The sequence below is a fragment of the Anopheles coustani genome (assembly GCF_943734705.1).
Source record: "Anopheles coustani chromosome X unlocalized genomic scaffold, idAnoCousDA_361_x.2 X_unloc_3, whole genome shotgun sequence".
Taxonomy (NCBI): Eukaryota; Metazoa; Arthropoda; class Insecta; order Diptera; family Culicidae; genus Anopheles; species Anopheles coustani.
Window position 1 is genome coordinate 821375 of NW_026525137.1, and position 72089 is coordinate 893463.

Consider the following 72089-nt stretch of genomic DNA (forward strand, 5'->3'; position numbering starts at 1 on the left):
CTATTGCTGGGATGGTGTGTGGGAATCCGGGGGTGGGTATATGTATATGTGTATATGTATGAACCGGATGCGGGGCTTCTTGGCAGTTTCAGAGCTGTTACAGAAATCTAAATTTCAAAAACGCAAAATCCGCGCCAAGCCATTGTAAATCCGCGCCAAATATTCAAGTCCGCGCCAATACGAAAGCAACTCATACAATTATTGATCCAAGGTATTTATTACCAAGTAGCTTATTTCGGTGGTGTAAAAATGTTTAAGAAAAAATATTAAGTGAAAAAATCTCTACCTAATCTAATAGCAACCAGTAGGTGATATCAGTGTGGGAATTAAAAAAAGGATCATCACTTATTTTTCTTCAGTTCATCTAATTTTTTCTGAGCATCTGCCTCTTTACTCAGAAGTTTTTCGCGTTGATCCAACATGATTTTTAAGCATGCTACTTGCGGGTTATCGTTTTTCAGTATCTTCAACTGAGCAGTGAAAATATTCGTCAATTCGTCAGTTGCTTCTCGTTTCTTTTTAACAATATTACTCGGTTCTTCAAGTTCGGGTTTCTTGCTGCTTGATCGTAAATCTTCTTCCTTCTTTTCTTTTTAAATTTTTTCGTTGTGTGTCTGCCTTGTTAACTTTGCTTTTAACAATAATTCCTTGGGTGCAATAAAGTTTTCTAAATCATTTTTATAAAATTGCATTCCATTGATGATATTTTTTCGATGAATGTTGTTTCGATGATTGAACAGTTTCTTCAGCTCATTGAAGTCGTGCTGCCGAAAAAGAACAGTATAAAATTCCAAGTCATCATTATAAAGAGGGATTGTATGCTTCAAATTGTTTACTGCCACAATTTCTTCGAAAAAGCGAACTTTGTCGAGATTAAAATCTACCTTTTACCATGTATGAAACGAGGTGGTAGAACTCGTTGGGAATGTTATTTTGAAGCAAGTATGTTTTTAATTTTACCACATAGTTTTTCATAACTTCTTTAAAGGAGGTTATGACCATTTGCTTCACCTGACCAGAACCTGTGCTGCATTGCCTAACATCATCCAACGAGTTTCAACAAATTTTACAAACTTTTTTGGTTTTTCTTTACAACTTTTTGCAAATTCTTCCCACTTGGATGGGACATCAAAATAGTAGTAAACTACCTTTGCTAGCTCAGACACCTCAAACCCAAACTCTTTCAATGCATATAATTATGTTTTCAAAAAACGTTACAAATTTATTATACTCTCATTAAACCTAACCTAAACTAAACTTAATCTAACTTTGAATAATAAATGCTAAGCTGGACCTGCTCGCTCGGAGGTTCGAATCAAAAAGGGGCGATCGTAGTCTCTCGATCTCCCAGCTAGCTTCGCCGCGCGTGGCCGTGTTGCCAGTAACGACAATTAGTTTACTTAGGGTAATTATACCAGTTTATAATTCCTCCCGGGGGGGAAAAACGGACGTCCCCGGCCGAATAGTTAATGGTGAAGCCTAAATTGTACTTTTAATTCTCTTAATCTTACTCTTATGCCTTTTTGTTTGCCGTAAATTCTCAAATGTTCTCGGTTTAACATTAACCGCTGCTGTTTTAATCGCTCTTGGGTCTAATTTTTTCCTAACATTTGGAATTACATAAACTTCCTGACCTTCGTTTATCACGGGTGGTTGTTCTTTCCTATTGTTATTGTTTGTTTGTTTTTGTCGAGAGAGCTCTAGGCTGGTTCTAACTGATGAGAATATTTTCTCAGCCTGCTCATGTATTTTTTTGGGATCTTTAACGTTTAACTGGTTGAAAATAATTTCGTTCGGACTGTAGCCCGTTGATGAGTGAACTGTAGCATTGTATAATGAAACTGATATTGGTATAAGTTCTGAAGTGTTTGAATTTTGGAATTTGTGTTTGTTCGTATTTAGAATTTCTATTATAGTGGAGTGAGTTTTTTCGACCTGTCCATTACTTTCTGATGATGACGCGTATTTTAGTGAAGTTCCTAAGTTGCTTAAAAATGTTTTTAACTGTACCGACGTAAATGTCGTTTCGTGATCGGTAATGATTTCAAGAGGGATTCCAAAATTAGTAAAATACTTTACTAGTGCTGCTTTAACATCTACTAAATTCTTGGATTCTATTGGGATCATTTGTGTAAATTTAGAAAACGAGTCGACCATTGACAGAAAACTTCGTGAACCAATGCTGAAGATATCCATGTGTAGACGCTCCATGGGTTTCCCAGTAGCCGGTCTTGGTGATATATTGATGTTATACGGCCTCCGTTCGTATTTGTGTGAATTACACACAGTGCATGTATTCACCACAGCTTTTATCTGGCAGCGCATCTTCGGAAAGAAATACGCTCTCTTCAGCTGGTTTTCGATTTCGTTAACTCCTCTGTGAGCTCTTTCGTGTTCCTTCGTGACCAATCTGTTTTGTTCCTCGACAGATGCCACGTCTTCGACTTGGAAGTGCACTATTACAAAGTAACCCGAGCTGCTAAAATGATTCTTAAAAGAAATTTGAATTAGATTCAGTAAATTTTCTGGAGCTAATATTGCTGTTTGTTTTCCATTATGATACTTTTTCAGGGTCTCTACTATTGCGGTTTCGTCAAAATTAGGTCGTTTTATAATTATTCTATTGTAAGTTGGAAAAGGTGTCTCTGAGACATCATCGGTTTGTTCCGAAATTTGATAGATTAGTTGGTTATGATAATAGTTTACAGGTCGTTCACTAGACTTTATAAATTAATCATCTGATGTGTCAGCAGAGTGGACAGTTTCGTCAGACTCTTGGACGTTTACTTCGACGCCTTCAGCTTTCCTGCTAAGCGCGTCTGCTACGACATTAGCTTTACCTTACTTATACTCTACTTTATACTGGTAGTTTTCTAACTCTAATCTCCAATGTAGAATTCTATTATTTTTCAATGAACTTTTTATAAAGGTTAGTGGTTTGTGATCCGTATACAATATAAATTCATTGCCTAGTAAGTACGGTTTATATTTTCGAATAGCCCATATGATGGCTAGTGCTTCTTTTTCAATGGTCGAATAGTTCACTTCGGCCTTGTTCAAAGTTCGACTTGCGAATGCAATAGGTCGCTCGATTTTGTATTGAATCTGGGAAAGAACAGCCCCTATAGCAAAATCGGATGCGCCGGTAGTCAAAATAAATGGAAGCTTGAAATCAGGATAAGCGAGTATTTGATCGGATGCTATTGTTTCTTTTAGTTTGTTAAATGCTCGACTGTACTCCGGATTGTTAGTGTTGATGGTGTTTGCCTTTTTCAAATAATTTGTAAGAGGTTTCGTGATTTTTGAATAATCTTTTATGAAACGGTGATAATATCCGGATAGACCAAGGAATTGTCGTATCTGTTTCTCGTTGGTTGGTAAAGGCCATTCTAGAATTTTCTTGACCTTATCAGGGTTTGGTTTCACACCATCAGGAGAAGTTATATGTCCAAGATATTCCGTTTGTTTCTTTAGAAATTCACATTTATCTATTTGTACTTTAAGATTAAATTTCGAAAGTCGTTCTAATACTTTGCTAACATTTTCCAGGTGGATTTCAAGACTGCTTCCAACGATAATAATATCATCTAAATACACAAAACAGATCGATCCCATAAAGTCCGATAAAATATTATTCATTGCACGCTGGAACGTAGCAGGTGCATTCTTTAACCCGAAGGGCATTCTAGTAAACTCAAAATGTCCGTAACTTGTGGAAAATGCAGTTTTCTCTTGGTGATCAGGATGCATTTCAATTTGGTGAAAACCAGATTTAAGATCCAAGGTTGTGAAGTATTCGGATTTGCCTAAATTATCCAAGATATCTTCTATCTCGGGCATAGGAAATTTATCACTTATTGTTTTGTCGTTGAGTTTCCGATAATCAATGACAACGCGAACTTGTTTTTTACCATCTGGGTTTTGTTTCTTGGGTACTACCCAAATTGGTGAGGAGTATGGACTATTTGAAGGTTTAATGATGCCACTTTCAAGCATCTCTTTAATTTGCAATTCTACATCAAATTTGTAAGCGTGCGGGTAGCGGTAAGTTTTGGTGTAAACGGGCGATTCATCAATTGTATTGATCTTATGTTTGATTAAAGTTGTACTTGTTAGCTTTTCGTTAGTTTTCAGGAGAATATTTTCGTTTTTAATGATAATATCAATCAATCTTTTTTTTTCCATATTTGACAAATGGTCTGTTCGAATAAGGCTTTCAATGAATTCTCGTTTAGGTGAAATATCACGAGAAAATGGAATGGGTGAAATGGTTTCAAAATTATTTACAGTTAGTTTTAACCAGAAGTTGTTAGGGATGATTTTACTTTTAGACATAATATTAATAGTTGATTTTTTGTTAACCGATGAGTACAATCCCGGTTGAACTACTACATCGTTTATCAATTGTTGGAATGTGGGAACATACCAGTCACCATCGCGATCAGTATCTACAGTAATAGTATTGTAGAAATATTTTTTTGTACAATACTTCCTAAAATAGAGTTCCACGCCGTTTATGCAAATTTTCTCTTTTTCATAATCGATAGTAGTTTTCGTCTGAGCCATGAACTCTGAACCTATGAGCCCATCGAAATACTCATGAAACTCGAGCACAAAGTAAGTTTGTTCAGGTATGTCTGGCCCTAAAAGTTTCATTTTACCTTTTTTCGATACGGTTTGTGTTCCAAACTTTTTCCTTGAAACTTGAATTTACATAAAAATGTGTATGCATCCTCGATATCTTTAGGACGCGCAGCTTGCACATATCCAAAATAAGGGTCTCTAAGACCAGCAATAAAAGCAGCTAAACCATCTTCATCGATGAATTTATTGATAACTGACCAGTTATCGATATACTCTTTTGTCTGCTTAGCGGTCATTTTTATTTTTTGTACTATTTCCTGAGCTGTCTGATAATATTTATGGATATTCATTCCGTCTTGCATTCGGTGTTTCCATAGTTGACACTTGTACGTTGCAACCTCTTGGCGATCGCCCATTGTTCATCAAAATTTCTTTGATTTGTTGAAAGTCAGATGGATTGCCCGACATACAAAGAATGTCCTTTGCTCTGCCCTCTATCTTATTATTCACTGCCATGACATACATTTCATACACGCGGTCGTCAACCCTGCCTTTGAATAGGTTCAACGTTTTCTCGACCGTATCAAGCCATGCGGTTAGCTGTTTGCGATTACCTTCGTACGATGGTAATGCTTTGATGGGATCGGGAATTTTGCAAAAATGTTCGATGTTAATTGCTTCAATAGGCTGATCTTGTTGTGGCTCGGATATAGAAATGGGTGCTGTGCATTGATTTGATGCCAGTTGCTGGATCATTTGCATGAGCAATTCATGTCCATTTTGCAAACGAGCCATATTATCAGTTAGCTTTTGTAATTGATCTGCTTCCATTTTTTCTGAACTTATGGAGAGATTTTCTATTTTGGGGAGATCGATTTCTTTTAATGTAGTGGAATAATCTCCAGATGAGTCTCCACTCAAACTATCGGTTTCCGATAAGTCTTTTAGAAAAAAAACGCTTGGTACGGAGTTTCGGTGTTCTCTCTCGTTTTTTTCCACATAAAACAAAAGCAATATCGGTCGAGCTAATGCTTCGTGATCGTTTCGATCGACCTCGTGCTTATCAAGCCTTCCGTATATGCCGATAATAGAAAAAAAGAACAAAAGAATTATCTGGCAAGTCTATCTGGTAGTGCTTGCACAGAATCACGTGTGGACACAAACACTTTCGTTTATTTCGGTCTATCTAGTAGTGCACACTTTCACTTTCACTAATGAAAAAAACAAATGTACTCACGTGCTTGTCCGATGGTCCAATGTGTTAGGGAGGGTCCTCAAATCGAGCAGCGAATATAATTCCTCAGCTGCCGACGCCAAAGCGGGTACCACTTGAAGTGTGTAATTTTTGATTACTTTTGCACTTTTTTCACCTAACTATAGTCTACAGCGCCAATTATGTTTTCAAAAAACGTTACAAATTTATTTTACTCTCATTAAACCTAACCTAAACTAAACTTAATCTAACTTTGAATAATAAATGCTAAGCTGGACCTGTTCGCTCGGAGGTTCGAATCAAAAAGGGGCGATCGTAGTCTCTCGATCTCCCAGCTAGCTTCGCCGCGCGTGGCCGTGTTGCCAGTAACTACAATTAGTTTACTTAGGGTAATTATCCTATATAATAATTTTCCTTCCGAGGGTCGACCATGGCCCAATAAACACGCGCGCGAAAAGTAACCCTTATTCGATCGAAGTCTGATTCGATGTCGCTACTAATTCAAAATCAGAAAACAGGGCCTGCTAAACAAAACCGACCCTTCTGTGCGCAATTGTTGGAATTTTGAGTTGTAAGTGTGTGTAAGAGTGAGAGAAAGAAATAGGGAAAGGTGGAACGAGAAAGTGAGAGAGAAAGAGAGAGACATAGAGTAAAGATAGAGGCAGTCATAGTGGGAAAAAGAGAGACAAAAATGGAAAGTATGACAAGGTGAGGCATAGGGATAGGGATAGATATAGCCAGAGAGCGAAAGAGAGAGAGAGAGAGATGAATAAAAAGGGAGAGAGATTATGAGAGAGAGAGACAGTGTGAATGCGATGGGAGATAGGAGATGGGAGATGGGTGATTTGTGGCAGGAGGTTTGTGGTTTGTGATGGGAGATGGGAGGTATGTTGGTGGGAGGTGAAAGATGAGAGTTGGGTGGTGGGTGGTGGAAGGTGGGTGCTGGGTGGTGGGTGTTGGGAGGTGGGAGGTGGGATGTGGTAGATGTTAGATGTGAAATGGGAAATGTAAGATGGAGAGGGGAGAGAGAGAGAGAGAAAAAGAGAGAGAGAAAGAGAGAGAGAGAGATAGAGGGAGAGGGAGAGAGAGAAATACAGAGAAAGACAGACAGAGGGAAAGACAGAGAAAAAGAGAGAAAAGAGAGATAGAGAGAAATCCAACGGCATTGGACGGTATGTCCGAGTTCAATTCGCGATTATGTGAGAGGAAGTGAGAACAATCACGCTCGCATACAGGATTAGCTTATAACGCAGCCAATCGATTCGTATTCTAATCTCAATGCTTGTGTTTGTGGATCTACGAATACAAGAAAACAAAAGAAGAATGCGAGAAGTGGGGACCGCTATCCACGGCAGAGTAGACGGACGACCGATCCGAGAGTACTGTTGTTCGGACAGGTAGCTTTACCTTCCGCGAAACGAACAAGGCAAGAGATGGGGGTCGTTCCTTCCGCGAAACACAGGAAATGCGGGATAGAAAGCGGCAGAGTGTGCCGAACGTCGAGTCGTTACTGCGCCTTTCGCGAATCGTCACGCACATGGAAGGAATTCTTCATTACAAACGCAAGAAAGGAGAAACTGATACGTGGGGAATAGTGAGCCCCAGAATTTGCAGCGAATGCGGCACGGATGGCATGGAGAGAGAAGGAGGTGCAATGCAATTGACATCTCTGAATTGTTTTAATACTGTTTGAGAGGATTCTTACAATTGGCCGAAACAATGCGCAATTCACATCGCAAATCGCATTTACGGATTATCATGCGTAGTAGGAGTGTTATGCTTAGTTTATACGAGACGCAAAAAACATTTTTTTGTAAACCTTTTTTTCACACGCTGGCCGAAAAACAAATGTGCGCAGATTTTGACCGTTGACTGACTCACTAACAACATTTTACCGTTTGCAAAGGATGCTTTGCGGTTCATGTAAGCTAAGCATAAAAAGTGGTGCAACCACAGGGCATGCGCTGTGGAGCACAGAAACTGGTAAAATCCCAAATGAAGCCCCCCCAGCCGAAATCGCTGTTGTAGCTACACCATTTGTGAGCGGATGTACCTTAAAGGTATGCAATTGGTGAAACAAATGCCGTTGTGTGAACCGTTTGAATTGAATTTTCGTTAAATTAAAGATGATGATTATACTGGAAAGGATTTACAACATAAACTCCCTCATGCATTACTTACATGAGTGTATCAAAATTCGGCTACGCCATCAACCTAGGAGTGCGGTATGAGGGGGGCCCACGGGCCCCCCTTATTTTACAAATTTATAACAAACTCCCTTTTTCGGTAGACCTAGCGCAGTCCGCTCGCTGCGCTCGCTGCGGGCGCGCCGCCGTTTCAAACTCATTTCTTCAGTCCAACTCATTGGTTTATGATCTCCATCTTGCTCAGTTTAACCGATTAGTTCAAGTCATTACAGTTCAGATTAGTTCAGTCATTCAACTGTTCAAATATTCAAACTGAATTGATGTGCCACATATTGCATACTTTCAGGCGCACATGTGGAAAAAATGACGACGATGCGGCGACGGGGGGGCCTCATTTGGGATTATACCCAGAAACTGTTACAATATGCTGTAACTCGGTACAAGTATCTGTCTTTGAAAAATTTCCTATTAACCGAGCTGTGTGATAGACGCGTTTAGTTTTTTGGTAACATTTTGCGATATTACAGTGTGTCAAAACGACAGGGCTGCATGCGTGATAGCGTGAGAATTGAGGAGTGAGAACGGGAACGCTCACTCGGGACTAATATTAGCTTAGAACTACAGTCGACTCTCGATAATTCAAACGTTCGATAATTCGAAACTCTCGATAATTCGAAGTATATCAGTAGTCCCTTGGAAAACTCTCACTATTTCGAATAAAAACAATACTATTTGATACACTCGATAAAGCGAAGTAAAATTCGAAGCTAGGTTGCTCTCTTCACGCGGTAATTCGAAGCTGTATCCACTCAACTCGCAACAATTCGAAGTTCTGAGCAAGTTGAAACGCAATAGAACGCGTCACATTGCGGGTGCCCTATAACACTCTGTTGAACAGGGACGAAGATTTTCGTCCGAATTAGACTACATGGTGTAGACGGGCAGACGGACATATTTGGGGCACACATGCTTTGTAGGAAGGTGCACAAAGAAAAGTGAAGAAAAAACAGTTAGCGAAAACGGTGGGTAAAGGCATAGCGTAAATCAATACACGCATACTTATTTCCAGTTCATAACTCAGCAACCGTAGCTGCTTATTTCCTACCACTCTTGATAATTCGAACTCTCGATAAATCGAACTTTTTCCTGGGTCCCTCCAACTTCGAATTATCGAGAGTCGACTGTATATAGTTCAAATGTTTGAACCGGAGCCCGGGACGGAATATAAAAGGGAAACCCGAAAGGGACTGGGGGTTAGGATCAGGAAAACGGATGAATTAACTTAATTTTGACGAGTCAGTTGACTAAGTCTAAAATAATGATTCGCTTCGAACTTCTTCGAAATCCGAAAGTTAGTAGTTACAACACAGTGCTTTTACATTTATGTCGATGGGGGCTTCAGTTAAAGGGATAACCCTACCAGCAATAGCTTCGGGTGGAGATAGGGAATTCAATGGGCAAGAGCGAGCTGGTGATATTCTTGTCTCTTTTACACCAACGCAGAAATTCCCCCGTCCCGCCACTGCCAGAAATCTCTCCTTACCGCGCCCATCTGTTGCCGCGGCAGCCGATCCGAACTGAAAAATCGAGGTTTGTGCATCAAAGTGCGCATGCGCAATGCAATACGATACGAAGTTTAAATGCCCTGCGCGATCGGGTCTTCGAAGACCCAGCGCGAGCGATCGAAAACCCAGCGCGAGCAATCGTAGACCAGTCGAATACCCAGCGCGGTCGAATACGGACGTATGGGTACCCGTGCGGGTATACCCAGCGCGAGCGGTCATTCATTCATACGTACGCAGCGCAAGCGATCGCTAAATGAAGAGCAAAAACCGAAACGCGGTGGCCATATGAATTCGCTCCGCGAGAGGTTTAAATGGCTAGAGCGGGTTGAGCGTATACCGATGCATTCCCATACAGCCCATACAAACGGCTACGCAGTAGATATATATTGGGCCTTTAGCACACCGTTCTCAACAAAGAGCGACGGTCTTGCGGTAGGTGCGCAGAGACCGGAGTGGAAACAACGCGGTTCAAGTCCGCGTAAACAGCTCGAGACATGAGAATGTGTAGAAGGAATAGAAGAGAAAAAGAGCGCCGGGCCCCGAAAGGGGCCTCCATTTTTCGTTTTTGCCGCGGCAACTTCGGTTTTGCTTCGGTTTAGGTGTCGCGATAAATCTGAAAACGAAGTAAAAGTCACCATGCGTACGAAGCCCGTTTTACAAAGCGCGGTGGCGCTCGGGAAATTCTGTGCGCCAAGACCAGGCACTGGTCGAACAGGGAGAGGGTCAGATTATTTCGTTAGTTTTGATCCCACAATTCATATTTGTATTTGAACCTGCTAACTGCTCGGCAATTGTCAACACAATATACCTTCTGCAGAAAGACCTAGAAACTGTAACGGGGACGACATGGAACCTTTAACGGACCGGTAGATGAGCCAGGAACTGCTGACGGGCCAGGTACCTGGCCTAAAAAACCTAGTCCTATATAATAATTTTCCTTCCGAGGGTCGACCATGGCCCAATAAACACGCGCGCGAAAAGTAACCCTTATTCGATCGAAGTCTGATTCGATGTCGCTACTAATTCAAAATCAGAAAACAGGGCCTGCTAAACAAAACCGACCCTTCTGTGCGCAATTGTTGGAATTTTGAGTTGTAAGTGTGTGTAAGAGTGAGAGAAAGAAATAGGGAAAGGTGGAACGAGAAAGTGAGAGAGAAAGAGAGAGACATACAGTAAAGATAGAGGCAGTCATAGTGGGAAAAAGAGAGACAAAAATGGAAAGTATGACAAGGTGAGGCATAGGGATAGGGATAGATATAGCCAGAGAGCGAAAGAGAGAGAGAGAGAGATGAATAAAAAGGGAGAGAGATTATGAGAGAGAGAGACAGTGTGAATGCGATGGGAGATAGGAGATGGGAGATGGGTGATTTGTGGCAGGAGGTTTGTGGTTTGTGATGGGAGATGGGAGGTATGTTGGTGGGAGGTGAAAGATGAGAGTTGGGTGGTGGGTGGTGGGAGGTGGGTGCTGGGTGGTGGGTGTTGGGAGGTGGGAGGTGGGATGTGGTAGATGTTAGATGTGAAATGGGAAATGTAAGATGGAGAGGGGAGAGAGAGAGAAAAAGAGAGAGAGAAAGAGAGAGAGAGATAGAGGGAGAGGGAGAGAGAGAAATACAGAGAAAGACAGACAGAGGGAAAGACAGAGAAAAAGAGAGAAAAGAGAGATAGAGAGAAATCCAACGGCATTGGACGGTATGTCCGAGTTCACTTCGCGATTATGTGAGAGGAAGTGAGAACAATCACGCTCGCATACAGGATTAGCTTATAACGCAGCCAATCGATTCGTATTCTAATCTCAATGCTTGTGTTTGTGGATCTACGAATACAAGAAAACAAAAGAAGAATGCGAGAAGTGGGGACCGCTATCCACGGCAGAGTAGACGGACGACCGATCCGAGAGTACTGTTGTTCGGACAGGTAGCTTTACCTTCCGCGAAACGAACAAGGCAAGAGATGGGGGTCGTTCCTTCCGCGAAACACAGGAAATGCGGGATAGAAAGCGGCAGAGTGTGCCGAACGTCGAGTCGTTACTGCGCCTTTCGCGAATCGTCACGCACATGGAAGGAATTCTTCATTACAAACGCAAGAAAGGAGAAACTGATACGTGGGGAATAGTGAGCCCCAGAATTTGCAGCGAATGCGGCACGGATGGCATGGAGAGAGAAGGAGGTGCAATGCAATTGACATCTCTGAATTGTTTTAATACTGTTTGAGAGGATTCTTACAATTGGCCGAAACAATGCGCAATTCACATCGCAAATCGCATTTACGGATTATCATGCGTAGTAGGAGTGTTATGCTTAGTTTATACGAGACGCAAAAAACATTTTTTTGTAAACCTTTTTTTCACACGCTGGCCGAAAAACAAATGTGCGCAGATTTTGACCGTTGACTGACTCACTAACAACATTTTACCGTTTGCAAAGGATGCTTTGCGGTTCATGTAAGCTAAGCATAAAAAGTGGTGCAACCACAGGGCATGCGCTGTGGAGCACAGAAACTGTTACAATATGCTGTAACTCGGTACAAGTATCTGTCTTTGAAAAATTTCCTATTAACCGAGCTGTGTGATAGACGCGTTTAGTTTTTTGGTAACATTTTGCGATATTACAGTGTGTCAAAACGACAGGGCTGCATGCGTGATAGCGTGAGAATTGAGGAGTGAGAACGGGAACGCTCACTCGGGACTAATATTAGCTTAGAACTACAGTCGACTCTCGATAATTCAAACGTTCGATAATTCGAAACTCTCGATAATTCGAAGTATATCAGTAGTCCCTTGGAAAACTCTCACTATTTCGAATAAAAACAATACTATTTGATACACTCGATAAAACGAAGTAAAATTCGAAGCTAGGTTGCTCTCTTCACGCGGTAATTCGAAGCTGTATCCACTCAACTCGCAACAATTCGAAGTTCTGAGCAAGTTGAAACGCAATAGAACGCGTCACATTGCGGGTGCCCTATAACACTCTGTTGAACAGGGACGAAGATTTTCGTCCGAATTAGACTACATGGTGTAGACGGGCAGACGGACATATTTGGGGCACACATGCTTTGTAGGAAGGTGCACAAAGAAAAGTGAAGAAAAAACAGTTAGCGAAAACGGTGGGTAAAGGCATAGCGTAAATCAATACACGCATACTTATTTCCAGTTCATAACTCAGCAACCGTAGCTGCTTATTTCCTACCACTCTTGATAATTCGAACTCTCGATAAATCGAACTTTTTCCTGGGTCCCTCCAACTTCGAATTATCGAGAGTCGACTGTATATAGTTCAAATGTTTGAACCGGAGCCCGGGACGGAATATAAAAGGGAAACCCGAAAGGGACTGGGGGTTAGGATCAGGAAAACGGATGAATTAACTTAATTTTGACGAGTCAGTTGACTAAGTCTAAAATAATGATTCGCTTCGAACTTCTTCGAAATCCGAAAGTTGTAGTTACAACACAGTGCTTTTACATTTATGTCGATGGGGGCTTCAGTTAAAGGGATAAATTCTGTGCGCCAAGACCAGGCACTGGTCGAACAGGGAGAGGGTCAGATTATTTCGTTAGTTTTGATCCCACAATTCATATTTGTATTTGAACCTGCTAACTGCTCGGCAATTGTCAACACAATATACCTTCTGCAGAAAGACCTAGAAACTGTAACGGGGACGACATGGAACCTTTAACGGACCGGTAGATGAGCCAGGAACTGCTGACGGGCCAGGTACCTGGCCTAAAAAACCTAGTCCTATATAATAATTTTCCTTCCGAGGGTCGACCATGGCCCAATAAACACGCGCGCGAAAAGTAACCCTTATTCGATCGAAGTCTGATTCGATGTCGCTACTAATTCAAAATCAGAAAACAGGGCCTGCTAAACAAAACCGACCCTTCTGTGCGCAATTGTTGGAATTTTGAGTTGTAAGTGTGTGTAAGAGTGAGAGAAAGAAATAGGGAAAGGTGGAACGAGAAAGTGAGAGAGAAAGAGAGAGACATACAGTAAAGATAGAGGCAGTCATAGTGGGAAAAAGAGAGACAAAAATGGAAAGTATGACAAGGTGAGGCATAGGGATAGGGATAGATATAGCCAGAGAGCGAAAGAGAGAGAGAGAGAGATGAATAAAAAGGGAGAGAGATTATGAGAGAGAGAGACAGTGTGAATGCGATGGGAGATAGGAGATGGGAGATGGGTGATTTGTGGCAGGAGGTTTGTGGTTTGTGATGGGAGATGGGAGGTATGTTGGTGGGAGGTGAAAGATGAGAGTTGGGTGGTGGGTGGTGGAAGGTGGGTGCTGGGTGGTGGGTGTTGGGAGGTGGGAGGTGGGATGTGGTAGATGTTAGATGTGAAATGGGAAATGTAAGATGGAGAGGGGAGAGAGAGAGAGAGAAAAAGAGAGAGAGAAAGAGAGAGAGAGATAGAGGGAGAGGGAGAGAGAGAAATACAGAGAAAGACAGACAGAGGGAAAGACAGAGAAAAAGAGAGAAAAGAGAGATAGAGAGAAATCCAACGGCATTGGACGGTATGTCCGAGTTCACTTCGCGATTATGTGAGAGGAAGTGAGAACAATCACGCTCGCATACAGGATTAGCTTATAACGCAGCCAATCGATTCGTATTCTAATCTCAATGCTTGTGTTTGTGGATCTACGAATACAAGAAAACAAAAGAAGAATGCGAGAAGTGGGGACCGCTATCCACGGCAGAGTAGACGGACGACCGATCCGAGAGTACTGTTGTTCGGACAGGTAGCTTTACCTTCCGCGAAACGAACAAGGCAAGAGATGGGGGTCGTTCCTTCTGCGAAACACAGGAAATGCGGGATAGAAAGCGGCAGAGTGTGCCGAACGTCGAGTCGTTACTGCGCCTTTCGCGAATCGTCACGCACATGGAAGGAATTCTTCATTACAAACGCAAGAAAGGAGAAACTGATACGTGGGGAATAGTGAGCCCCAGAATTTGCAGCGAATGCGGCACGGATGGCATGGAGAGAGAAGGAGGTGCAATGCAATTGACATCTCTGAATTGTTTTAATACTGTTTGAGAGGATTCTTACAATTGGCCGAAACAATGCGCAATTCACATCGCAAATCGCATTTACGGATTATCATGCGTAGTAGGAGTGTTATGCTTAGTTTATACGAGACGCAAAAAACATTTTTTTGTAAACCTTTTTTTCACACGCTGGCCGAAAAACAAATGTGCGCAGATTTTGACCGTTGACTGACTCACTAACAACATTTTACCGTTTGCAAAGGATGCTTTGCGGTTCATGTAAGCTAAGCATAAAAAGTGGTGCAACCACAGGGCATGCGCTGTGGAGCACAGAAACTGTTACAATATGCTGTAACTCGGTACAAGTATCTGTCTTTGAAAAATTTCCTATTAACCGAGCTGTGTGATAGACGCGTTTAGTTTTTTGGTAACATTTTGCGATATTACAGTGTGTCAAAACGACAGGGCTGCATGCGTGATAGCGTGAGAATTGAGGAGTGAGAACGGGAACGCTCACTCGGGACTAATATTAGCTTAGAACTACAGTCGACTCTCGATAATTCAAACGTTCGATAATTCGAAACTCTCGATAATTCGAAGTATATCAGTAGTCCCTTGGAAAACTCTCACTATTTCGAATAAAAACAATACTATTTGATACACTCGATAAAGCGAAGTAAAATTCGAAGCTAGGTTGCTCTCTTCACGCGGTAATTCGAAGCTGTATCCACTCAACTCGCAACAATTCGAAGTTCTGAGCAAGTTGAAACACAATAGAACGCGTCACATTGCGGGTGCCCTATAACACTCTGTTGAACAGGGACGAAGATTTTCGTCCGAATTAGACTACATGGTGTAGACGGGCAGACGGACATATTTGGGGCACACATGCTTTGTAGGAAGGTGCACAAAGAAAAGTGAAGAAAAAACAGTTAGCGAAAACGGTGGGTAAAGGCATAGCGTAAATCAATACACGCATACTTATTTCCAGTTCATAACTCAGCAACCGTAGCTGCTTATTTCCTACCACTCTTGATAATTCGAACTCTCGATAAATCGAACTTTTTCCTGGGTCCCTCCAACTTCGAATTATCGAGAGTCGACTGTATATAGTTCAAATGTTTGAACCGGAGCCCGGGACGGAATATAAAAGGGAAACCCGAAAGGGACTGGGGGTTAGGATCAGGAAAACGGATGAATTAACTTAATTTTGACGAGTCAGTTGACTAAGTCTAAAATAATGATTCGCTTCGAACTTCTTCGAAATCCGAAAGTTGTAGTTACAACACAGTGCTTTTACATTTATGTCGATGGGGGCTTCAGTTAAAGGGATAACCCTACCAGCAATAGCTTCGGGTGGAGATAGGGAATTCAATGGGCAAGAGCGAGCTGGTGATATTCTTGTCTCTTTTACACCAACGCAGAAATTCCCCCGTCCCGCCACTGCCAGAAATCTCTCCTTACCGCGCCCATCTGTTGCCGCGGCAGCCGATCCGAACTGAAAAATCGAGATTTGTGCATCAAAGTGCGCATGCGCAATGCAATACGATACGAAGTTTAAATGCCCTGCGCGATCGGGTCTTCGAAGACCCAGCGCGAGCGATCGAAAACCCAGCGCGAGCAATCGTAGACCAGTCGAATACCCAGCGCGGTCGAATACGGACGTATGGGTACCCGTGCGGGTATACCCAGCGCGAGCGGTCATTCATTCATACGTACGCAGCGCAAGCGATCGCTAAATGAAGAGCAAAAACCGAAACGCGGTGGCCATATGAATTCGCTCCGCGAGAGGTTTAAATGGCTAGAGCGGGTTGAGCGTATACCGATGCATTCCCATACAGCCCATACAAACGGCTACGCAGTAGATATATATTGGGCCTTTAGCACACCGTTCTCAACAAAGAGCGACGGTCTTGCGGTAGGTGCGCAGAGACCGGAGTGGAAACAACGCGGTTCAAGTCCGCGTAAACAGCTCGAGACATGAGAATGTGTAGAAGGAATAGAAGAGAAAAAGAGCGCCGGGCCCCGAAAGGGGCCTCCATTTTTCGTTTTTGCCGCGGCAACTTCGGTTTTGCTTCGGTTTAGGTGTCGCGATAAATCTGAAAACGAAGTAAAAGTCACCATGCGTACGAAGCCCGTTTTACAAAGCGCGGTGGCGCTCGGGAAATTCTGTGCGCCAAGACCAGGCACTGGTCGAACAGGGAGAGGGTCAGATTATTTCGTTAGTTTTGATCCCACAATTCATATTTGTATTTGAACCTGCTAACTGCTCGGCAATTGTCAACACAATATACCTTCTGCAGAAAGACCTAGAAACTGTAACGGGGACGACATGGAACCTTTAACGGACCGGTAGATGAGCCAGGAACTGCTGACGGGCCAGGTACCTGGCCTAAAAAACCTAGTCCTATATAATAATTTTCCTTCCGAGGGTCGACCATGGCCCAATAAACACGCGCGCGAAAAGTAACCCTTATTCGATCGAAGTCTGATTCGATGTCGCTACTAATTCAAAATCAGAAAACAGGGCCTGCTAAACAAAACCGACCCTTCTGTGCGCAATTGTTGGAATTTTGAGTTGTAAGTGTGTGTAAGAGTGAGAGAAAGAAATAGGGAAAGGTGGAACGAGAAAGTGAGAGAGAAAGAGAGAGACATACAGTAAAGATAGAGGCAGTCATAGTGGGAAAAAGAGAGACAAAAATGGAAAGTATGACAAGGTGAGGCATAGGGATAGGGATAGATATAGCCAGAGAGCGAAAGAGAGAGAGAGAGAGATGAATAAAAAGGGAGAGAGATTATGAGAGAGAGAGACAGTGTGAATGCGATGGGAGATAGGAGATGGGAGATGGGTGATTTGTGGCAGGAGGTTTGTGGTTTGTGATGGGAGATGGGAGGTATGTTGGTGGGAGGTGAAAGATGAGAGTTGGGTGGTGGGTGGTGGGAGGTGGGTGCTGGGTGGTGGGTGTTGGGAGGTGGGAGGTGGGATGTGGTAGATGTTAGATGTGAAATGGGAAATGTAAGATGGAGAGGGGAGAGAGAGAGAAAAAGAGAGAGAGAGAGAGAGAGATAGAGGGAGAGGGAGAGAGAGAAATACAGAGAAAGACAGACAGAGGGAAAGACAGAGAAAAAGAGAGAAAAGAGAGATAGAGAGAAATCCAACGGCATTGGACGGTATGTCCGAGTTCAATTCGCGATTATGTGAGAGGAAGTGAGAACAATCACGCTCGCATACAGGATTAGCTTATAACGCAGCCAATCGATTCGTATTCTAATCTCAATGCTTGTGTTTGTGGATCTACGAATACAAGAAAACAAAAGAAGAATGCGAGAAGTGGGGACCGCTATCCACGGCAGAGTAGACGGACGACCGATCCGAGAGTACTGTTGTTCGGACAGGTAGCTTTACCTTCCGCGAAACGAACAAGGCAAGAGATGGGGGTCGTTCCTTCCGCGAAACACAGGAAATGCGGGATAGAAAGCGGCAGAGTGTGCCGAACGTCGAGTCGTTACTGCGCCTTTCGCGAATCGTCACGCACATGGAAGGAATTCTTCATTACAAACGCAAGAAAGGAGAAACTGATACGTGGGGAATAGTGAGCCCCAGAATTTGCAGCGAATGCGGCACGGATGGCATGGAGAGAGAAGGAGGTGCAATGCAATTGACATCTCTGAATTGTTTTAATACTGTTTGAGAGGATTCTTACAATTGGCCGAAACAATGCGCAATTCACATCGCAAATCGCATTTACGGATTATCATGCGTAGTAGGAGTGTTATGCTTAGTTTATACGAGACGCAAAAAACATTTTTTTGTAAACCTTTTTTTCACACGCTGGCCGAAAAACAAATGTGCGCAGATTTTGACCGTTGACTGACTCACTAACAACATTTTACCGTTTGCAAAGGATGCTTTGCGGTTCATGTAAGCTAAGCATAAAAAGTGGTGCAACCACAGGGCATGCGCTGTGGAGCACAGAAACTGTTACAATATGCTGTAACTCGGTACAAGTATCTGTCTTTGAAAAATTTCCTATTAACCGAGCTGTGTGATAGACGCGTTTAGTTTTTTGGTAACATTTTGCGATATTACAGTGTGTCAAAACGACAGGGCTGCATGCGTGATAGCGTGAGAATTGAGGAGTGAGAACGGGAACGCTCACTCGGGACTAATATTAGCTTAGAACTACAGTCGACTCTCGATAATTCAAACGTTCGATAATTCGAAACTCTCGATAATTCGAAGTATATCAGTAGTCCCTTGGAAAACTCTCACTATTTCGAATAAAAACAATACTATTTGATACACTCGATAAAGCGAAGTAAAATTCGAAGCTAGGTTGCTCTCTTCACGCGGTAATTCGAAGCTGTATCCACTCAACTCGCAACAATTCGAAGTTCTGAGCAAGTTGAAACGCAATAGAACGCGTCACATTGCGGGTGCCCTATAACACTCTGTTGAACAGGGACGAAGATTTTCGTCCGAATTAGACTACATGGTGTAGACGGGCAGACGGACATATTTGGGGCACACATGCTTTGTAGGAAGGTGCACAAAGAAAAGTGAAGAAAAAACAGTTAGCGAAAACGGTGGGTAAAGGCATAGCGTAAATCAATACACGCATACTTATTTCCAGTTCATAACTCAGCAACCGTAGCTGCTTATTTCCTACCACTCTTGATAATTCGAACTCTCGATAAATCGAACTTTTTCCTGGGTCCCTCCAACTTCGAATTATCGAGAGTCGACTGTATATAGTTCAAATGTTTGAACCGGAGCCCGGGACGGAATATAAAAGGGAAACCCGAAAGGGACTGGGGGTTAGGATCAGGAAAACGGATGAATTAACTTAATTTTGACGAGTCAGTTGACTAAGTCTAAAATAATGATTCGCTTCGAACTTCTTCGAAATCCGAAAGTTGTAGTTACAACACAGTGCTTTTACATTTATGTCGATGGGGGCTTCAGTTAAAGGGATAAATTCTGTGCGCCAAGACCAGGCACTGGTCGAACAGGGAGAGGGTCAGATTATTTCGTTAGTTTTGATCCCACAATTCATATTTGTATTTGAACCTGCTAACTGCTCGGCAATTGTCAACACAATATACCTTCTGCAGAAAGACCTAGAAACTGTAACGGGGACGACATGGAACCTTTAACGGACCGGTAGATGAGCCAGGAACTGCTGACGGGCCAGGTACCTGGCCTAAAAAACCTAGTCCTATATAATAATTTTCCTTCCGAGGGTCGACCATGGCCCAATAAACACGCGCGCGAAAAGTAACCCTTATTCGATCGAAGTCTGATTCGATGTCGCTACTAATTCAAAATCAGAAAACAGGGCCTGCTAAACAAAACCGACCCTTCTGTGCGCAATTGTTGGAATTTTGAGTTGTAAGTGTGTGTAAGAGTGAGAGAAAGAAATAGGGAAAGGTGGAACGAGAAAGTGAGAGAGAAAGAGAGAGACATACAGTAAAGATAGAGGCAGTCATAGTGGGAAAAAGAGAGACAAAAATGGAAAGTATGACAAGGTGAGGCATAGGGATAGGGATAGATATAGCCAGAGAGCGAAAGAGAGAGAGAGAGATGAATAAAAAGGGAGAGAGATTATGAGAGAGAGACAGTGTGAATGCGATGGGAGATAGGAGATGGGAGATGGGAGATGGGAGATGGGTGATTTGTGGCAGGAGGTTTGTGGTTTGTGATTGGAGATGGGAGGTATGTTGGTGGGAGGTGAAAGATGAGAGTTGGGAGGTGGGTGGTGGGAGGTGGGTGGTGGGAGGTGGGTGCTGGGTGGTGGGTGTTGGGTGGTGGGAGGTGGGAAGTGGGAGGTGGTAGATAAAGATAAAGTTAGATGTGAAATGGGAAATGTAAGATGGAGAGGGGGAGAGAGAGAGAGAGAAAAAGAGAGAGAGAGAGAGAGAGAGAGAGAGAGAGAGAGAGAGATAGAGGGAGAGAGAGAAATACAGAAAAAGACAGACAGAGGGAAAGACAGAGAAAAAGAGAGAAAAGAGAGAGAGAGAGAAATCCAACGGCATTGGACGGTATGTCCGAGTTCACTTCGCGATTATGTGAGAGGAAGTGAGAACAATCACGCTCGCATACAGGATTAGCTTATAACGCAGCCAATCGATTCGTATTCTAATCTCACTGCTTGTGTTTGTGGATCTACGAATACAAGAAAACAAAAGAAGAATGCGAGAAGTGGGGACCGCTATCCACGGCAGAGTAGACGGACGACCGATCCGAGAGTACTGTTGTTCGGACAGGTAGCTTTACCTTCCGCGAAACGAACAAGGCAAGAGATGGGGGTCGTTCCTTCCGCGAAACACAGGAAATGCGGGATAGAAAGCGGCAGAGTGTGCCGAACGTCGAGTCGTTACTGCGCCTTTCGCGAATCGTCACACACATGGAAGGAATTCTTCATTACAAACGCAAGAAAGGAGAAACTGATACGTGGGGAATAGTGAGCCCCAGAATTTGCAGCGAATACGGCACGGATGGCATGGAGAGAGAAGGAGGTGCAATGCAATTGACATCTCTGAATTGTTTTAATACTGTTTGAGAGGATTCTTACAATTGGCCGAAACAATGCGCAATTCACATCGCAAATCGCATTTACGGATTATCATGCGTAGTAGGAGTGTTATGCTTAGTTTACACGAGACGCAAAAAACATTTTTTTGTAAACCTTTTTTTCACACGCTGGCCGAAAAACAAATGTGCGCAGATTTTGACCGTTGACTGACTCACTAACAACATTTTACCGTTTGCAAAGGATGCTTTGCGGTTCATGTAAGCTAAGCATAAAAAGTGGTGCAACCACAGGGCATGCGCTGTGGAGCACAGAAACTGTTACAATATGCTGTAACTCGGTACAAGTATCTGTCTTTGAAAAATTTCCTATTAACCGAGCTGTGTGATAGACGCGTTTAGTTTTTTGGTAACATTTTGCGATATTACAGTGTGTCAAAACGACAGGGCTGCATGCGTGATAGCGTGAGAATTGAGGAGTGAGAACGGGAACGCTCACTCGGGACTAATATTAGCTTAGAACTACAGTCGACTCTCGATAATTCAAACGTTCGATAATTCGAAACTCTCGATAATTCGAAGTATATCAGTAGTCCCTTGGAAAACTCTCACTATTTCGAATAAAAACAATACTATTTGATACACTCGATAAAGCGAAGTAAAATTCGAAGCTAGGTTGCTCTCTTCACGCGGTAATTCGAAGCTGTATCCACTCAACTCGCAACAATTCGAAGTTCTGAGCAAGTTGAAACGCAATAGAACGCGTCACATTGCGGGTGCCCTATAACACTCTGTTGAACAGGGACGAAGATTTTCGTCCGAATTAGACTACATGGTGTAGACGGGCAGACGGACATATTTGGGGCACACATGCTTTGTAGGAAGGTGCACAAAGAAAAGTGAAGAAAAAACAGTTAGCGAAAACGGTGGGTAAAGGCATAGCGTAAATCAATACACGCATACTTATTTCCAGTTCATAACTCAGCAACCGTAGCTGCTTATTTCCTACCACTCTTGATAATTCGAACTCTCGATAAATCGAACTTTTTCCTGGGTCCCTCCAACTTCGAATTATCGAGAGTCGACTGTATATAGTTCAAATGTTTGAACCGGAGCCCGGGACGGAATATAAAAGGGAAACCCGAAAGGGACTGGGGGTTAGGATCAGGAAAACGGATGAATTAACTTAATTTTGACGAGTCAGTTGACTAAGTCTAAAATAATGATTCGCTTCGAACTTCTTCGAAATCCGAAAGTTGTAGTTACAACACAGTGCTTTTACATTTATGTCGATGGGGGCTTCAGTTAAAGGGATAAATTCTGTGCGCCAAGACCAGGCACTGGTCGAACAGGGAGAGGGTCAGATTATTTCGTTAGTTTTGATCCCACAATTCATATTTGTATTTGAACCTGCTAACTGCTCGGCAATTGTCAACACAATATACCTTCTGCAGAAAGACCTAGAAACTGTAACGGGGACGACATGGAACCTTTAACGGACCGGTAGATGAGCCAGGAACTGCTGACGGGCCAGGTACCTGGCCTAAAAAACCTAGTCCTATATAATAATTTTCCTTCCGAGGGTCGACCATGGCCCAATAAACACGCGCGCGAAAAGTAACCCTTATTCGATCGAAGTCTGATTCGATGTCGCTACTAATTCAAAATCAGAAAACAGGGCCTGCTAAACAAAACCGACCCTTCTGTGCGCAATTGTTGGAATTTTGAGTTGTAAGTGTGTGTAAGAGTGAGAGAAAGAAATAGGGAAAGGTGGAACGAGAAAGTGAGAGAGAAAGAGAGAGACATACAGTAAAGATAGAGGCAGTCATAGTGGGAAAAAGAGAGACAAAAATGGAAAGTATGACAAGGTGAGGCATAGGGATAGGGATAGATATAGCCAGAGAGCGAAAGAGAGAGAGAGAGAGATGAATAAAAAGGGAGAGAGATTATGAGAGAGAGAGACAGTGTGAATGCGATGGGAGATAGGAGATGGGAGATGGGTGATTTGTGGCAGGAGGTTTGTGGTTTGTGATGGGAGATGGGAGGTATGTTGGTGGGAGGTGAAAGATGAGAGTTGGGTGGTGGGTGGTGGAAGGTGGGTGCTGGGTGGTGGGTGTTGGGAGGTGGGAGGTGGGATGTGGTAGATGTTAGATGTGAAATGGGAAATGTAAGATGGAGAGGGGAGAGAGAGAGAGAGAAAAAGAGAGAGAGAAAGAGAGAGAGAGATAGAGGGAGAGGGAGAGAGAGAAATACAGAGAAAGACAGACAGAGGGAAAGACAGAGAAAAAGAGAGAAAAGAGAGATAGAGAGAAATCCAACGGCATTGGACGGTATGTCCGAGTTCACTTCGCGATTATGTGAGAGGAAGTGAGAACAATCACGCTCGCATACAGGATTAGCTTATAACGCAGCCAATCGATTCGTATTCTAATCTCAATGCTTGTGTTTGTGGATCTACGAATACAAGAAAACAAAAGAAGAATGCGAGAAGTGGGGACCGCTATCCACGGCAGAGTAGACGGACGACCGATCCGAGAGTACTGTTGTTCGGACAGGTAGCTTTACCTTCCGCGAAACGAACAAGGCAAGAGATGGGGGTCGTTCCTTCCGCGAAACACAGGAAATGCGGGATAGAAAGCGGCAGAGTGTGCCGAACGTCGAGTCGTTACTGCGCCTTTCGCGAATCGTCACGCACATGGAAGGAATTCTTCATTACAAACGCAAGAAAGGAGAAACTGATACGTGGGGAATAGTGAGCCCCAGAATTTGCAGCGAATGCGGCACGGATGGCATGGAGAGAGAAGGAGGTGCAATGCAATTGACATCTCTGAATTGTTTTAATACTGTTTGAGAGGATTCTTACAATTGGCCGAAACAATGCGCAATTCACATCGCAAATCGCATTTACGGATTATCATGCGTAGTAGGAGTGTTATGCTTAGTTTATACGAGACGCAAAAAACATTTTTTTTGTAAACCTTTTTTTCACACGCTGGCCGAAAAACAAATGTGCGCAGATTTTGACCGTTGACTGACTCACTAACAACATTTTACCGTTTGCAAAGGATGCTTTGCGGTTCATGTAAGCTAAACATAAAAAGTGGTGCAACCACAGGGCATGCGCTGTGGAGCACAGAAACTGTTACAATATGCTGTAACTCGGTACAAGTATCTGTCTTTGAAAAATTTCCTATTAACCGAGCTGTGTGATAGACGCGTTTAGTTTTTTGGTAACATTTTGCGATATTACAGTGTGTCAAAACGACAGGGCTGCATGCGTGATAGCGTGAGAATTGAGGAGTGAGAACGGGAACGCTCACTCGGGACTAATATTAGCTTAGAACTACAGTCGACTCTCGATAATTCAAACGTTCGATAATTCGAAACTCTCGATAATTCGAAGTATATCAGTAGTCCCTTGGAAAACTCTCACTATTTCGAATAAAAACAATACTATTTGATACACTCGATAAAGCGAAGTAAAATTCGAAGCTAGGTTGCTCTCTTCACGCGGTAATTCGAAGCTGTATCCACTCAACTCGCAACAATTCGAAGTTCTGAGCAAGTTGAAACGCAATAGAACGCGTCACATTGCGGGTGCCCTATAACACTCTGTTGAACAGGGACGAAGATTTTCGTCCGAATTAGACTACATGGTGTAGACGGGCAGACGGACATATTTGGGGCACACATGCTTTGTAGGAAGGTGCACAAAGAAAAGTGAAGAAAAAACAGTTAGCGAAAACGGTGGGTAAAGGCATAGCGTAAATCAATACACGCATACTTATTTCCAGTTCATAACTCAGCAACCGTAGCTGCTTATTTCCTACCACTCTTGATAATTCGAACTCTCGATAAATCGAACTTTTTCCTGGGTCCCTCCAACTTCGAATTATCGAGAGTCGACTGTATATAGTTCAAATGTTTGAACCGGAGCCCGGGACGGAATATAAAAGGGAAACCCGAAAGGGACTGGGGGTTAGGATCAGGAAAACGGATGAATTAACTTAATTTTGACGAGTCAGTTGACTAAGTCTAAAATAATGATTCGCTTCGAACTTCTTCGAAATCCGAAAGTTGTAGTTACAACACAGTGCTTTTACATTTATGTCGATGGGGGCTTCAGTTAAAGGGATAAATTCTGTGCGCCAAGACCAGGCACTGGTCGAACAGGGAGAGGGTCAGATTATTTCGTTAGTTTTGATCCCACAATTCATATTTGTATTTGAACCTGCTAACTGCTCGGCAATTGTCAACACAATATACCTTCTGCAGAAAGACCTAGAAACTGTAACGGGGACGACATGGAACCTTTAACGGACCGGTAGATGAGCCAGGAACTGCTGACGGGCCAGGTACCTGGCCTAAAAAACCTAGTCCTATATAATAATTTTCCTTCCGAGGGTCGACCATGGCCCAATAAACACGCGCGCGAAAAGTAACCCTTATTCGATCGAAGTCTGATTCGATGTCGCTACTAATTCAAAATCAGAAAACAGGGCCTGCTAAACAAAACCGACCCTTCTGTGCGCAATTGTTGGAATTTTGAGTTGTAAGTGTGTGTAAGAGTGAGAGAAAGAAATAGGGAAAGGTGGAACGAGAAAGTGAGAGAGAAAGAGAGAGACATACAGTAAAGATAGAGGCAGTCATAGTGGGAAAAAGAGAGACAAAAATGGAAAGTATGACAAGGTGAGGCATAGGGATAGGGATAGATATAGCCAGAGAGCGAAAGAGAGAGAGAGAGATGAATAAAAAGGGAGAGAGATTATGAGAGAGAGACAGTGTGAATGCGATGGGAGATAGGAGATGGGAGATGGGAGATGGGAGATGGGTGATTTGTGGCAGGAGGTTTGTGGTTTGTGATTGGAGATGGGAGGTATGTTGGTGGGAGGTGAAAGATGAGAGTTGGGAGGTGGGTGGTGGGAGGTGGGTGGTGGGAGGTGGGTGCTGGGTGGTGGGTGTTGGGTGGTGGGAGGTGGGAAGTGGGAGGTGGTAGATAAAGATAAAGTTAGATGTGAAATGGGAAATGTAAGATGGAGAGGGGGAGAGAGAGAGAGAGAAAAAGAGAGAGAGAGAGAGAGAGAGAGAGAGAGAGATAGAGGGAGAGAGAGAAAGACAGAAAAAGACAGACAGAGGGAAAGACAGAGAAAAAGAGAGAAAAGAGAGAGAGAGAGAAATCCAACGGCATTGGACGGTATGTCCGAGTTCACTTCGCGATTATGTGAGAGGAAGTGAGAACAATCACGCTCGCATACAGGATTAGCTTATAACGCAGCCAATCGATTCGTATTCTAATCTCACTGCTTGTGTTTGTGGATCTACGAATACAAGAAAACAAAAGAAGAATGCGAGAAGTGGGGACCGCTATCTACGGCAGAGTAGACGGACGACCGATCCGAGAGTACTGTTGTTCGGACAGGTAGCTTTACCTTCCGCGAAACGAACAAGGCAAGAGATGGGGGTCGTTCCTTCCGCGAAACACAGGAAATGCGGGATAGAAAGCGGCAGAGTGTGCCGAACGTCGAGTCGTTACTGCGCCTTTCGCGAATCGTCACGCACATGGAAGGAATTCTTCATTACAAACGCAAGAAAGGAGAAACTGATACGTGGGGAATAGTGAGCCCCAGAATTTGCAGCGAATGCGGCACGGATGGCATGGAGAGAGAAGGAGGTGCAATGCAATTGACATCTCTGAATTGTTTTAATACTGTTTGAGAGGATTCTTACAATTGGCCGAAACAATGCGCAATTCACATCGCAAATCGCATTTACGGATTATCATGCGTAGTAGGAGTGTTATGCTTAGTTTATACGAGACGCAAAAAACATTTTTTTTGTAAACCTTTTTTTCACACGCTGGCCGAAAAACAAATGTGCGCAGATTTTGACCGTTGACTGACTCACTAACAACATTTTACCGTTTGCAAAGGATGCTTTGCGGTTCATGTAAGCTAAACATAAAAAGTGGTGCAACCACAGGGCATGCGCTGTGGAGCACAGAAACTGTTACAATATGCTGTAACTCGGTACAAGTATCTGTCTTTGAAAAATTTCCTATTAACCGAGCTGTGTGATAGACGCGTTTAGTTTTTTGGTAACATTTTGCGATATTACAGTGTGTCAAAACGGCAGGGCTGCATGCGTGATAGCGTGAGAATTGAGGAGTGAGAACGGGAACGCTCACTCGGGACTAATATTAGCTTAGAACTACAGTCGACTCTCGATAATTCAAACGTTCGATAATTCGAAACTCTCGATAATTCGAAGTATATCAGTAGTCCCTTGGAAAACTCTCACTATTTCGAATAAAAACAATACTATTTGATACACTCGATAAAGCGAAGTAAAATTCGAAGCTAGGTTGCTCTCTTCACGCGGTAATTCGAAGCTGTATCCACTCAACTCGCAACAATTCGAAGTTCTGAGCAAGTTGAAACGCAATAGAACGCGTCACATTGCGGGTGCCCTATAACACTCTGTTGAACAGGGACGAAGATTTTCGTCCGAATTAGACTACATGGTGTAGACGGGCAGACGGACATATTTGGGGCACACATGCTTTGTAGGAAGGTGCACAAAGAAAAGTGAAGAAAAAACAGTTAGCGAAAACGGTGGGTAAAGGCATAGCGTAAATCAATACACGCATACTTATTTCCAGTTCATAACTCAGCAACCGTAGCTGCTTATTTCCTACCACTCTTGATAATTCGAACTCTCGATAAATCGAACTTTTTCCTGGGTCCCTCCAACTTCGAATTATCGAGAGTCGACTGTATATAGTTCAAATGTTTGAACCGGAGCCCGGGACGGAATATAAAAGGGAAACCCGAAAGGGACTGGGGGTTAGGATCAGGAAAACGGATGAATTAACTTAATTTTGACGAGTCAGTTGACTAAGTCTAAAATAATGATTCGCTTCGAACTTCTTCGAAATCCGAAAGTTGTAGTTACAACACAGTGCTTTTACATTTATGTCGATGGGGGCTTCAGTTAAAGGGATAAATTCTGTGCGCCAAGACCAGGCACTGGTCGAACAGGGAGAGGGTCAGATTATTTCGTTAGTTTTGATCCCACAATTCATATTTGTATTTGAACCTGCTAACTGCTCGGCAATTGTCAACACAATATACCTTCTGCAGAAAGACCTAGAAACTGTAACGGGGACGACATGGAACCTTTAACGGACCGGTAGATGAGCCAGGAACTGCTGACGGGCCAGGTACCTGGCCTAAAAAACCTAGTCCTATATAATAATTTTCCTTCCGAGGGTCGACCATGGCCCAATAAACACGCGCGCGAAAAGTAACCCTTATTCGATCGAAGTCTGATTCGATGTCGCTACTAATTCAAAATCAGAAAACAGGGCCTGCTAAACAAAACCGACCCTTCTGTGCGCAATTGTTGGAATTTTGAGTTGTAAGTGTGTGTAAGAGTGAGAGAAAGAAATAGGGAAAGGTGGAACGAGAAAGTGAGAGAGAAAGAGAGAGACATACAGTAAAGATAGAGGCAGTCATAGTGGGAAAAAGAGAGACAAAAATGGAAAGTATGACAAGGTGAGGCATAGGGATAGGGATAGATATAGCCAGAGAGCGAAAGAGAGAGAGAGAGATGAATAAAAAGGGAGAGAGATTATGAGAGAGAGACAGTGTGAATGCGATGGGAGATAGGAGATGGGAGATGGGAGATGGGAGATGGGTGATTTGTGGCAGGAGGTTTGTGGTTTGTGATTGGAGATGGGAGGTATGTTGGTGGGAGGTGAAAGATGAGAGTTGGGAGGTGGGTGGTGGGAGGTGGGTGGTGGGAGGTGGGTGCTGGGTGGTGGGTGTTGGGTGGTGGGAGGTGGGAAGTGGGAGGTGGTAGATAAAGATAAAGTTAGATGTGAAATGGGAAATGTAAGATGGAGAGGGGGAGAGAGAGAGAGAGAAAAAGAGAGAGAGAGAGAGAGAGAGAGAGAGAGAGAGAGAGAGATAGAGGGAGAGAGAGAAATACAGAAAAAGACAGACAGAGGGAAAGACAGAGAAAAAGAGAGAAAAGAGAGAGAGAGAGAAATCCAACGGCATTGGACGGTATGTCCGAGTTCACTTCGCGATTATGTGAGAGGAAGTGAGAACAATCACGCTCGCATACAGGATTAGCTTATAACGCAGCCAATCGATTCGTATTCTAATCTCACTGCTTGTGTTTGTGGATCTACGAATACAAGAAAACAAAAGAAGAATGCGAGAAGTGGGGACCGCTATCTACGGCAGAGTAGACGGACGACCGATCCGAGAGTACTGTTGTTCGGACAGGTAGCTTTACCTTCCGCGAAACGAACAAGGCAAGAGATGGGGGTCGTTCCTTCCGCGAAACACAGGAAATGCGGGATAGAAAGCGGCAGAGTGTGCCGAACGTCGAGTCGTTACTGCGCCTTTCGCGAATCGTCACACACATGGAAGGAATTCTTCATTACAAACGCAAGAAAGGAGAAACTGATACGTGGGGAATAGTGAGCCCCAGAATTTGCAGCGAATACGGCACGGATGGCATGGAGAGAGAAGGAGGTGCAATGCAATTGACATCTCTGAATTGTTTTAATACTGTTTGAGAGGATTCTTACAATTGGCCGAAACAATGCGCAATTCACATCGCAAATCGCATTTACGGATTATCATGCGTAGTAGGAGTGTTATGCTTAGTTTACACGAGACGCAAAAAACATTTTTTTGTAAACCTTTTTTTCACACGCTGGCCGAAAAACAAATGTGCGCAGATTTTGACCGTTGACTGACTCACTAACAACATTTTACCGTTTGCAAAGGTGCTGTGGAGCACAGAAACTGGTACAATATGCTGTAACTCGGTACAAGTATCTGTCTTTGAAAAATTTCCTATTAAACGGGCTAACATTTTGCGATATAACAGTGTGTCAAAACGACAGGGCTGCATGCGTGACAGCGTGAGAATTGAGGAGTGAGAACGGGAACGCTCACTCGGGACTAATATTAGTTTAGAACTATATAGTTCAAATGTTTGAACCGGAGCCCGGGACGGAATATAAAAGGGAAACCCGAAAGGGACTGGGGATTAGGATCAGGAAAACGGATGAATTAACTTAATTTTGACGAGTCAGTTGACTAAGTCTAAAATAATTATTCGCTTCGAACTTCTTCGAAATCCGAAAGTTGTAGTTACAACACAGTGCTTTTACATTTATGTCGATGGGGGCTTCAGTTAAAGGGATAAATTCTGTGCGCCAAGACCAGGCACTGGTCGAACAGGGAGAGGGTCAGATTATTTCGTTAGTTTTGATCCCACAATTCATATTTGTATTTGAACCTGCTAACTGCTCGGCAATTGTCAACACAATATACCTTCTGCAGAAAGACCTAGAAACTGTAACGGGGACGACATGGAACCTTTAATGGACCGGTAGATGAGCCAGGAACTGCTGACGGGCCAGGTACCTGGCCTAAAAAACCTAGTCCTATATAATAATTTTCCTTCCGAGGGTCGACCATGGCCCAACAAACACGCGCGCGAAAAGTAATCCATATTCGATCGATGACTGATTCGATGCCGCTACTAATGCAAAATCAGAAAACTGGGCCAGCTAAACAAAACCGACCCTTCTGTGCGCAATTGTTGGAATTTTGAGTTGTAAGTGTGTGTAAGAGTGAGAAAAAGAAATAGGGAAAGGTGGAACGAGAAAGTGAGAGAGAAAGAGAGAGACATACAGTAAAGATAGAGGCAGTCATAGTGGGAAAAAGAGAGACAAAAATGGAAAGTGTGACAAGGTGAGGCATAGGGATAGGGATAGATATAGCCAGAGAGCGAAAGAGAGAGAGAGAGATGAATAAAAAGGGAGAGAGATTATGAGAGAGAGACAGTGTGAATGCGATGGGAGATAGGAGATGGGAGATGGGAGATGGGAGATGGGTGATTTGTGGCAGGAGGTTTGTGGTTTGTGATTGGAGATGGGAGGTATGTTGGTGGGAGGTGAAAGATGAGAGTTGGGAGGTGGGTGGTGGGAGGTGGGTGGTGGGAGGTGGGTGCTGGGTGGTGGGTGTTGGGTGGTGGGAGGTGGGAAGTGGGAGGTGGTAGATAAAGATAAAGTTAGATGTGAAATGGGAAATGTAAGATGGAGAGGGGGAGAGAGAGAGAGAGAAAAAGAGAGAGAGAGAGAGAGAGAGAGAGAGAGAGAGAGAGATAGAGGGAGAGAGAGAAAGACAGAAAAAGACAGACAGAGGGAAAGACAGAGAAAAAGAGAGAAAAGAGAGAGAGAGAGAAATCCAACGGCATTGGACGGTATGTCCGAGTTCACTTCGCGATTATGTGAGAGGAAGTGAGAACAATCACGCTCGCATACAGGATTAGCTTATAACGCAGCCAATCGATTCGTATTCTAATCTCACTGCTTGTGTTTGTGGATCTACGAATACAAGAAAACAAAAGAAGAATGCGAGAAGTGGGGACCGCTATCCACGGCAGAGTAGACGGACGACCGATCCGAGAGTACTGTTGTTCGGACAGGTAGCTTTACCTTCCGCGAAACGAACAAGGCAAGAGATGGGGGTCGTTCCTTCCGCGAAACACAGGAAATGCGGGATAGAAAGCGGCAGAGTGTGCCGAACGTCGAGTCGTTACTGCGCCTTTCGCGAATCGTCACACACATGGAAGAAATTCTTCATTACAAACGCAAGAAAGGAGAAACTGATACGTGGGGAATAGTGAGCCCCAGAATTTGCAGCGAATACGGCACGGATGGCATGGAGAGAGAAGGAGGTGCAATGCAATTGACATCTCTGAATTGTTTTAATACTGTTTGAGAGGATTCTTACAATTGGCCGAAACAATGCGCAATTCACATCGCAAATCGCATTTACGGATTATCATGCGTAGTAGGAGTGTTATGCTTAGTTTACACGAGACGCAAAAAACATTTTTTTGTAAACCTTTTTTTCACACGCTGGCCGAAAAACAAATGTGCGCAGATTTTGACCGTTGACTGACTCACTAACAACATTTTACCGTTTGCAAAGGATGCTTTGCGGTTCATGTAAGCTAAGCATAAAAAGTGGTGCAACCACAGGGCATGCGCTGTGGAGCACAGAAACTGTTACAATATGCTGTAACTCGGTACAAGTATCTGTCTTTGAAAAATTTCCTATTAACCGAGCTGTGTGATAGACGCGTTTAGTTTTTTGGTAACATTTTGCGATATTACAGTGTGTCAAAACGACAGGGCTGCATGCGTGATAGCGTGAGAATTGAGGAGTGAGAACGGGAACGCTCACTCGGGACTAATATTAGCTTAGAACTACAGTCGACTCTCGATAATTCAAACGTTCGATAATTCGAAACTCTCGATAATTCGAAGTATATCAGTAGTTCCTTCTAAAACTCTCACTATTTCGAATAAAAACAATACTATTTGATACACTCGATAAAGCGAAGTAAAATTCGAAGCTAGGTTGCTCTCTTCACGCGGTAATTCGAAGCTGTATCCACTCAACTCGCAACAATTCGAAGTTCTGAGCAAGTTGAAACGCAATAGAACGCGTCACATTGCGGGTGCCCTATAACACTCTGTTGAACAGGGACGAAGATTTTCGTCCGAATTAGACTACATGGTGTAGACGGGCAGACGGACATATTTGGGGCACACATGCTTTGTAGGAAGGTGCACAAAGAAAAGTGAAGAAAAAACAGTTAGCGAAAACGGTGGATAAAGGCATAGCGTAAATCAATACACGCATACTTATTTCCAGTTCATAACTCAGCAACCGTAGCTGCTTATTTCCTACCACTCTTGATAATTCGAACTCTCGATAAATCGAACTTTTTCCTGGGTCCCTCCAACTTCGAATTATCGAGAGTCGACTGTATATAGTTCAAATGTTTGAACCGGAGCCCGGGACGGAATATAAAAGGGAAACCCGAAAGGGACTGGGGGTTAGGATCAGGAAAACGGATGAATTAACTTAATTTTGACGAGTCAGTTGACTAAGTCTAAAATAATGATTCGCTTCGAACTTCTTCGAAATCCGAAAGTTGTAGTTACAACACAGTGCTTTTACATTTATGTCGATGGGGGCTTCAGTTAAAGGGATAAATTCTGTGCGCCAAGACCAGGCACTGGTCGAACAGGGAGAGGGTCAGATTATTTCGTTAGTTTTGATCCCACAATTCATATTTGTATTTGAACCTGCTAACTGCTCGGCAATTGTCAACACAATATACCTTCTGCAGAAAGACCTAGAAACTGTAACGGGGACGACATGGAACCTTTAATGGACCGGTAGATGAGCCAGGAACTGCTGACGGGCCAGGTACCTGGCCTAAAAAACCTAGTACCAGTTTATAATTATATTTTACAGCATTGTGAATTATGTGGGCAGGACATGACCATGTATCAACGAGCTGAAATTCTCTTTCACGTATGAGCTTGCTGTTGATTTTATGCTCCAAGCTTTGGTTTACCTTTGGCCCATCCATGCTTATCATGACAAGGATGTCTAAAGGAAGCTTAGCAGCTTCTAGCCCTTCCAGATTTTTTCCCATAATACTATCAGCTGTAGCTTTGCCGAGAAAAGCGGAATCAAGATGGAAGAACATGATCTTCGTCAGATGGCTTGAAAAATATTAAATTGTTACATCCATTTCCTGTTGTTTCCTTCGGTCTCATCAAACAACAACGAATAGAATTATCCTCACACATCCTTCAAAAACGGTCCCTGAAGAATGGCCGATTGCGTAATTTACCATATCTGTCATTTTCTGCCGATATAAACTGAACCCCTTCAAATCGTTCAACAAATGTTATCGTTTTGTGCATGCTATGCCCCATAAAAAAATCACCATGTTTTCGCTTTCGCTCTTTAAGGTCTCAATTGTTAGAATGAGATGTTCGTCGATTTTGATTATGGTGATTCGCACTGACTATTTTTACGCATGACTGACTGACTATCCTGCTATGAGTAATCATTAGTCACAGAAAGCCAAGCTCAGTCACAAGCGTAGGCAGGCCTTGACCGATAACGGTTGTTGTGCCAGTGAAGAAGACGCTGGAACGCCGGAGGACGATTTCCGAAGTTGTTTTCCTTCACAAATTACTAGCAGATCAAATTGATGCTCCGTCTCTTCTATCAGGAATCGCTTTCTACGCACCAAGTCAAGCCCTTAGATCTAGATCTTTGTTTCGTTTCTTTTCGTCGTAATGTTTATTGTGCTCGTGATCCGGATGGCATCCGCGTATAATTTGTCTGCGCATTCTTTGGACATGAATATGACTGCGGATTCAGTCAATCATCTTTTACATTATGTTCGCGTTTAATTGTTAAGTCTAGTCATAAGATTTATGTAGGCCATAAGGCCAGATAAATTAATAAATGAATTTGAAATTGAAAATTAAAATTGATATAGAAATTGAAGAAGAAGAAGAAGAAGATTTGCACTGATATAACGATAATTACGATTTTAGAACTTATTTTTATCATTTCCGCAAAATCCGCGCCGATGAAGAGTGAAAACGCGCGAAATCCGCAAAAAACGCAAAATCCGCGCCAGCTGTAACAGCTCTGCAGTTCATTTGCGCCTTTTGTCACTGGCAGTGCTCCTTCTGCCCTCGCCTATTTCAGGTCAGGCGAATTACAAATATCCTACGGATAAAACCAAAGGAAAAAGAACCAGAAAAAACAGAGAAAAAAACACCCCAGACAACAACGCACAAGTCTGCCTCCCTATGGTACGGCGATTCTCCCTGCGCTATGTGAATCCACAAACCGGTCTGGTGTCCGTGGGACAGATCTAATTAGACACAAGACATGTAAGGCTGTACGGAATTACACAACTTGGGCGGAGGGAGGGATAGGTTTTGGGGGGAATAAGGGATGGGAATCATAGGACCAAGCCGGTGTCTCTTGCATAGCGGTATGAGAACTGTCACGCTTTCATAGCCGAAAAGATTCGTTAAAAACAATCGACGGATGTCTTCTTTTTAGTGAGAGGGTGGTAATCCCTAAAGTCCCCCCCTCAGAAGAAATGTTCTAACCAAGTTCATCTCGGGCATCCAGGAATGAACAAAATGAAAACTATGGCCAGAAGTTACTTCTATTGGCCATCGATGGATCGTGACATCATCGACTGGGTAAACTCGTGCCATTCATGCCAGTTCGCAGCTAAATCCCCACCGATCATCAAGTCGGCTAAGTGGCCGGAAGCATCAGGTCCCTGGCGCCGCATTCATGTCGAATACGCGGGACCACTCAACGGGGAATGGTATCTGGTGATTATCGAATCGTTCTCCAAATGGCCGGAGGTTATCCCAACTAGCAGCACAACAGCCCCGGCGACGATAAGTATGCTTCGAAACGTATTTGCCCGTTTTGGCAACCCGGAAACGCTTGTGTCAGATAACGGCCCACAGTTTACTAGTTCGGAATTTGAATCTTTTTGTAGGCAAACTGGGGTTGAGCACATTAGGACAGCGCCGTATCATCCGCAGTCCAACGGACAGGCCGAAAGGTTTGTCAACACCTTTAAGCGCGCTTTAAGGAAGATTTCCGCTGATGGTCTCACAATGCGAGAAGCCCTGGACACCTTCTTGCAGACCTATAGGTCCACCCCAAATGCGCAATTGGTCGTAGGGAAGTCTCCAGCCGAGATAATGCTGGGCAGGCGTCCCAGGACTCTGCTAGAGCTGTTATTACCACCTCCACAAATTGCTCAACCGAATCCCGGCGTACGAGCTCGACAGCTGAATCCGGGAGATTTAATCTACGCTAAAGAATATCGGCTCAACGATTGGAAGTTGATAGCTGCTACCGTGGTTGAACGAAAAGGGGCGATTCATGTACCTGGTTAGTGTTAGAGATAAGCAACGTTTGGCACACCTTAGTCTTAATTATCTTGCGTTTGACATTTCTCTGCATGGAGAGTTTAGGATTTGGCATCACTGGTGTGATCAGAACTGTATATAAACAGATGCGCGTGGTGAATTATTTGTAGTCGTAGCAAACGGACAACCATGGAATAAACGTGTGTAAACCTAAACGGTGTCTTTCGTGTCTAATTCTAACTTTAACAGTTAGGACCGCCAACGGGAAGTCCATCCGTCGACACATTAACCAACTACGTCGACGCACAAGCAACGATACGCCTAGGAACATTACACAGGCCCATCCACCGTTAACCTTGGATATACTGCTCGATACTAGGCAATTGGAACCGTCATCAGTATCTGCGTCATCGGATTCCACCATCTTCCGAAATATCGCCCTCACCGCAGGAACCTGTACCAACCGATATTTTAACATCTGAGACTAATGCGAGCAGCCGTCCTATACTAAGGCGTCAACGCAGGAGAGCTACATCCCGTATACCGGATCAACCAATCTGTTCGGTACAACAACTATGACGCTCTTCTCGCAATAGAAGACCGCCTAGTCAGTTCGACGCGTACCGAACGTTTTAAAGGAGGGAGATGTTATGGGCATTTAAGATTTTAATAAGCGTGTCTGGCAACGCTGGACTCGATGCTGTCAGTTGTGCGACAGCATACGAGGACAGAGACGGCACGAGCGTTGCGGCCTGGAGGGCATCGGCCCTTTGCGAGGCAGACACAGCTTCGGGGCTTCTATCGTCCCGGCAAGATGTATTTTTATAATTCAATAAAGTCCCGTTACTCACAACCTACAGAACATAACACTATGTATACCTCTGCGAGAATAAATAAAATCGGTAGATACCCCATCAGCTCGGGCCCCCCCGCGGCCGCTCAGTCCGCTAATAGGTAGATCCGCCTCTGCTGGTGATGATATGACATTCGCATAAAAATTACTGTCTTCTCAAGATAATGCTCGTGCACATTTTTTGTAGGAAAACTTTACGCTATTCCTTGCCAAAATGTCATGTTTTTCGATCTACTCGTAATAGCTAGTCTAGAATATTTACTGCACTGCATGTATAAATATATTCGCACTGAATATAGATTGATCATCATTTAATCTCATCTGTTGTGCAACTGCACACAGTTGCGCGAGCCAATTGGGTGGCAAAACCCTGTATGCGCTGCTTCCAAAACGAACGATACTGACAGAAGGAATAAAAGAAATGTCAGTCGTGTAACCGTATTGCATAACGACGTTGGTAATTACGCCACGTAGAAAAACGTGTCAGTTAGAAAAAACGGAAGTCCTTCATCGACTGAAATTCGCTGAGTGAACCGCGAACGCCAAACAAATTCCACTTTTGTTGCGCAGCCGTCTGAGTAAGCAGATGGCAAATTGAACATGATTTGAAAAATAGTAGCGGGCAGATATAAAATAGTGAAGTCAATCGGATCGGGCTCGTATGCTCGATGAAGTGTATGCATAAGTTTGAGGATCCTTAAGCGTCTGTGTGGGCTTCTCAATCTTTGGATGGGTGAGCGGTGGGCCATTATCATCTCCATCATTATAGCAAATTATATATTACATAATCGTAAAAGTAAGGTTTTCACCGTAATTACTCCACTACTTGGATTAAGTAAGGCACTACATATAATGCAAAACCTTACTTTAGTATGGGACTGTGTGGTATGCGTGAATGAGTTGGCCTAGTGTGTGTGTCATAGGGGTGCGCTGAGGTCTCGGCCGTACGCTCCTAAGTCCGCCATTGTGTCAGCAATCGTCGTGGAGGTAAGCCGTGTGCAGCAGCAGCCGGGTCGGGTGTTTCCTGCATTATCGTAAAGTCACACATTGGCGATCCTGCCAGGCTTCTGCTTTTCGCAGCAGAATAATTCATCAAATTGCTTCTTCATTTTCGGCCAGTGGGAAACACCCGATGCCGGTTTGTTTTTTTTCTCCTCGATCTTTCTCGATCAATCAATCGATATCGGGGAAGGAAATAGCATGTACCAGCAACGGGACGGAGGCATGTGCATAGAGTAGTAGTGTCGTGACGTGCTTGCATGGGGTTATACAAAATGTAAGGGCAATGTATCGCTCGAGACGATCGCGTAGAAGGACTCCTTTTGGATCAAAAATTGAAAAATATAAATCGTAGCTCGGGACGAGCACGGGAAAGAGTAGCTCGGGACGAGCACTCGAAAGCGCAGCTCGAACGAGCAAATTAGCTCATGCTCAGGAGGAGCAGGAAGGAAAGTAAATCGTAGCTCGGGATGAGCACGGAAAAGAGTAGCTCGGGACGAGCAAATCGAGCAGAACGAAAAATGAATCGTAGCTCGGGATGATCATGGACAAGCGAAGCTCGGGACGAGCAAATTGTCGCGAACTCAGGAGGACCAGAGAAGGAGTGGATTATCTCATTTCGCTCGGGGTGAGCAGAGGTACCGAGTATACCTCGTTTTTCTCGGGAAGCGTGTTTTTTTTTTTTTGTTATCCGTTGAATGTTTGGTATTGAGGAAACGTGTCGACGACTTACTGGAAGAAGTGACTGAGCAAGACTCTTTATTCTTTTATTCTTTATTATATTATTTATTAATTCGCTAGGGTACTTTTTCCTGTGGAGTGCTAAACAGAGTTTTTATTGTTTTTTCTTGCTTTTTTTTCCTCTCATATTGAGTGATTACAGACATTTTGAAGAATTTTTTTTTCCAACATTCGAAACCAACCTACCGCAAACATGTCGAGTATCAGCAAATTCGTCCGTGCCCCGGAACATGACAGCGTAGACGGGAGCGATGAGGAGAATAACAAGGATTTGGGGAAGTTTGTAAGTCCAATTGACTCGGGTTCGGATCAGGAAAACCAGGAGCTGCGTCGCAAGGTTCAAGAGCTGGAGAAAACCATTGCCGGCCTTGTAGGCTCTCGGGCCTCTGCCCCAACGACTTTGCCTTGCGAGAGCAACCCGCCAAGCATCCGATGGGACAGTATCAAGCTGTTTCCCAAATGGATACCGGCTAACAAAATGTGGGAAGCATGGACAAAGTTTTTTGATAACTTCGAGATCGCGGCGTCGCTTTCGAACGCGAATGATCCGGTGCGACGGTACCAGCTCCTGTACCTCTCCATCGGAGACGAACTGCAGGGGATAGTCCGTGCTGCAAAGTTACGGCCTACCTCTGATGCCGCCGATTGCTACTCGGAGTTCATGCACAACATCGAAGGGTACCTCAAGACTCTAACGGACACCTCGGCCGAGCACGACTCATTCTCGTCAATGCAGCAGGAGAGAGGGGAATCAGCCCTCAGTTTTCACGCAAGGTTGAGGGAAAAGGTCTGGCTCTGAGGGTAAAGTCCGTCTGATCAAGACCGGTTCGTTCGAACGTAACTCCTGAAGGGCCTGAGGAACCGGGAGCTTGCGAGAGCAGCTAGGACATATGGGCACGACACAAATTTTATAGTCCAGTCAGCGACGCGTGATGAAGCGCAACAACCCGACCCTTTACCAGTGGAAGACCCTAATATCATGGCTGTATCGCGTAGCTCGCCTCGCTACCCTAGAGGGAGCCATAAGAATAACTTCGGACGGGATAATGAAGTGGAATCAAAGCGTTTCCGGAGCAATGCAATGTTTTCGAAAAGTCGACCCGAGAGATGCTCGAGATGCGACCGAACAGAACATATTGGCCGTCTGTGTCCAGCGTTGAACAAGACGTGCAACTCCTGTGGAGTGCGTGGACACTTCGCTGCAACTTGCCGCAGGAAGCGGATCAATGCTGTGGAGGAAAACGGCTCCGGATCAAGATTTTCCCAGTCCGAATTCCCCCGTTCGCCTACAGGGGCTGTAGATCAAAAGCCTCAGCAGGTGTACGCCCTCTCATTTGAGGAGGTCTTGGTTGACTGTGCAATCAACACATCGGAACCAATTAGGTTCCTTATTGATTCCGGAGCGATTCCGTCAATGGTTTCACGACTTGCGTAGTCGTGATACAGGAGATTTTCTTAAAAAGTTTAAGAAACATATAAACCTTACCTTCCACAAAATTGTCTGAAAAACCAAACTCATCAATTTGCATAAATCGGTCAGAGATACATGCGAATTGACCATTGCAGTCCATGGTTTCCCTGTCTCTTTCTCGCACTGTCAATTTCTTCTCACTTTTCCGATGTTGTTGTTATTGTCTCTGCTTTCTGATGTGCGTAGGATTCACACGTTCGTCAGTCGAGTCGCTTCTTTCAACCCGTTGTGTCGTGTTTCTCGGTCGGTCGTGAATTGCTACAGCGTTGCTTTCTTTCTGCAGCTGACTCCGAGAAAAATCAGTGAAATTAATGAATGGCGCATTGTTCGTGCAATCGATGAGGTTTGTGTGTGCTCATCAGTTGCACTTTCCATGTTTTCATGGAGTATCATTACCTTGCCGACGGTATTTTGCGTGGGACGGTGTCTTCGAAGGGCTCTTCGTACATACCGAAACAACGGTGACTGAAGCGCATAGTGGTAGTGGTGTCGTGCTCGTCGCAGTTATGAACATGAAAAATCAACCAATGTTGTCACAGCACCGTGCATCTGCGATGGCGGGTGCAAGACGCTGACGGAGTGCTGAAAATGCACAAAGGATCGTGCAGGGATTCCAAGTCGTGCGGCAGGGACGGATGTACGACGAAGCATCATAGATCGCTGCATGAAGGCACTCGACAACCTAACCAGCAGACAACTGAACCAGCAGCGCTTGTCGAAGGTGATGGTGTGCCCTATCCCGTACCCAGAGAGCGTAAGTTTACCAATCTGCACTCGACGGATACGTCCTCTGTGCTTTTACGATACGTCCCGGTAACGCTCCACGGGAACGGCAAGAAAGTTGACGTCCTGGCCTGCCTCGACGAGGGCTCATCAGTAACCCTGATGGATCCCACGCTGGTCGAGAAACTCGGACTAAAAGGCTCCCCGAAACCACTTCACCTCTCCTGGACCGGCGGACAAACAAGAGAGGAGGAAAGTTCAGCCGAACTTTCCATTCTCGTGGCCGGCTCCGCAGGCCAGCGCCACGAGTTAGCAGCGGTGCGCACGGTATGTAGTCTGGCCTTACCACCACAGTCGTTCAACGAAAGGGAGATCGTAGCACGGTACCAGCATCTTAGGAAAGTACCGCTGCAATCGTACCAACGGGAGTCTCCTCGGCTGCTTATCGGCATGGACAACTACCGTCTGTCCGCTGAAAACGGTAGAAGGAGCGCCTAACGAGCCAGTAGCCACTAAAACCCGACTCGGCTGGGTGGTTTCTGGCAATTGTACACCCGAGGCACGCGGCAGCGGCGCCGAATTACTGATCCCTCACCGCGTCCTATGTACTGGCCACGATCGCAAAGCCGGACACGCTAATACCCAGCAATGGCAGCGCATGTACGGAGTCAACGAACCAACGAACCGCCAACGGCTACCACTAGTGGCAAAAACAAATAGAAGGCCGGTGCTGGCAAAAGCACCTACACAGCAGCCGGTGGTGGGATTGGAACAGGAGGCCACAGTTGCGCCGGCCACCTGTACCGTCCAAAGACACCAAACACAGCCAACGCCAACACCAACAGCGGCTCCCCGAACGCTCCACGAGGACGCTGACTGCAAATCTGCGACATCGGGCCAGATCAAAGGAGTATAATCGGAAGCGGCTTTGGCATTGCCAGCAGCATCAACTGTCAACACCAAAAACGACGCAGCAGTACGTCTACCAGCAGACGAAGCGGCCATCCTACCCTGGGGAAGCTGACCAAGGACACAAGTCACACGCGCAAGGACACCACCATCAGGGCGACGGGTATACGTTCAACATGCGTTCGGTGGAAACACTGAGGCGCACAGCCGTGCGAGCCGTGCATATTGAGGTGGCCTACACAATATCCACGAGCTCGTGCATTCTGGCCATCCGGAACTTCGGAGGGGCCAATCGGGAGTTGCTGAAAGCAGTAAACTCTGTTAATAAGGAACAGCTGGTAGAAGGCGCAAATACAGTCGACTCTCGATAATTCAAACGTTCGATAATTCGAAACTCTCGATAATTCGAAGTATATCAGTAGTCCCTTGGAAAACTCTCACTATTTCGAATAAAAACAATACGATTTGGTACACTCGATAATTCGAAGTAAAATTCAAAGCTAGGTTGCTCTTTTCACGCGGTAATTCGAAGCTGTACCCACTCAACTCGCAACAATTCGAAGTTGAGCAAGTTGAAACGTGATAGAACGCGTCACATTGCGGGTGCCCCGTAACACTCTGTTGAACGGGGACGAAGATTTTCGTCCGAATTAGACTACATGGTGTAGACGGGCGGACGGACATATTTGGGGCACAACTGCTTTGTAGGAAGGTGCACAAAGAAAAGTGAAGAAAAAACAGTTAGCGAAAACGGTGGGTAAAGGCATAGCGTAAATCAATACACGCATACTTATTTCCAGTTCATAACTCAGCAACCATAGCTGCTTATTTCCTACCACTCCTGATAATTCGAACTCTCGATAAATCGAACTTTTTCCTGGGTCCCTCCAACTTCGAATTATCGAGAGTCGACTGTATTCCATACAAAACCTGCAACTTTAACCCACCAGCCGCGATCCGGATCGCTTGGAAGACGTCGCAGCGCCAAACGGACCAGTTCTGGCGAGCGTGGGTAGCCACCTACTTACCCACCCTAACCCAACGGACCGAATGGCACCAACCGGTGCTCCCTCTTGCGAAGGAGACGTGATCGTCATCGCCGACGACAACTTACCTGACGGTAGCTGGGAGAAAGGACGAATTACACGGGCAATAACATCCTGGGACCTCATCGAACCACAAAGGTGCTGACCTGGCTGTCACACGCGGGCCGGTGTTGATTGATCGTGGTTTTGTTGTGATATCAAAAACTGACGCTTAATTGAAAATGCACAGCAGAGATAACGATCAAGTAACGGTTCGATGATAAGCTAGGTCACGCAAAATCCCGGTAGATGGCACGAAATCGAAGAAAGAGGGAAGGCGATCGCTCGCACTGTACCGTTCGGTTGACCACAGGTCAGTGCTACCGACTTGCACCGGGAACCAGCAGATTCGGGTAAACGACCGGTGGCGAAACCAAAATGTTCGGTTGCAGCAGGGGCGATCGTTCTTTCGCTATCAGAACGCCAACAAGTGCAGTGCAAATTGTTTAACTCGTGAATAAAATAACGAGTTTAAGAAATTACTGGTTTTATCTTTTTGGCGGGAGAAAGAAAGCGCCTTGCCGCACCAGGTGCAGCAATAAGGAGTATTTTCGGAAGCATCATATGTCTGCCCCCACGTATCAGGTTGGTGATTACGTAGCCAAACGGAGTGTAGATAGCTCTCTTGCTAATAAGAAATTTGTAGCCAGATTTAAGGGACCTTACGTCATTCATAAAGTTTTGTCAAATGACCTGTACGTCGTTAGAGCCCCGCTACACGACCCGCAAACTCAAAAACTTTTCGGCGAGAAGAGGGGAACAACCGAGAAGTTTACGTCAAAAACTTTTCACCTCCGTGAGCTGAAAACTGCACCCGCGAAGTTTTTGGCAGCTAACCGAAAACTCAAATGCGTCAGAAGAAGAAGACGAAAAAGAAATAAATGTAAACATAACAAATCTCAAAAACAAAATAAACGAACATATTGTAGAGAATAGAATAGATAAGAAACTTGGAGAGTAACGAAAAATGAGAATGTAGAGAATAGAATAGATAAGAAACTTGGAGAGTAACGAAAAATGAGAATGTATCATGAAAGGATTAGCTATCAACACAAGAGAGGCACAAGAGAGAATCTTAAGATCCTGAGTTACAAAAAAGAGGGTTCGTTTGGTGAGAGGATTGAGCGACGATCAGCAAGAGAAAGCGAAAGGACAGCCAGTTTTTGGACGGACGTGTAAGACAGCGGTCTGAACATTTGGATTTGTAATCAAATATATAAAAAAAAAGAAAAGAAATCTGCTTCTAAACTGCTTCTAATCGGAATGGCGGGTGTACGCAGGAAACCGGGCAAAAGTCACGACAATGGCGCAAATCAAGCTCCCAAATTGTAAGTATGCTATTAAAAAAGGTGTGACTTTACAAGTGAAATGAAAAAGGGATCATGTTCGAGCACGAACGAACGCATACCAGAAATGGCTGAATGATTGAGGAAAGTGAAAAGTATCCGAGCGATCCGAATTAATTGTTAATAAACGGATCGCATACTTTACCAGTGAACTGGCCTTTTGTTGCGAATGTTTCGAACCGGGTATATCTGATGTTGTGTGTGGCTCAAGCGTCCCGTCTTTTCTTGGAACCAACGTGTTCGTACGTGAACCGGTGTGTCGCGATTCCTGTGAAAGTTGTTCTGAGGGATTTATCAGATATTTGGTGTGGTTCTGCTGCCTTGAAAAAGGGTTGGAAGGGGAGATGGGACAGTGAAGTGTATATCTATTGATCACAGTATTTGAGAGTGTATGCTGATTGTCCAGAGGACAGCGTGCACTGCACAGTTCCGTGTAGGCCGAAGTACATGCTTTGCCATTGAACTGGTATGCCCCACATGGTGCGAGTATGAGTATGTCGGAACTTTTGTCTATTAATGTATAGTCTCGACACCAATGTGTTCATGCGCGAATCAGGAGGGCGTGATTCTTAAGGGGACGGGAAACGAAGCGTAATCGCTAGCGTAATCGTGTTATTCTGCTGGTCCATCTGTCAAAAAGAATTTTGGCTCACCTACCCTATAATCGCATGCGTAATCTTGTCAGTACGTAAACAAACGAATCAATAGTTCATTCATCGTAATTATTTATCAAATTTCTATGATTATTTAGCGCAGTTTTTGTATTTTTAACAATAAACAACAAAATAATAGCAGTAGCTTCAAGAAATGTTGCCATTTTTACCAAATTGCAAAACATAAACAAAGCAAAGATGACGCTTGGCCTGAATATCGACGATACACGAGAGACCAGCGATTACGCTTCGTTTACCGTGCCCTTTATAAGAATATCAAATGGCGGACTAGTTGGACGCCTCTGGGAGTGCTTAAAAAATGTGTTAACGATCGCTTTTGGGAATGCAAAAAAAAAAGAGGAGGAAGAAAAGTACTGTTATATGGACGCCTCTGTGAGGGCTACATGAAAAAAGTACTGTTATATGGACGCCTCTGGGAGGGCTACATTATGTACTAAATATAATGCATGGACGCCTCTCGGAGGGCTACATGAAAAAAAAAAGAAAAGTACTGTTACATGGACGCCTCTGGGAGGGCTACAAAAAAAAAAGAAAAAAAAAAAAAAAAACAGAGAAGAACAAGTACTGTTATATGGACGCCTCTGGGAGGGCTACATTATGTACTAAATTTAATACATGGACGCCTCTGGGAGGGCTACATGAAAAAAAAGAAAAGTACTGTTACATGGACGCCTCTGGGAGGGCTACATTAGGTACTAAATTTAATACATGGACGCCTCTGGGAGGGCTACATAAAAAAAAAAAAAAAGGAAAGTACTGTTACATGGACGCCTCTGGGAGGGCTACATTACGTACTGAATATAATACATGGACGCCTCTGGGAGGGCTACAAAAAAAAAAAACAAAAAAAAAAAGAAGAACAAGTACTGTTATATGGACGCCTCTGGGAGGGCTACATTATGTACTAAATATAATACATGGACGCCTCTGGGAGGGCTACATGTGAGAACGATCAGAGGTTAAAAAAAAAAAAAAAAAAAGATTTACTATTCCTTATCCTAATAAATGTCTCTTTTCAGAAAGCAAAATAAAGTGAACAAACTTTGGAAGGCTCTTGAGGCAGAAAGGAAACGCAACGTTTTGCTGTCCGCTAGATTGAAGAAGATTAAGGGAAATGGAAAGCAAATTCATAAAATCAAGCCATTTGAAGAAATGTTTGACCCAGCTTCAATGCATTCGACAGCAATCGATTTACAGGGTCGAGAAAATTCAATACTCGCTACATCCATGAATGCGTTATCGGCAGTTTCAATAAACATCCCGGATTGTAAACCAAACGATAAAATGGAGGAAATCGACCGTAAATCTTTCGAAGATTGGAAGGAGTTGTTAGAGGCTTCCATGGACCTTGCCGGCATTACAGACGAATACACTAAAAGCAACGTCTTTAAAGTAAAGGCAGGACCGAAACTCCTAGAAGTTTTGGAAGAAACACCCAAACAACCATCGCCCGATGTAGCAATTGCTCCATATTCAAACGCTATGAAACGTTTGAAAAGTTTCTTTGGGTCTCGAGAATACAGCCTCGGCCACGGTACACGGGAACTTTGTCATTGATTATGGGAATCTTAGCTGTCGAGGTCCGAACTGCGGCCGTCGATGCGGTAATAGCTGCCTCTTTTTGCCAAACGTCGCTTTAGAAATGCGATTCAGCGCACTCTTTCTACCCTTGAATTTCTACAGGCACCTGGGACACATGTACGGCATAACTTCAGGCGTTCAATATCGAACACTGGTACCGAATGAACTGAGTGAGTGAGTGAGAGAAAATTATACAGCGCATAATCAATTGCATACCTTTAGGATGTTCTGATATGCTTGCCAAATGGCTGAGAAAACGGTGTGCTAGAAAGAGTGCGCTGAATCGCATTTTTAAAGCGACATTTGGCAAAAAGAGGCAGCTATTACCGCATCGACGGCCGCAGTTCGGACCTCGACGGCTAAGATTCCCATAATCAATGACAAAGTTCCCGTGTACCGTGGCCGAGGCTGTATCGTCTGATACAACGACAAAAATTTAGGTCACTTACTCAAGATAAGGAGGAATCAGATCTAAAATATCTTAAGCGAGTGATAGCATCAGCTAAACTGTGCGATTTCGACGAGGAAAAACTCATGGAAAGTGTGACAGAAGTCATACAATTACACGCGCTCAATATCAAAGTCCGCGAAGCTGGTCGCAAAATTCTGCGCAAAGGAGGTACTCTTGCGGAGCTGTTGGAAAGGATTCGCGGACACGAGGTAGATAAAACCAACGAGGAAATTTTCAAAAAGACGCACCAACCAGCAACCGAAGTTACAGTAGCAGCAGTTACACGCGAAAGAACTGGGATTAGTTTTCCTGCGGGATCGCGAGCACGAAGCTTCGCAAATCAAGGTCGTTCAAATTGGGAAAACTTTAGAGGTCCTAGTGGCAGTTACGAGCAAAGCAGTATGGGAGCCGGAAATAGCTCTAATCCTTGTTGGAGATGTACCAGCCAATTTCACGTGCCATCAAAGTGCCATGCAGTGAGTAAAGTCTGCCGAAACTGCAAAAAACGGGACATATTGAACGAGCTTGCCGGCAATTACCAACTCCTGGTACACAAAAGCTTCGGTTCGCCCAAGACGATGACAGGTCGGGGACAACAAAGAAAATCGCCAGGATTGTAAAGAAAGAGGAAGAAAAGGACGAAATGGACGTCGTAAGTGATTATTCGACCTGATCTGGCCCATTACGTTTTCTTTTTTTCTGTATCCTGAAATAAATAAGATAATTTGATAATGATTTAAAGGTTGTTGATAAAAGTAATCTCTGTAAATTATTAAGAATACAAAAAAAAAAAAAAAATGATTGGTAACTAATATCCTTGATGATTATTTTGTAGGTTGTCGAACAGAGTGCTTTAGCCGTTAATAGATTACACGATTTCGAAGTCAAGAAAGGATGTATCCTCGGCCGCATTGCAGACAGTATATCCGTGGTATTCTTAATAGATTCCGGTGCAGAAGTGAATACCGTCAATGAAGATATCTTCGATAAACTACAGAACGACGAAACTTCAAAGAAGCAGCTCTACTGCATCTCAAGTGGTTCAGATAAACCGCTTCGTGCGTATGCCAGTTCTGTAAAGGGTTGGATCCGACGCCTCCTGAAGGCTACTATAGGCTCTCCTCCCCAACTCCTACTCAATACGTCCGCGACGTACAGAACGGTAACTTGTCGCCTAAATATCCAAGCTTGGGTACACGGGGAAACCCACCCCCTTGGGCGGATGGGCGGCAAGGCTGAATTGAGAGGGGGAATGGACTGCTACTTGCTAGTAGTTCATCCCCGAGCGTCTGTTCTCCATGTTAGGAGCGGCTCGAACCAGCGTCTGTTCCCCATGTTAGGGGCGGCTGTACACCCTGTCCTGGCATCCTACGGGACGTAAAACAGCTAGGATGCGTTGTTCCACCGACGAGATAGGAGGCGGAGGGAGAGGCCTTGCAAGCCACCCTCTGTACAATTGCAACGAATAGTCACCACGAAGAATACCCGATTTGGACCAATCATGCCCGACCCACGCAACGAAAAAAGGACTACGATTGGAAACTCGGTACATGGAACTGCAGGTCTCTTACCTCACCCGGGAGTACCAGAATACTCACAGAGGAAGTGAGAGCCCGCGGCTTTGAAATAGTAGCACTTCAGGAGGTTCGCTGGAAAGGAGTCTCGGAGCGCCCCTACCGTAGCGATTGCATGATCTACCAGAGTGGTGGAGACAAGCACGAGCTCGGTACGGCGTTCCTTGTTATGGGTGCTATGAGGAAGCGTGTGATCGGATGGTGGCCGATCAACGACAGGATGTGCAGGTTGAGGATACGTGGACGCTTCTTCAACCTGAGCATTATAAATGTGCACAGCCCGCACCTTGGGAGCAGCGATGACGACAAAGACGCGTTTTATACGCAGCTGGAAAGGGAGTACGACCGCTGCCCACAACATGATGTGAAGATAGTCATCGGAGATCTAAATGCTCAGGTCGGGCGAGAGGAGGCCTATAAACCTACGATTGGTAGCTTTAGCGTCCACCAGCTAACCAACGACAACGGCCTCCGGCTCATCAACTTCGCATCATCGAGGCACATGAACATCCGTAGCACCTTCTTCCAGCACAAACCTCGTTTCAGCTACACCTGGAGATCACCACAGCAGACATATTCCCAAATAGACCATGTTCTCATAGACGGAAGGCACTTCTCGGACATCATCGACGTACGTACGTACAGGGGCGCAAACGTCGACTCGGACCACTTCCTGGTTATGGTGAAGCTACGGCAGAAGCTCTGCGCTGTCAATACACTGCGTCACCGGCCTACCCCACGCCTAAACACGGATCGGCTGCGAATACCTGCTGTTGCCGAGGGCTACGCGTCAGCGCTTGGGGAAGCGCTACCGGACAACAACGCGACCGCCACGATGTCCCTCGATGACCACTGGCGTATGGTGGAGCGAGTCATCAGCAGCACAGCCGAGCAGACACTGGGCCATAAGCCACGTAACCAGAGGAAAGAGTGGTTCGATGACGAGTGCAGGCGGGCACTATCCGAGAAGAACGCAGCGCGCGCCCGAATGCTGCAGCGCGAAACCCGTCAGAACGTGGAACACTACAAACGACTGAGGACACAGCAAACCCGGCTCTTCGAGAGCAAGAAGCGCCGCTTCGAGGAGTCGGATGAACAACTGTTGCAGCAGCTAACTCAGTCGGGGGAAACTCGCCAGTTCTACAGGATGTTGAAGAAGACACGAGGCGGCTACACGCCAAACGTCGCAATGTGTCGTGACGAGGAGGGCAACATTCTTACGGACGAGCGAGAGGTGATCGAAAGGTGGAAGTGCTACTTCAACGGACACCTGAACGGAGCGGAATTGGGGGAGTCCAGCAGCGGCGCAGGCAGAATTGAGCAACACATTAGCCAGGAGGTAGATGACGAGGTGCTCCCACCATCCTTGGACGAAGTCACTAGTGCCATCAAGCAGCTGAAACAGAACAAAGCAGCTGGCAGCGATGGGCTGGTGGCAGAACTATTCAAGATGGGTTCGGTAGAGCTTGCCGTCAGTATGCACCAGCTAATTGTGAAAATCTGGGAGCAGGAAAGGATACCGGATGACTGGAAGCTGGGTGTCATCCACCCAGTGTACAAGAAGGGTGACAGAATGGACTGTGCCAACTTTCGAGCCATCACAGTCCTCAATGCCGCCTACAAAATCCTATCCCAGATACTCTTCTGCAGACTCGCGCCACTTGCTACAGATTTCGTCGGAAGCTACCAAGCTGGGTTTGTTGGAGGCAAATCCACCACCGACCAGATCTTCACTCTACGGCAGATCCTCCAGAAGTGCCGGGAGCACCAGATCCCGACGCACCACCTCTTCATCGACTTCAAGGCGGCCTACGATACCATACATAGGAAGGAGCTATGGAAGACCATGCGGCAGTACAGCTTCCCCGAGAAGTTGGTTCGACTGCTAGAGGCCACAATGGAGGGGGTGCAGTGTAAGGTGAGGATTTCGAACATGCTGTCGGATCCGTTCGAATCTCATCGGGGTCTGAGGCAAGGTGATGGACTCTCCTGCCTTCTATTCAACATCGCTCTGGAAGGTGTCATGAGGAGCGCGGGCTTCGACATCCGTGGCACGATTTTCACCCGCTCTCTCCAATTCCTCGGCTTCGCTGATGACATCGACATCATCGGGCGGAACACAAGGACGGTGTGCGAGGCGTACACCCGACTGAAACGCGAGGCCGCAAGGATTGGATTGATGATCAATGCGACGAAAACAAAGTACCTGCTCGTCGGAGGCTCTGACAGTGACAGAGCCAGGCTGGGGAGCAGTGTATCAGTAGACGGCGACGAACTCGAGGTAGTAGAGGAGTTTTGCTACCTTGGCACTGTCGTAACTCCGGACAACAACGTAAGCTGCGAAATCCGGAGGCGCATTGTTCAGGGGAATCGTGCCTACTATGGGCTCCACAAACTCCTGAGATCCAGATGGCTTCTCCCACGCACTAAGTGCGCCATATACCGCACGCTGATTAGACCGGTCGTCCTTTATGGGCACGAATCTTGGACTCTGCTCACGGAGGACGCTAACGCTCTCGCAGTCTTCGAGCGGCGCGTGCTCCGGTCTATCTTAGGCGGCGTGTATGAGCAGGGCGTGTGGAGGAGAAGGATGAACCACGAACTAGCTGAGCTGTATGGCGAGCCGGACATCCTGACGGTGGCGAAGGCCGGCAGGATTCGTTGGTTGGGGCATGTCATGAGGATGCCGGACTCATGCCCCACGAAGAAGGTGCTCACCAGCGACCCGCCCGGCACGAGACGACGAGGAGCTCAGCGAGCTCGGTGGATGGACCAAGTGGAGCAGCACCTGCGAGACATCGGATGCGACCGGGGTTGGAGGGCTGCAGCCATGGACCGAGCGACCTGGAAAGCGATTGGTGACCAGGCCATGTCAGCACGACGTGCTCAACTGAAAGCGGGCCAGTGAAGAAGAAGAAGAAGAAGAAAGATTGATCATCATTTAATCTCATCTGTTGTGCAACTGCATACAGTTGCGCGAGCCAATTGGGTGGCAAAACCCTGTATGCGCTGCTTCCAAAACGAACGATACTGACAGAAGGAATAAAAGAAATGTCAGTCGTGTAACCGTATTGCATAACGACGTTGGTAATTACGCCACGTAGAAAAACGTGTCAGTTAGAAAAAACGGAAGTCCTTCATCGACTGAAATTCGCTGAGTGAACCGCGAACGCCAAACAAATTCCACTTTTGTTGCGCAGCCGTCTGAGTAAGCAGATGGCAAATTGAACATGATTTGAAAAATAGTAGCGGGCAGATATAAAATAGTGAAGTCAATCGGATCGGGCTCGTATGCTCGATGAAGTGTATGCATAAGTTTGAGGATCCTTAAGCGTCTGTGTGGGCTTCTCAATCTTTGGATGGGTGAGCGGTGGGCCATTATCATCTCCATCATTATAGCAAATTATATATTACATAATCGTAAAAGTAAGGTTTTCACCGTAATTACTCCACTACTTGGATTAAGTAAGGCACTACATATAATGCAAAACCTTACTTTAGTATGGGACTGTGTGGTATGCGTGAATGAGTTGGCCTAGTGTGTGTGTCATAGGGGTGCGCTGAGGTCTCGGCCGTACGCTCCTAAGTCCGCCATTGTGTCAGCAATCGTCGTGGAGGTAAGCCGTGTGCAGCAGCAGCCGGGTCGGGTGTTTCCTGCATTATCGTAAAGTCACACATTGGCGATCCTGCCAGGCTTCTGCTTTTCGCAGCAGAATAATTCATCAAATTGCTTCTTCATTTTCGGCCAGTGGGAAACACCCGATGCCGGTTTGTTTTTTTTCTCCTCGATCTTTCTCGATCAATCAATCGATATCGGGGAAGGAAATAGCATGTACCAGCAACGGGACGGAGGCATGTGCATAGAGTAGTAGTGGTCGTGACGTGCTTGCATGGGGTTATACAAAATGTAAGGGCAATGTATCGCTCGAGACGATCGCGTAGAAGCACTCCTTTTGGATCAAAAATTGAAAAATATAAATCGTAGCTCGGGACGAGCACGGGAAAGAGTAGCTCGGGACGAGCACTCGAAAGCGCAGCTCGAACGAGCAAATTAGCTCATGCTCAGGAGGAACAGGAAGGAAAGTAAATCGTAGCTCGGGATGAGCACGGAAAAGAGTAGCTCGGGACGAGCAAATCGAGCAGAACGAAAAATGAATCGTAGCTCGGGATGAGCATGGACAAGCGAAGCTCGGGACGAGCAAATTGTCGCGAACTCAGGAGGACCAGAGAAGGAGTGGATTATCTTATTTCGCTCGGGGTGAGCAGAGGTACCGAGTATACCTCGAATTTCTCGGGAAGCGTGTTTTTATTTTTGTTATCCGTTGAATGTTTGGTATTGAGGAAACGTGTCGACGACTTACTGGAAGAAGTGACTGAGCAAGACTCTTTATTCTTTTATTCTTTATTATATTATTTATTAACTAGCTAGGATACTTTTTCCTGTGGAGTGCTAAACAGAGTTTTTATTGTTTTTTCTTTCCTTTTTTTCCTCTCATATTGAGTGATTACAGACATTTTGAAGAATTTTTTTTTCCAACATTCGAAACCAACCTACCGCAAACATGTCGAGTATCAGCAAATTCGTCCGTGCCCCGGAACATGACAGCGTAGACGGGAGCGATGAGGAGAATAACAAGGATTTGGGGAAGTTTGTAAGTCCAATTGACTCGGGTTCGGATCAGGAAAACCAGGAGCTGCGTCGCAAGGTTCAAGAGCTGGAGAAAACCATTGCCGGCCTTGTAGGCTCTCGGGCCTCTGCCCCAACGACTTTGCCTTGCGAGAGCAACCCGCCAAGCATCCGATGGGACAGTATCAAGCTGTTTCCCAAATGGATACCGGCTAACAAAATGTGGGAAGCATGGACAAAGTTTTTTGATAACTTCGAGATCGCGGCGTCGCTTTCGAACGCGAATGATCCGGTGCGACGGTACCAGCTCCTGTACCTCTCCATCGGAGACGAACTGCAGGGGATAGTCCGTGCTGCAAAGTTACGGCCTACCTCTGATGCCGCCGATTGCTACTCGGAGTTCATGCACAACATCGAAGGGTACCTCAAGACTCTAACGGACACCTCGGCCGAACACGACTCATTCTCGTCAATGCTGCAGGAGAGAGGGGAATCAGCCCTCAGTTTTCACGCAAGGTTGAGGGAAAAGGTCTGGCTCTGCGGGTATAGTCCGTCTGATCAAGACCGGTTCGTTCGAACGCAACTCCTGAAGGGCCTGAGGAACCGGGAGCTTGCGAGAGCAGCTAGGACATATGGGCACGACACTAATTTTATAGTCCAGTCAGCGACGCGTGATGAAGCGCAACAACCCGACCCTTTACCAGTGGAAGACCCTAATATCATAGCTGTATCGCGTAGCTCGCCTCGCTACCCTAGAGGGAGCCATAAGAATAACTTCGGACGGGATAATGAAGTGGAATCAAAGCGTTTCCGGAGCAATGCAATGTTTTCGAAGAGTCGACCCGAGAGATGCTCGAGATGCGACCGAACAGAACATATTGGCCGTCTGTGTCCAGCGTTGAACAAGACGTGCAACTCCTGTGGAGTGCGTGGACACTTCGCTGCAACTTGCCGCAGGAAGCGGATCAATGCTGTGGAGGAAAACGGCTCCGGATCAAGATTTTCCCAGTCCGAATTCCCCCGTTCGCCTACAGGGGCTGTAGATCAAAAGCCTCAGCAGGTGTACGCCCTCTCATTTGAGGAGGTCTTGGTTGACTGTGCAATCAACACATCGGAACCAATTTGGTTCCTTATTGATTCCGGAGCGATTCCGTCAATGGTTTCACGACTTGCGTAGTCGTGAAACAGGAGATTTTCTTAAAAAGTTTAAGAAACATATAAACCTTACCTTCCACAAAATTGTCTGAAAAACCAAACTCCTCAATTTGCATAAATCGGTCAGAGATACATGCGAATTGACCATTGCAGTCCATGGTTTTCCTGTCTCTTTCTCGCACTGTCAATTTCTTCTCACTTTTCCGATGTTGTTGTTATTGTCTCTGCTTTCTGATGTGCGTAGGATTCACACGTTCGTCAGTCGAGTCGCTTCTTTCAACCCGTTGTGTCGTGTTTCTCGTTCGGTCGTGAATTGCTACGGCGTTGCTTTCTTTCTGCAGCTGACTCCGAGAAAAATCAGTGAAATTAATGAATGGCGCATTGTTCGTGCAATCGATCAGGTTTGTGTGTGCTCATTAGTTGCACTTTCCATATTTTCATGGAGTATCATTACCTCGTTGACGGTATTTTGCGTGGGACGGTGCCTTCGAAGGGATCTTCGTACATACCGAAACAACGGTGACTGAAGCGCATAGTGGTAGTGGTGTCGTGCTCGTCGCAGTTATGAAGAACGTCCCGGTAACGCTCCACGGGAACGGTAAGAAAGTTGACGTCCTGGCCTGCCTCGACGAGGGCTCATCAGTAACCCTAATGGATCACATGCTGGTCGAGAAACTCGGACTAAAAGGCTCCCCGAAACCACTTCACCTCTCCTGAACCGGCGGACAAACAAGAGAGGAGGAAAGTTCAGCCGAACTTTCCATTCTCGTGGCCGGCTCCAGCAACGCAGGCCAGCGCCACGAGTTAGCAGCGGTGCGCACGGTATGTAGTCTGGCCTTACCACCACAGTCGTTCAACCAAAGGGAGATCGTAGCACGGTACCAGCATCTTAGGAAAGTACCGCTGCAATCGTACCAACGGGAGACTCCTCGGCTGCTTATTGGCATGGACAACTACCGTCTGTCCTGTCCGCTGAAAACGGTAGAAGAAGCGCCTAACGAGCCAGTAGCCACTAAAACCCGACTCGGCTGGGTGGTTTCTGGCTGCGGCAGTTCTTCGTTTGCCCTGCTTTAGTTCCACCTCGATTTCTATCTCCTCCAATTCGGAATCCAAAGATCCCACCGTCTCGTGCATTGCGACACAGCGAGGGGAAAGGGAGGGGTACACTTACCGTTCGAAACGATGAACTTCACACACTCAAGTCAAGACAACGTCAGCGCGTACATTGTGGACAACGCCATCGCATACATAGTGGACAACGCCAGCGCATACATTGTGGATCAGCATTCGATTATCGCGACGCGGCCCCCGGACCACCACATTATGCTGAGATTGCAGATTCCTGCAGTGACGCGGACCACCTACAATCTGAAGACCGTGAACCAACGATCCAGATCGGGAGCCGATCATTAGTTGGTATCCAGCATCCAAACCGATAGTTAGATATTAACCCGCTCTTATGTTGTAGGACAAAAAGTTTAACTTTTTTTTAAAAATCCAACAAGAGCAGCAGTGCGTTAACTGGCGCCCGAATAGGGACCGCGCTATGTGAAATTAAGTACAAGTGAAAGTGAAAGTAACCACGCTAGAGTGATAGTTACCACCGAATCCCAAACTTAAAAAGACTTTCCTGATCGCCGAGTGCAGCCGTGTAAAAAGGATCCCGAGTCACCTGTGCAGTTAGCAGCTCACACAGGACAAAAAGGAGCCATCCATTACACCGAGAAGGAAGTCATTCACAGCCGGTTTTCCAGAAACTAAACTACGCCCGCTAGAGGAGCAGTAAAACACAACGCCCGTCAGAGGAGCATCATAAATCATAAAACCATCACCCAATACAGGATGCGTATGGTACTGTAAGTAACAAAAAAAACAGTACGTAAAAATTGTGAAACAAAAATCAAGTGATTACAAAAACGCGATTAACAAATACTAAGTAAAATTACCTAGTGAAGTGAAAACGTGTTAAAACAAAAAAAATCCTGGAGGATCTTATCAATTCATTGCAATCTTTTTCCTTCAAAATGCCGAGACCAGACCTTGACCAAATTATATTAACCACATTGCCGCACTCGAAGCGTGCAATGTCGCCCCCACTCAAATCGATTATTCCGATCCACCGCTTTAGTTTACAAAGCCAGATGGAACAAGTGTAAATCCCGAAAGTTTTGAAAAAATCCCTGATTTGGTAAAGGATCTACCAAATTTCACTGGCGAACTGAATAGCTGGTTGAATGTGTCAGTCAAGTCTTGAGTAGGTATTATAAACGTAAGTACTGTAGTCCGCTAGCCTCGGTTTTCAACGCTGTCAAAGTCCCGTTGGGTGACCGAGGCCAGCCTCTACATGAAAAACCAGTTTAACAGCTCATCTACGATATATTGCTCAATGTTGATGTATAAATTGACTGGTAATTTCACGCTAAATAGAACAATTGCATGAAAAATCTTTCGAATGAAACTGTGTGCGCACCTGCAGTATTGCCCAGTCCAACGTGTCAGCTTAGACATTTTTTAATTAGCTTTAAATTGTTGGCTATATTTGCATGTTTGTTTCTTCGATTTTATTTCAAAGTTTTATTCTCTAGCAAATTTACTTCACGAACGTCAATATCTACTCGGAAAATATATCCGCGGTTAGTCATTGTCTGTGAATCAAATTCTTATTTGGCAAGTCAGGCTCACTTCGGGTCCGGCCTGGGTACAATCTAATGTGCACAGGAAAGGCACCTATACATCGACTATTTCACATGGACGTATTCAACACATGCACGAGAGAACTAATGTGTACATATACGATTGGCTACCCAGGTAACCACGAGCTGTCATCTTTGGAACATTCAATGTTTATATCATGTGCGAGAGCGAGAGCGCACGACTAAGGAAGCAATCCCACTGTGCCTCTCCCTTTCCACCGCATCACACAAATTTGTAAACAAAATCAGAAGCAACGTTGCAAGCTTCCAGCACTTCGGAAATTTTGATTTTATCAAAAGTGGTGTCCATAACTAGTGAAAATGGCATACAAAAACAACTTTCTAGGGCAGCTTAAGCGTTCAGGTAATTTGTACAAAGTGAATGGGAAAAGATTTGATCAGGAGAGCCAACATTCTTGTGGAATGGATCGTAAGTGTTTGTGCTTGTGCTGCTCAATATTTGAATGCGAAATTTAAATAAACGATTATTTATTTTAGAAGCTCCTAGTACCAGTGTGGGTCAGCTAGAGATTAATGACGATTCTTTGATCGTCTTCGATCTAGTTGTCGAAGAAGACCTCAGAAGAAGAAACACGTTCTGGAGACGATCACGGTCAAGACGAAGTCTCAAGAATCGATGGTGTACCGGATAACGTGAGCAGTGTAGATAGCTTTGGTGGAAGTACTTCGAAGTAAGGCAACACGACGATGGAGGAATGTATAAGATTTTTGGCAGTTGTTCAAAATCTGTTTCATTCGATTGTGAACAAGATGTTAGATATTTTACGAGAGAATCAGCTGCCGAAGAACGATTGTACTCTTTTGAAAACTAATAGGACCGTCGCGAACATTATTGCAGTGAATGGTGGTCGATATTGGCACAAAGCCATCCTATGTAGTTTGTCCAAACGATTCAGGTAAGATGATTGAAATACTAGTCGAATGCGTTAACACGTATCGTGATGTTGAATTATTATTTATTTCTAGCAATGTGAAATGTCGATATCTCTAAATTTATGTATCGATGGGTTGCCACTACACAGACGTGGCCTGGTTTTGGCCGATTCTTATGAACATCCATGAGCTACCACAAGTGGCTCGGTGGCAATCTTCAGCGGCTCGTCAAAGCCGCTAAGGGTCGAAGAGTTCCTAAGACATGTGTGCAGAAGCTTAACGACTTTGATTACGGAACCATCATCAACGAAGTGCGACATGAGATAAAAGTTCGTGCAATTATAGCTGATGCAGCGGCACGAGCATTTATTAAAGGTAAGACTTTCTTTCTCTCTAATTGTTACTTTACTCATCTTTGTTACGTCCGTTTTCAGGTGTGACAAACTTCAATGAGAAACATGGTTGTTTAAAGTGTACTACCGAAGGCGAATATAATTTGAATTCCCACACATTAGTTTTGAAGGGCGTTTGTTAATCTATGTGAACCTACTGGTCTAAATGTTTGCCTAGGTTTGTTTACGTCACTGAGTGGAACCAATGCCAGGGAAATAAAATACAAGCTTGCGGCCATTCAAGTAGATCCCTCCTCATCTACATCTATTTATACGTTTATCTCATTCATTAGTGGAGTAAGTTAAGAAACGACTAATCAATCGAAAGAATAATATAAACATGTAACTTATATGGGCATCCAACATACACAATAAATACAAAATATTGGTTTTTCGTTCCATAACGACATCGATTCATTTTTATTAAAATTTGACTTTAAAATAATTCTACACATAAAAGAAATATCGATTCTTAGTATACATAAACACTAGAGAAACCAATAAACTAAATGGAAATCACAATAGTGTAGTTAAAAAAAACCCAATAGCAAATCACTTTTCAGCTTTCAATCCACAATCATTCCATGGAATTATGAAAAGCACCATTCGGTTGGAAAAGTAGCCAAATCAATGAAACACACAATGAAAATGATGCTCCACCAAGTGATGCGCCGACATTCATCTCCACGGAATTATCTCCACAAGACGCACCTGCAAAACCAAGATCAAAAAGAAAGATTTAATCGTTTGGTGGCAGCATATAGTGAATCAAAGCAAAAGCAGTGCATCAGCATACAGATGCATACAGATATATTGCGGCTACTTTTACAGACTGGTGCTTTTCGTTGTGCCAAGGAATAACTGTGGTCATCACCTGTAGAAAATGTTTGTTGATAGATATTGGCAATTAAGCTACCAATCGTCGAAGCGGAGCGTGGCTCATGTGAATTGGTGAGCCGACAACAACATAACAGGATAGGAGCACGTTCGTCTGTTGCAATTTCCTTTTTCGCCCGCGAAACAGCCTCGCGTCGTTCCGGTTTTTCATTTTTTTCGACTCGTGACTCTCGACTGGTACACACGCACTTTTCTTCGCTCCGCGGTTTACTGCTTTCACTCGCTGGTTTTTCCTGGGAATCATCCCGATTTTCACACTCAACACGCCGTACTGTATTGTGTTTTGATTCTTCCACGTTCATCGCTTGATTACCCAAAGTTTGATCAAATTGCGAGCGCGTCGCGAGTTCGGTTCTACGTTGAGTTTCGGTTCGCCGCGGCTGTTGACCCCTGGTGTTTTCGCGATGGCTGACCTGTGCTTGTCCTGCGCCCGTTCTTCGTCGCTGGAGGACCCGAGTTATACCTGTGATGGCTATTGCAAGCGATGGATTCATCGGACATGTATGGGTTTGAGCTATACAATGTTTAAAGAGTTGACCAAGGGCGGCTCGCAAATCCTGTGGCAGTGTACAGGATGCACCGAAACTCGCTGCAGCGGCAGATCGTTGGTATTGGAAGAGCTCTCGGCTGCCCTGGCGGCACTCAAAAGTCAGCTGAACGAGAAGCTTGAACTGTACGGAGCCAGATTGGACGCAGCCACATCATCGATCGACACTACACTGAAAGATGCTCTCTACCAACAAGCGAAAGCCACTAAGACTGCGCCAAGAACTGCTGCAAACAGAGCCACCGATGGACAGGCTGAAACGCGCACTAACCCCTCAAAGCGTCGCCTCATGGACCGTTCCCCTCCATCACCACTGGTTGATGTCGACACTCTGCCCCTTACCGGCACTGCGCCATTGAACGTAACTGCACCGCATGCCACTATCTTGCTGCCACCGGAAGATGATAAGTTTTGGCTTTACCTCTCAAATTGCCGTCCGACGACAACGCCTGTGGAAGTTCAGGCGTTTGTTAAGCACCAAATTGGCGTTGACGATACCACCGTAGTCAAGCTTGTACCGCCCTCGAAGGATGTTAATACATTGACCTTCGCGTCATTCAAGATCGGAATGTCAGCTGAACATAGAGAGAAAGCACTTCAACGATCCACTTGGCCTGTAGGAACGGTTTTTAAGGAGTTTGTGAATCGTAAGCTGTCTAAGAACGCGGTGCTTGCGGTCACGGACGATCGCCACCCTCCATCTTTAATCACAACACCAGTCAGTACAAGAACTGAAAATTCCGTACTATCCCAGAATATTACCGACACATTGACCACATGTAGCGCGAACTCACAAACACAGCAATAGCTGTTTAGTGCCACCACCACAACGTATCCTTCCCCAGCACCGCCTTCGATACCGTTATTATCCAACGTACCACTAACACCACCTACCGCTTCTCCTGACACGCCGCTTTCGCCGTCGCTAACGGTTTATTACCAAAACGTTCGGGGACTGCGTACCAAAACTACCGATTTTTTGCTGGCCGCATCTGCTGCCACCTTCGATTTAATCATCCTAACGGAGACATGGTTAAACGAGCAAATCCCGACGCCGCTCCTATTCGATGACCACTACAACGTGTTTCGGACTGACCGGAATGCTGTTAATAGCGCATGTACACGAGGCGGAGGTGTACTAATAGCGTGTACCGCCACACTTTTGGCACACGAGGTACCGGTTCATTCCAGTCTGGAGCTTGCAGTGGTGGCTGTGAAACTACCGGATCGTTTGCTCTTCATTTGCGCTCTATACATCCCACCTACACATGCTTCGTCAACGGATGCCTTCACCCAGCTAACAAATGTACTAAATTTGCTAACTGACCAGATGAACACAAAGGACATGCTTCTCATCATGGGCGACTTTAATCTCCCGGGGCTTATCTGGTCGATCGGGGATAACCATCCCTTCAAGCATTATACGGCCACGTCGACCTCTGCATCGTCATCCTGTTTTATTGACTGCCTGGCATCGAACGGTCTATTCCAGCTTAGTTGTGTCCGCAACAGCCTAGACCGTCAACTCGATCTGGTGATCGCCAACGAAGGGTTGGCCGAACTATACCCAGCAATCCAGAAAAGCGTAGTTCCACTGCTCCCTATTGACCCTTATCATCCAGCCCTCGAATTAACCCTAACTCTTAAGATTAATGTAGCAAGTAATGCAAGTCGATCTTCCCATTCTCGTCCTAGTTATAGTCCTGTTGGGCAGTTTAACTTTAACTTTAGTAAGATTAATGTTCCAAGACTTCGTTCTTATCTCTCAAATGCTGATTGGAGCCTGTTCCATGAGGCCACCTCTGTCGATGTTGCTCTACACTCCTTGAACCACATCATCACCTCCGCTTTCCCAATGTGCTGTCCCCGCCTGAAACCCCCTCCCAAGCCACCGTGGTCGGACCGTATGTGGCATGTGTTGAAGCGTGACAGACGGCGGGCGCAACGCGCATGGAGTAGTTCCAACACGCCGCATAGGAAACAGGTGTACAAATACGCCTCAACTGCATTCCGCATACATAACCATGCTCGCTATGGTTCTTATATAGCCAGAGTCCAACACCAACTATCCCATAACCCCGCTTCTTTTTGGCGATTTATAAATTCCCGTCGGAAATCCTCGTCCATCCCGTCTACAATGACTTTGGGCAATGTTAGCGCCTCTTCACCCACCGAAATCAGCGACCTTTTCAAAATTCATTTTTCGGATACCTTTGCGAATTCCACTGCAACCTCAACTCCTCGAGCTGATGGTTTACCTAACGCGCCTGTGGGTGTCTTGGACATTAATAGTGTGGTGCTTGACGAGGCCTCGATACTCCGGGCTATTCGCAAAATTAAGGGAGGATGCTCCCTTGGTCCTGATGGTATTCCTGCCATCATATACAAATCTTGTAGCGATATCCTTGCCCCTCATCTCTGTAAATTGTTTAACCTTTCCCTTTCCTCCTCCTGCTTCCCATCCTTGTGGAAGTCTTGCTGGCTGGTACCAATCCTAAAAAAAGGAGCGCGTAATTCGGTCTCTAATTACCGCGGTATATCCAAAATTTGCACCTGTGCCAAGATCCTTGAAACTTCTATCCATTCCCATATCCTCTCCCATACCAGCAGAGTCATCTCGTTCAACCAACATGGCTTTCTGCCTAAACGTTCTGTCGTCACTAACCTTATGTGTTTCGTCACTCGGGCCTCTGTATCTATCGATGCTGGTCTCCAATTCGACGCCATCCAGACGGATTTTAAAGCTGCCTTCGACAGGCTCCCCCACGATCTGTTGTTGGTCAAGCTGGAGAGACTGGGATTTGGCAACCCGATGTTGGCTTGGTTCAAGTCGTTTATATCAGATAGGGTATATCACGTCAAGTTGGAATCTGCCTTATCTGATCAGTTTTCTAGCGGCTCTGGTGTGCCCCAGGGTAGTGTCCTTAGCCCTTTGCTATTCCTCTTGTTTGTAAATGATGTTAGCCACGTACTTCCTCCTGATTCATTCCTTATGTTTGCTGACGATCTAAAACTGTTCAGTCCTATATCCTCTGTAGCTGATTGTCTTGCTTTTCAATTCCTTATTGACCAGTTTTCCATCTGGTGTTCCGCAAATGGATTATCCCTGTTCGACCAACTACTATCATTTGGTCGAAAGGGCGAATTAGTGCGTTCTCATTGAATCGCCATCTCCAACTGACACTCACTACGTATGAAATCGCCTTTTTATACCCGGATCAACCGCGCTTTTTATTACCCGCGAATTAACCACCGCCCGCGACTATAAAAGGAGTGGATTTCCGCGAAATCGCTCTCTTGCACCTGAACCACCAACCTAGAAGGAAGGAAGACCACCTGAACCACCAACCTAGAAGGAAGGAAGACCATAGCAACCAGCAGACCCTAAGCAACAGTTCTTTTCAGAACTAAACATTCGTTTACCCGAATCACGTCGCCACCTGTGATTCGGCTTTTGCGACACGTGCAGCATCCTTGCAAGCAGCAACGGGAGCAGAGCGGGACCCACCGTAAGTAAGCGAGTAAGAGAGAGAAGCGTAACCAGCGAGGGGAAAGTCCTTCACCGCTCCAAGGAAGACGTTGGAGGGAGCTTCTTCCTAGCATCCTGTGGTGCCGCAACCGACCACGGAGGGCGCTGCTGTACCAGCTATATCCTACAACGGGCCGACACGAAGAAGTAGCAGAAGAAGCAGAAGAAGAAAAAGAAGGAGAAGTGAAGAAGAAGTGAAGAAAAAGTGAAGAACAAGAAGAAGAAGAAGAGGAAAACTAAAAACACAACGTAGGGGCGCACCAAGAGTCCGTACCCTGACGGAACATTTGGTGCCGTGACCAGGATACCCGATACCAACCAGAGCCACTCACACGCCGACCCGCTTCCGTTATCGTTCCAACCTGAACCTGTTTCCGAGTTGATCCGGACCGTGATCTTCTCACCACCGGAACGATAGCACCTGTGAAACATCCTGTCCAGTGAGTGACTCATCCCAGCAAACCTTCCAAAAGGTGCAGAGAGCAGTAAAAAGCATGGCACCAACCCAGCGTGCCCGAGAGTTGAAGCGGCAGAATGCCCTCGACTATATAGAGAGAACCCGTGCCTTCGTCACCAACTACAACGAAGAGCAACAGCATCTAGTCGAACCGAGACTAGACCGTTTGGAGAAAACCTGGCTGGTTTTTGAAACAGCACAAGATGCCTTGGAGGAGCTATCAGAAACTCCTGAGCAAGATGCCGAGAACCGCAAGCTTCGAGGATCAGCTGAGGAGCTATACCTACAGCTGATAGCCGAACTACAGCTATTGTTGCCTATAGCCCCCAAAAAAGAAGTCAAGGATGAAACTTCAAGTCCACGTATAAAGCTTCCTACCATCTCCTTGCCGGAATTCACCGGAAACTATAGCGACTGGATCACATACCATGACACCTTCTTGTCTATGATCCACCAGTCGGCTGATATTTCCGAAGTGCAAAAATTCCACTACCTGAGGGCATCTTTAAAAGGCGAACCGGCTAGCCTTATTCAACCGATAGCGCTTACCGCAGCCAATTATAAGGTAGCCTGGAATACTTTGTTGGGACGCTACTCCAACAAACCTCTCTTGAAAAAGAAGCACGTAAGAGAGCTGCTTACTTTCCCAAAAATGCCGAACAGCAGTGTAGAGGCGATACAAACCACCGTGGACGCTTTCCAGCGTCACACCCAACTTCTTGAACAATTGGGAGAAAATGTTCAACGGGACTGCTCCATGTTCCTAGTCGAGCTCCTAGGATCCAAGCTGGATGAAGCTTCGTTAGCCGCATGGGAAGAAGCACAAGGCGACCGCGAACCTACATTTGCAGGCATGCTTGTCTTTCTGCAACGCCGAGCCCGTGTGCTAGAAACGATCGCCATGTCTAAAGGTTCAGATCCAAAGCCTAGTAAAAGACCCACACTACCAAAGATGAGTGCACATCCTGCTGTGTCCGCTACAAAGGAACCACCAAAATGCCCTGTATGTAAAAACCAGAACCATCAGCTAATTCGTTGTCCGCGCTTTGCCAACCTTAACTCGATCGCCCGGAACGAAGTCATTAAGGAAAACAAACTGTGTTTTAACTGTTTCGGAGCTGCTCACTATACCCGTGATTGCACATCGAAGTACAGCTGCCGGCAGTGCGGAAAAAGGCATCACTCTATGCTACATCCCGACAGTGAAGCAAATCCATCTTCAGAAAGTGTATCAACGACAATGATGGCTACCGCTGCGCAAGGAAGTATTACCAAAAATATTCTTCTATCTACAGTGGTAATTCAAATACGAGATGCGTATGGCCAACCTCACATGGCAAGAGCATTGTTGGACAATGGCTCCCAACCGAATGCCATCAGTGAACGGTTGTGTCAACTACTGCGGCTTCCAAGGCAAAAAACGAATATTGCCATTACCGGCATTGATAAAACCACTACAACTGCCAAACATCTGGTTACTGCTGAAATCCAGTCCCGCACAACTAACTACAAGCGCAGTATAACTTTCCTGGTACTTAGGAAAGTAGCCAGTGAAACACCAACTACCACCATCCCAATTCACCATTGGCACATACCACCAGGCTATGCTTTCGCGGACCCAGAGTTTAGCAAATCCGGCCAGATCGACATCATTATTGGCGCGGAGCATTTCTACTCCCTGTTAATGGAAGGACGCCATCCTCTTCCGGAAGTAGGAAATGTGTTAGTGGAAAGTGTCTTCGGCTGGATTGTAACAGGATCAATGCCGAATATTAATCCACCGGTGACTGTTAGATGTCACACCGCAGCTTTTGCTCCTACCGTCGATGAGCTGCTACCACGATTTTGGGACATCGAAGAACTGCAAGACAACGCACTAACCAACGAAGAAAACAAATGCGAAAGGTATTACCAGCAGACCATCTCCCGTGACCCATCGGGTCGATACATCCGTATGCCGAAACATTCTGAACAACTCTTAGGTGAATCCAAGCCAACTATTATTCGGCGTTTCCATCCGCTCGAAAAACGTTTACCACAAAATCCTGAGATTCAGAGTGCAACCCACGCTTCCTGCTTGAATCACGTATCCGGAAAGCAAAACCCTGCTGATGTACTATCCTGTAGAATTCCCGCCGACCTATTGGTCCATAACGAAGTATGGAAATATGGTCCATCATGGCTTCGAGAAGAAAAATCGTCGTGGCTTATCTCATCTCCTGCTTGTTCCAATCTAACTGACGAAAAGTTAGAAGTGAAAAAGGACGTCGTATTACTTATGCAGACAATGCAGACAAATGACATCATCACCAGATACTCCTCCTACCAGACTCTGCTGAGAGTAATCGGATTTTGCTTACATCTTTTCAACAACGCTCACAGTCGAACCAACCAGAATTGCGCTTACCTACACGTAGATGAACTGCAACGAGCAAAAATTGCGCTAGTGAAGCTAGTCCAAACCGAATGCTTTACCAAGGAGATAACTCAACTTCAGAAAAACAAACTAGTCAGCAGAACTTCGTCACTCCGATTGCTGAATCCATTCCTAGACGATGATGGGGTAATACGAGTTGGTGGTTGACTACGCCGCTCCGACATTCCATATGGAGAAAAACACCAGCTTGTTATTCCGGGATTTCATCCATTCACTCGTCTATTAATCCTGTATCACCACATGTACCTCAAGCCAACACACCGCAAAGCAGCATCCCGCAAATGTAACATTTGTGTTTTCGTTTGCATGAGTACTAAGGCAGTGCACCTAGAGCTGGTCTCCGACCTTAGCACCCAAGCGTTTCTAATGGCTTTGGATCGCTTCATTTGGAGAAAAAATAAACCTCAGCACATTTACTCTGATAATGGCACAAATTTCATCGGTGCCAAGAATGAGCTCCACAACATCTACAAAATGCTGAAAGAAGACAACGACGAAATCGCAAAGCACCTTACCAAAGAAGACATCCAATGGCACCTCATACCACCGCGTGCACCAAACTTCGGAGGATTGTGGGAGGCAGCAGTCAAAGTTGCGAAGACTCACCTAGTTCGACAACTCGGTTCTTCGTTGCTATCGTACGAAGAACTATCGACTGTTCTTACCAAAGTGGAGGGTTGTATGAACTCTCGTCCGCTGATGCCTTTATCCGACGATCCCAACGACCTTTCGGTGCTCACTCCAGCACATTTCCTGGTGAAAGGATCACTACAACCTCTACCTGAACCTGACCTGCAGCAAGTACCAACCAACCGGCTAAACCAGTATCAAAGGTTGCAAAGATACTCGCAGGATATCTGGCATCGTTGGAGGAACGAGTACCTCAAAACCCTGAACATCCAACATCACGCCAATAGACAAGCTCGCCAAATAGCAGAAGGTGAAATTGTTATAATGAAGGATGACCAGCTTCCTCCTGCTCGATGGCCACTCGCCCGTGTGATCTCGCTACACCCTGGACCGGATGGCGTTGTTCGAGTAGCCACTCTGAAAACACCAACGGGGATCACAAAAAGGGCAGTATGTAAAATCTGCCCACTTGAATGCGTCTAATTTCGAAAAATTGGATTTTTCAAGGGGGGCCGGTATGTTCGACCAACTACTATCATTTGGTCGAAAGGGCGAATTAGTGCGTTCTCATTGAATCGCCATCTCCAACTGACACTCACTACGTATGAAATCGCCTTTTTATACCCGGATCAACCGCGCTTTTTATTACCCGCGAATTAACCACCGCCCGCGACTATAAAAGGAGTGGATTTCCGCGAAATCGCTCTCTTGCACCTGAACCACCAACCTAGAAGGAAGGAAGACCACCTGAACCACCAACCTAGAAGGAAGGAAGACCATAGCAACCAGCAGACCCTAAGCAACAGTTCTTTTCAGAACTAAACATTCGTTTACCCGAATCACGTCGCCACCTGTGATTCGGCTTTTGCGACACGTGCAGCATCCTTGCAAGCAGCAACGGGAGCAGAGCGGGACCCACCGTAAGTAAGCGAGTAAGAGAGAGAAGCGTAACCAGCGAGGGGAAAGTCCTTCACCGCTCCAAGGAAGACGTTGGAGGGAGCTTCTTCCTAGCATCCTGTGGTGCCGCAACCGACCACGGAGGGCGCTTCTGTACCAGCTATATCCTACAACGGGCCGACACGAAGAAGTAGCAGAAGAAGCAGAAGAAGAAAAAGAAGGAGAAGTGAAGAAGAAGTGAAGAAAAAGTGAAGAACAAGAAGAAGAAGAAGAGGAAAAATAAAAACACAACGTAGGGGCGCACCAAGAGTCCGTACCCTGACGGAACAATCCCTGTCCCTCCCCAAGTGTGCTTCGATCTCCTTTTGCCGATCTGGCCGCCCGCTGCAGTATGAGTATAAGCTTGGTAATGAGCTATTATCCAGAGTGTCCGTCATCAAAGATCTTGGTGTCTGGATTGACGATCGGCTTTCTTTCACTTTGCATCATGACAAAGTGATAAGTAAGGCTTATCAAACTCTTGGACTCATCCGACGCATGGCATCTGATTTCACAGATCCCATGTGTCTCAGAACCCTCTATTGTAGCTTGGTCAGGTCCCATCTGGAGTTCGCTAGTGTCATTTGGATCCCGTCCTCTCCTTCTGTCATTGCAAGGTTTGAAAGCGTCCAGCGAGCTTTCACGCGCGTTGCGGTTCGTAGAGTGTTTGGTCCAAGCACCCCGTTGCCCCCCTATGCTGTCCGTTGTCAGGTTTTGAATCTTGAACCATTGGAGCTGAGGTGGCGGGCCTCTCAAGCTCTCTTTGTAGCCGGCCTGCTATCCCAATCGTTGGACGTTCCCTTCCTTTTATCCTCCCTAAATTTTTACATCCCATCACGCCCACTTAGACCTCGTCCTATCCTCTCCCTGGCTAGGCGTCGAACCCAGTTCGGCGCCAATGACCCGTTTCTCCGTGCAGTGCGGGAATTTAATGAGTCTGCTGATCTGTTCGACTTCAACACCTCCCTCTCCACCTTCCGTGCCAACCTTCGCCATTCTCCTTCCTCATAAACTGTATCCGTTCTATTCCCTTTCCATTTTTGCAAGATCGCCATTTCCATCACTGTTCTGTTAAACTGTATGCCCCCGCTAAGAATTTGTTAGATTTAAGACTTTATAGAGTGTGAAGCTTGAGGCAGACACCAGTAAGCCAATAAATACAATACAAATACAATACAAATATAACTCTTCTTGTCCCAAGCAGTTCGAGCCTCAGAAACAGCAAACACCAACACAAGTAAGTAACAATACTAGTTATAAAAAGATTTGAACCAAATGATCCATATTCCCCTCTAATAGGTTGGACAATAATAGTTGCAACAAGCGAGACCGGTGGAAATACAGCGACTGATCCCAAAGAGTGAGAGCTGCAAGATCGTCAAGTGGAACTACAAACTATTTTAAATTCACCGTTTTTTTTTATTTCATATCGCTATACTTTTTCACCGGGTTCACCGTCGGTAAAAATGGCCGCCTCCATGAGTTGTCAAAACTCAAACGGCTGGGTTACACTTCCTAATGTAGCGGTTTATTGGAAGGTGGAAAAACGTTCTAAAGATCAGACAGAATGTTCCAAAGATGCTTGTCAATTGTTAGTTGGGTAGTGCACTGGCAGAAGTGCCCACCCGTAAACAAAACTGATCGACTTTCCAACTGGATTTTGACTCTTGCTATTAAGAAAACTAGCGCTTCTTCACCATTCGTAATGAGGAGGGTATCATGAGACTGTGGTTAAGAGAACTGTTCTTATTTGATGAAAGATGCTCGTTTGTAGCAGCGGTGCACCAGCAGAAGTGCCCAGCGCAACGTTGTAAAGCGTTAAGTAGATTTTGAACGCAACTATTGCGGGTGGAAATTACAATACCATAACTAAACAAATAATTTTGTGATTCTTTTTATAAATTCATGACTGTGCAGTGCACAGGTTGCTCAGGTGGACGAGACGCCACTGGTATTTGAGAATAAATGATCAGTCCAGTCAAGTCGGTCAAAAGGATAGCATGTTACAGTGTGATACAAAAAGCGCTCTAAACGTATTCAGGCACTTCAGCGATCAACTGAAATCGGTGAATGTAGTTCTTTACAACGATGAAGACCGAAGATAATAAACCCGTGTCATCCATGGCTGTCGGTGGTACACCAATGACGGTATTCGGCAGCATGGAGCAGTTTGTAATCGGAGAAAAATACGATGATTACGTCAAACGGTTCGAACAATTCTTTTGGGTGAACGATGTGCCAGACAGGAAAAAAGTGCCAATGCTAGTAACAATGGCAGGGCCATGTATGTATTCCGTTGCGGCACGAATCTGTGCACCAGATGATCCGTGTTCGAAAACATACGACGAGTGGGTGGAATTATTAAAAAAACATTTAGCACCAGCAGTGAATATCATGGCGGAAGGATACCGTTTTCGCAAGTGCGAGCAGCGAGCGGGTCAGCCTATTGTCCTATATAATAATTTTCCTTCCGAGGGTCGACCATGGCCCAACAAACACGCGCGCGAAAAGTAACCCTTATTCGAATGATGCCTGATTCAATGTCGCTACTATTTCAAAATCAGAAAAATGGGCCTGTTAAGCAAAACCGACCCTTCTGTGCGTTGTTGTTGGAATTTTGTGCTGTTAGTGTGTGTAAGAGTGAGATAAAGAAATAGGGAGAGGTAGAACGATAAAATGAGAGAGAAAGAGAGAGACATACAGTAAAGATAGAAGCTGACATAGTGGGAAAAAGAGAGATAAAAATGGAATGTATGACAAGGCGAGAGAGAAAAATAGACAGAGAGAGAGATAATAAGAGAGAGAGAGAGAGAGAGAGAGAAAGAGAGAGATAAATAGACAGAGAGAGAGATAAATAGACAGAGAGAGAGATAATGAGAGAGAGCGAGACAGTGTGAATGCGATGGTAGATGTGGTTGGCAAAGTGAGAAAGAGTAGATGGGAGATGGGAGATGGAAAATGGGAGATGGGAGATGGAAGATGGGAGATGGTTGATGGGCGGTTCATGGTGGTTGGTGAAAGGTTGGTCGTGGTTGGTGGGCAGTTGTTGGTGGTTGGTGGGCGGTTCGTGGCGGTTGGTGGGCGGTTCGTGGCGGTTGGTGGGCGGTTGGTGGTGATTGGTGGGCGGTTGGTGGTGGTTGATGGTGGTGGGTGGATGGTCATCAGTGGAGGTAGATGGTGGTGGGAGGAGGGAGGTAGGAAATGGGCGGTGGAAGGTGAGAGGGTAGAGTTGGGTAAGTAAGGGACATAGAGTGATGAACAAAGAAAGAGAGGTATTGGGTGATAATGAGAGGGATGGGGAGAAAACGAGAAAGAAAGAAAAAGAGAGTGAGAGTGAGAGGGGAGAGGGAGGGAGAGCGAGAATGCGAGCGGCATAGGACGATATGTCCGAGCTGTGCGAGCAGGTAGCTTTACCTTCCAAACGGGTGTATAATACTCGCGCGAATGTCAGTTTTGCTGTCATTTTTTTTGTTTTGTTTCGTATCGACGCTCCTATTCGTGAGCCGATCCAAATGAAAGCGCATTCAGTGTTGATTTGAATGTTTAACTGTAACAAATTACAGAGAGGTAATGTGTTCACCGAAATCTTTTGAACAAACATTAAATATCATCACAAACAACTATTTTCCATCGGCTTGCAAGCAATACCAGTTGCGCAAATTTTTGCAAATCTATTTGTCACTCGACGACCGAAAACACATTTGCGCAGATTTTGACAGTTTATTGACTATCTGACATTTTACCGTTTGCAAAGGTTGCAGTACCCGGTTGCATGTGCTGTGTGGCACAGAAACTGGTACAATATGCTGTACCCACACAACACGAAGTCGTATAAAGTTGAATAAATTGAATCTCATATTAGTATATTTCGAATCGGAATCGCATTATGCATAGACAATGTACGAGCAATGTATATTCTTTGTTGCATATGATGCCGATTAAGAATGTAATACGATTTTCTTTATGCATACGTATATACGAACAATGTGCGGCTGATGTATATCGTAAGTCGTATATGATGCCGACTTAGAAAATATACGACTAAACATATACATTTTGAACAATATACGTTTAGGGCCTCCACTTTTGTACGTTTAGGCATTATTTTAGCATCATTTACGATTCAATCATATTGCATAGAAGTACTATTATTTCAAGTTGATATTCGATTTACATGCATATGTGTTGTGTGGGTAATTCGGTTCAAGTCCCTGTCTTCGAAAAACCTTCTACTAACCGAGCTGTTCGATAGACGCGTTTGGTTTTTTGGTTACATTTTGCGATATAACAGTGCTTTTGCATACATATCGATGGGGGCTTCAATTAAAGGGACACATCTTGCGCGTGAAGATCGGGCGCTGGTCGAACAGAGAGAGGGTCAGATTATTTCGTAAGTTTTTATCCCGCAATTCGTATTTGTATTTGAACCCACTTATCGCTCGGCAATTGTCAACACAATATACCTTCTGCGGAAAGACCTAGAAACTGTAACGGGGACGGCATGGAACCAACAATGGGGCGGTAGGGGAGCCAGGGACTGCTGACGGGCCAGGTACCTGGCCTAAAAATCCTAGTCCAGTACATAATGGACCTTAAGTCAAAGGCGCAGTCGTGTGAGTTCAAGGCATTCTTATCAGAAGCCTTACGG

General features: G+C 45.2%; 1 pseudogene; it reads right to left on the bottom strand.

Annotated features, from left to right (window-relative positions):
- Positions 1–228: 228 nt before the first annotated feature.
- LOC131270444 (uncharacterized) lies at positions 229–33817 on the bottom strand (annotated as a pseudogene).
- Between the last annotated feature and the right edge of the window lie 38272 nt (positions 33818–72089).